Raw genomic sequence first — 72089 nt, 5'->3', positions numbered from 1 at the left:
AAATAGTTAAGGCCGGTCATTTATTGTTCATTGAAAAGAAAAAGACATGTGATAATAATACTGTGTGTGCATGTGTGTGTGAGTGTGTGCATGCAATGTGTAAGACAAGGGAAGGGGATAGGTGGGGGGAGGGGGATGATGAAAAATACATATATATATATACAGAGAGAGAGAGAGAGAGAGAGAAATGGATAAAATAGTTGGAATGTGGTAGTCATCTTTTTTTTAACTTCCCAAAACCATTTCACTATATTTTTTTTGGTAATAATTCCCCCAATTTTGAGGAATTATTCTTTTCCACTCTAGCCATGAGGGTCTCCCATCTTCTATGCACAGGCCTGAATACTTGGCCCACAGTAAGCCAATAAGAACACTTATTCCTTCCAGTCATGGTTGGTGCCTGGCTGAGAGTTGGGGGAATTGATATGGCCCCTCCAAAATTTCCCATGGAATTTTGTGGGGGATAAGCTCAGGAATCCCCCAGGCTTACATCAATGGGTTAACAAGGCATAAAGAAATACAAAGTCATAAAATGCTCACACCCAAATTTGGGTAAACCAGATTGGCACGCCAAGAATAAAAGGTGCAAAGGCACCCTGAGACTAAGGAAGCGCAAAGGTGCCAGGAACAGCGAGGTGCAAAGGCACCCTGAAGTAGAGAGGGGGTGCAGAGCCTCCAGAATAGAGAGGGAGAGGCAAAGGCCTAAAATAGGAACGACACTAAGGTGCCCAATACGTGGGTATATGAAATAAACAAGATTAGATATTCAGGGTGGAAGCACCCCCAATTTAGTACTATAGCAGAAAAGCTGCTTTCACAGGAGAATAGGACCAGGTTAGGTAAGTTGGTGAGTTGGACTATGGACCGCTGTGCTGCAGGCAGAGCAGCCCAGAGCAGAGCTGGCTAACAAAAGAAAAGGTGCCTTGTCAACCCTGAGGTTATTTCTGCTATCTATCTCATCCTCTAGGCTAGCTAAGATAAACAGAGATGCTGCCTCATGTCCGCTGTAAACAACCCTCCTCCTGACTGCCCGGTGCCCGGATTTTGTTTTGTATTAACCCAAACCCCTAACCACAAATATCCTTGAGACCCCTTTTCCTTCATGTCCACAAGTTAGTGTTCACAGAATCATTGTCCCTTTGTGCATGTCCATCGCCATGTTTAGAAGCCTTCTAATGTTAATAAATACGGGGCAAGGACCCTTATTCGGGGCTCTTGTCTTTTCCTGGAAATTAGCTATCTCTCGCTTTTAATCCTGCGTCCCACTCTTTTGCTAGACAAGAGAAAGCTTTAGATCTAGAGTCTACGACATAATTTTATGATTGGAGCCCTGAGAGAGTCACTATGTATCCTGCCAGCATTATGCCAGGTTCCTATGGAAATACACTCTGAATGTGCACATCTCTATATGCATCTAATAGCTTTTTTCCTTTTTTTTACTAAAATGAGATCATGATATACTTGCATTTATCCAATGTAATATACAAATGTATATTTTATTTATAATTACATTGTGAGCTACTCATACTAGTACATAAGGAGTTATCTAATTTATTTTCATGAGTATTGTACTTTTCACACACAGTCACACACACACATATACAAAGACACACACACACACATAAACACACACCCACACACAAACTTCCCCTACAATAGTATAGCACGTATCCTCTCAAATGTGGAATGACATTTACAATTAACATCCATTCAATATTTGTTGTGTACCAGGCAAATTTGCATATTTTAACCTCTTTACCATCCCCCTCCCCTATCAGCTAGTTATTTATTTATTTATTTATTTATCTTATTTTTCTATTAGGCTATATATCTTTTACTTATTGATTTAAAGAAGGTCAGTCTGTTTTATGTTTTGCTAAGATTTTCCTTTATACTATCATATTTGTCTCTTATATTTATTTATGATGTTTTTCTCTGTAAAGACCTTTCAAATGTTTTATGTGGTCAAATCTGACAATCATTTATGATTTTTAGATTTTGAGACTGGCTGAAGATAACCTACATCAAGAGAATACAAACAGCTTTTATCTTAGTGTTTTTGTTACCACAACATTAAAATCTTTACCATCATGATCAAAAGGGCTTAATTTGTGTTCACCAAAATTAATAACCAATTATCCCATCTATTGAAAAGTAAATATTTTCCATTAATGTGAAATGCCACCTATTTCATTCCAAAGTTTCCAAAAGTCCTTCTTCCTCTTTCTGAACTTGTTATTTTGTTCCATTGATCTATATGCCTTTTCTTGAATCAGCACTCTGTTTATTTCCATCTCTACAAATTTACAATAATATTGGACACCAGTTAAAACAGGTCTCACTTAATTATCCCTTGTTCTATTGGGGGGGGCTATATTTATAATTATTCTATATGGGATTATAGTTAGAATTATATATTAACATGAATACAGTTAACATCCTTATAATATTAAAGCTCTCCACCTAGAAAATGTTCTTTCACAATATTTATAAAAGGCTTCTATCTTTGTGAGATATTTTAGATGTTTCTTCATATATGACCTGTGCATTTACTTTCTTTATGTTTTGATGTCTTTATATGAGTGGTGTCTTTCCCCCCACTATATTTTCTTACTAGTTTTGTATTACAATTTTGCTTAGAATTCAGCCATTCTACTAAACTATCATCTTAATTATAATGACTTATAACGAAATCTATCGAATTTTCCTGATAGAAAACCCTATCAGCTATTAGTAAAGATAAATGACTTCTTATCCAACCTTTGTTTCTTTATCTTATGTCTGTATCTCATCTAAAATTATTGACATAAATATTCATAAAAGTAGTTGAATGATATGTATCTATATCCCACCACAGTAATATTGCATTGGGTTGGATGGTGTCCACATAGACTCATGTTCTTCTTAGAACCTCAGGATGTGGAAATAGGATGGCTGCAAATGGCTGCAGATGTAATTAGTTAGGATGAAGTCATACAGGAAAAGAGTGGGCCCTTCATCCACTATGAATCCACTATTATCAGAGGAGAATACACAGTGATAAAGACTTGAAGGAAAACACCATGTTAAGATGGAGATAAGATTGGTGTGAAATAGCCAAGGGATGGCAAAGACAGTGGGCAACCACCAAAAGCTAGAAGAAAATCATGGAACCATTCTCTCTCAGAGCCTCCAGTAGAATCCAATCCTGCTGTCAGCTTGAATTCAGACTAACCTCCAGAGGTGTGACAATAAATTTCTGCTATTTTAAGCCACCTAATTGTGTTATTTTCTTGGGGTTAGCCCTAGGAAACTAATAAGAGTATTGACTAGAGCTTTTACTAACAGAAATTACATTGTTAGGTTGCTAAAGATATTTTTTTATCAAGTTAAGGAAATGTTCTTGTATTTCTCTTTTACATAAGGTTTATATCATATTTGTTGAATATAATGACCTCTCAGCAGGTATAAATGACATGATTCTATTGTTATTTTCTCCTTTATTGTACTAACATTGTGGCAGATTACAAAAACTTCCAATTCTCCACCTCTCCATGTATGTACTCCTCTTTAAAGCATGCTTTTGTAGTTTCTGCCAGTAAAAGAAGTCAGGTTCTTTATCCTTTGAATTACTAATGTCCATATGCCTTATTGCATCCAATAGACTGTGGCAAAAGCACTAGTTTTCAATTCTGAGCCTAGGTTCAAAAAGAACTTGCATATTTCCATGCTTCCTCTTATAACCTAACCACTATGATATGAACAAGTCTGGGCTGGGTTGATGAATGATGGATTTTGCCTGAACCCCAAGCTAGCCAACTACTTAGTGAGAAAATAAGGTTATCAACTGCTAGCTTACCAAAAAAGCATGAATGAGTTCAGTAAAAATCAGCCAAACCCGGCGTAGAATAGGAGCACTGTCCAGCTGACTCAGACTCAGGAGAAAAAATTAATGGTTGTTGTTTTACCACTAGGATTTGTTATGATTGGTTATGCAGCAGTAATATAAATATAAATACATCTAATAAATTTAAATGACTCCAAAAATGTGTGTGTATATAGATAGATAGATAGATAGATAACATAAAAATAAACTGATATAAATATTTTATCAATAGACTATAAAATTAAAGCATCTTTGTTATCTTACTAAAGAAATGGTCATACTGGGGCACATGGGTGGCTCAGTTGGTTAAGTGTCCCACTTCAGCTCAGGTCATGATCTCATGGTTTGTGAGTTAGGGCCCCATGTCAGGCTCCATGCTGACAACTCAGAGCCTGAGCCTGCTTTGGAAGATTCTGTATGTCCCTCTCTCTCTGCCCCTCCCTGCCTCTGCTCTCTCTCTCTCTCTCTCTCTCTCTCTCTCTCTCTCTCAAAAATAGATAAACATTAAAAAAAGTAAAAAGGAAGAAATGGTCATACTATAGAATTATTATAAAACACTTCTGGATTCTATTACTAATGTTTTATTTAGAATTTTGATCTATTTTCCAAGATAAAAGAACTTGTATTTCCAGTCATTGAAATATGTTAGTATGATATTAACATTTAAATAACAATGAAAATGATAAATGCATCCTTTATAAGTCAATAAAAGATATTGGTACAACTGCCAAGCCAGCACATTCTTAACCATTTGCTAAATCCTTACTATAGGCAAGGGACTTTATCTCATTTCTCCACTCAATAATCTATAAGATTATTAATTTTAAATTCCTGCAAAGAAACTGAAGTTCAAATAAATTAAGGAGCTTGTCCAAGATAAAGCTATTAGTAAGTATTGCAATTAGGTTTAAACTCTTGTCTGACTAATAATGCCAGAACTTAATCTCTAGACCACTGAGAAAGTGAAGTGTGATGGCTGTAAGTTAATGTCATAATTTATCCTGAAAATCAAAACCTTCCCCTATATTTACAATACCCAAAGGGTAATACTATATTCCCTTTTCTCTAATTTGAGATTTGTAGCTACTTTGTATAAACATGCTTAATATTCATTCTAATACTTAATTTAACTGAATTGTCACTGTCAGTGTGGACTCATAAAAATGTGCTGAGTTTGTAAGAAACACCACCTAGATTTTTCCAAGTCTATAATCTATGAATTGAATAGCAGACATGAAAATAAAGTATAAACTTTCTACTAAAGCCAATAAATATTCAATATATTAATACATTATCTAAAAGGGCATGAAGAATTAAATCTTAATAGTTTCATATGTAAAAAGATAAGATAATAAAAAATGTAAGGTATTGCTATTATTGATTATTGAAAACCTTGGATAATCAATGCATACACAATTCTCTGCTCTTAAAAGAAGCACAATGTAGTTGCCACCACAGGATGTATAGGTTGTAAACATAAAAGTAGGATATGTTAGTGCCAAAGAAGAGATTCGGGTTGTAAGTCCTATGTGAGAAGGTAGTGATTATTGTGGGGTAGGATAGATGAGACAATTATAGAAAAGGTGGGATTTGAACAGAATCTCTGAAAAAGTTACAACTTAGAAAAGCAGAGAAAAGGCATGTAAGGATGTCTTGTCAGGGGAATGACATAAGTCAGAAATGACAAATATCTCTGATGCTTATCCTGTCTCCCGTCTTGAGCTCATGACACACATCACTAATGAACTCTGGCTTTCTCCTCTTTCTGAGTAGGGGCAGCCTCGGAATGCCCATCAAGAGGTAGCTGCCAGTCAGTTAGAGAAGGCACACAGAGAACTCTTGCATCCGTCCATGATAGCCAAATTATTGTGGAGTACAACAGAGAAATAATAAGTAGCCTTATCTGACTGAAACAGGAAGAATATAGGGAAAATTAATTGGAATGTTTGTAAGAGCCATAATTGGTGGCCAGAAGTTTGGATTTTTCTTTTGTACAGTGGAGAATGATTAAAAAATTCAGGAAAGGGGTAAATGAAGGAGCAATTGAGGACAAGGAAACCAGGGGGAAAATGTTATGTTAATCTTTTAATGACCACGTGACTAGAAGGGACATAGCATTAAGGAGAAAGAAAATGCAGAAGTAAAATGCATAATAAAGAAAGAATTGTCAGAGATTAACATTAACTTAATATATACAAAGGAATAGAAAGATCATTAAATTTCTTGCTATGCCCAGAATTGAAGATAAATGATTTAAAGGCATTTTCTCATCTGACTCTCATACCACTCAAAGAGATAAGAATTTTTTCTTCTCCACTTTATAAATGAAGAAACTGAGGCACATAGACACTATGAAACTTGCCATATTTTGAACACTAAATAAAACACTGAATCATTTTAACTGGTTTTGATTTTAGAGTAATCTTGAATTTGCCTTTAATTCTCAACATAACTCTGATCTCTCCATAGACATTTATAGACTCCTGCTTTGTGAATGTCTACAGTGGTTCCTCTAAGAAAATGGCATGGAATTTGCTCAATTTCAGATTCTACTTTCAAAAAAAAGTCAATTACACTTGGGGGAAATCACATTTGAATTTAAAAATACAGCATGTGGTCACAGTTGGATATATTTGTAATATATTCTTGTCATCTACATTTTTAAGTGGATTTTTAAATCCACTGTATCTTTTTTTAAATGTTCTTCCTTATTAGGCCAGAAACTCATAAACTAAAGCTAAAATGTTTTGTGTGCTTACTAAGTGCCAGGCACTGGGCTAAACACTTTGCATTTATAATTTCTCTTAAGCTTCACATACTTTACTTAGGTGAGTAGACATAGTAGCTGTCCCTATATAAAGATAGATATAGATAAAGAAATGACACCTAGAGTGTTTAAATAACTTACTTAGGGTGAAGTAGCAAAGCCAAGAGCGAAATTTAGATCTCTATGACTATAAAGCACAAAGCCTTAAGCTGTACCATCAGACTGCTTCAGGGAAATAAATTCTATCTTCCTTCACAAAATTATACTGTGCCAAATATACGCTTAATTCATTTTGATAAATCTACCTCTTGTTAAAACTTGAGGCATTAAGTAAACACTAAGAAACCCAGCATTTAGTGAGTCATTGTTATCTGTTCCCGGCTCTCTGATAAGACTCTAGACATGTGATAACATTCATTCATTATCATTTTCAGATATCACTTGGTATTCAGCATTGTTCTGAGTGCCAGGGAGGCAGCAGAAAATAAAGTACACAAAGTCCATGCTCTCTCATGACTCAGGGAGTTAGAGACACACACATACACAAGCAGCCCTTGCTTCCCACTGCTGTAATACACATAACTTCCAGATACCAGTCTCATAGCAAAATGGTTCAAATTTCAGTTACAGTTAGAGTTAGGGTTAGAGTTACAGTGAATAAACTCATAAAATACAAACTTCACTGCTGCATCTTTTTTTTTTAATGTTCATTTATTTTTGAGAAAGAGTTAGTGGGGGGGGAGGGGCAGAGAGACAGGGAGACAGAAGATCGGAAGCAGCTCCTCGCTGAGAGTGAAGAGTCCTATGCAGGGCTCAAACTCATGAACCCTGAGATCATGATCTGAGCCAAAGTCTGAGGCTTAACCAACTGAGCCACCCAGGCACCCCCACTGCTGCTTCTTCAGTCCACAGATGACTATAGTAATAATAGATGCACAAACGTGGGGCCAACCACATTACTTCTTTCAGTGTTTGTCAGTGACTCATCACTGCACAGTATATATTAAGTTCATACACTAAGAGCAAACTGTTGTTATCTGATAGTATCTGATAGGAAAGGTGTTGCCTCCTGTATACCTATGATAAATCCTCGTGACAGTGTACAATGTGGAAAATAACAAGAACGCATTGACCAATAAAGATGAAAGTGTAGCAAAGAATGAAAGTGGATGTGGCTGACAGGAAGAGTAGTCCCTACCGAAGTCCTACAATTATCCCCTGAGTTAGGTTAACATCCCCCTTCCCCACTTCATCTCTGAGTACACTGAGACTAAGAAACAGTAAAGTACTGAGCCACGGTCATGCAGATATCGAGCGCCTGAGCTTGAAATCAGGCTCATATTTATCTGGATTTCATTTTTCGCTATAGTGTGCACTTTTCTCAGAGAACTTTTATAGATGTGAAGGTTGAATACATTTTTAATATGGCAGTTCTCTTAAATGGCTTTAGTCGATAGACTGTAGTGCAGCCAAAATCATTCATATCCAAGTTTTGCTGATTGAGAGACAACCAAAATGGCCTTTCTAGTCTGAATAAATAAGTCTACTGGCAGCTCGCTGCTGACACGATTTCAGGTTTCCAGCCTTTTTGTTTTTTTGCATTCTTTTTTTAAAGTTTATTTTGAGAGAGAGGGAGAGAACACAAGCAGGGGTGGGGGGCAGAGAGAAAGGGTGAGAGAGAATCGCAAGCAGGCCCTGTGCTGTCAGCATGGAGCCTGAGGTGGGGTTCACACCCACGAACCGTGAGATCACCACCGGACCCAAAATCAAGAGTTGGATGCTTAACCGACTGAGCCACCTAGGCGCCCCCATAGTCTATTTTAATGGCCAAATATTGATACACTACCATAGGACAAAAAGGGTATTTGCCTAAACTAACACATGTCCCATAGTTTATCATTTAGAAAGAAAGGAAAATCATATAAAAATACAATTTCGCAAGAGTGACTGTAAATAGCAGTGCAAGTACTTTGAGAAATGTGGATGGAGATACACTATGATTTTAGAATATCGCTTTTTCCTGGTGGGAAGATTAAATTCTGATCAAGATCTCTAAATGTAGGGAGCAAAAATTGGTCTTAATTTTTCTGCATTTAATGCTCTTTAATTCTCTTGCATTTAAAAGTCTTTGGCAATGATGCAATCATCAAAACACTTGAGCAACTTCTTAACTAGGAAACTTAACACCTACTTATGCTATTGTTAGCTTCAGTAGTTCAAAGAATGCAAAGTCAATAGCAATTAGGAAAGAAAACCTTTGAGAAAGGAAAAGATAGCTATAAAACACCTAATTGTTTCTTTTAAAACCTACTCCCTTGGTACCTCCAAATGCTAATGAAATGTCATTTCACCATGACAAGTAGCACACAGGTCTTTCTCTTCTTGGGTAGGAAAAAAAAGGCATAGTGTGACAACGTATGTAATACCCTTCATTATTAAAACTTGCATTATTCCAATGTTACTTACTTATAATTAATGTGTAAGCGATTCTAGAAGCTTAACCCCTATCCCTTATTTGTTGCTTAGCAACAATCAAGCTGAATGAAACACTCCTAAGAGATAGCCTATGAATCACCACAGGAAAAGCTGCTTGGGAATTACTGAGTTGGGATTGCTCTCTCTAGAGTCTCTTAAGCATTGTCTCCGTGTAATTTAGTTGAAGCAAACTTGCTTTGCTAATGGGAAACCCTGTATAAATAAATCTGTGCCCGTGTGGAAACAGCCTTATTGTAGATTTTTTACTACAATAAACATGACAATTATTTTTCAAGAACACACTGAATTCCACTGTTCCTAAGGGTTACTTGCTTAAAAATAAAAACTAGTGTTAATTGTCCTTTCCAGTGCAAATGTAATTGTTTTGTTCTTTCCTTGAGTCTTGGCAGAATCAGCAGGTGTATATATATATATATATATGGGTCACAAGAACATTACTGTATCTACATATGCAAAGTGAAGTCAGAGATTGATATAAACTAAATGTTTATGTCCTCTAACTTTCATGTGTTGAAATCTAATCTCCAGTTTGATGATATTTGGAGATGAGACCTTTGGGAGGTGGTTAGTCACTAGGGTATAGACCTCATGAATAGGATTAGTGTTTTTATAAAACAGAACCCAGAGTGTTCCCTTACTTGCCCCTTCTGCCATGTGAGGACACAATGAAAAGATAACTATCTATGAACCAGAAACTGGGTTTCCACTAGACATTAAATGTGACAGCACCTTCCAGCTTTCAGAATTATGAGAAATAAATTTCTGTTGTTTATAAGCCACTCAGTCTATGGTACTTTGTTACAGCAGCCTAAATGGACTAAGACAGGGATGGAGACAGTTATCCAAGAAGTTCATGTTCAAATCTCTTGCAATAAAACACAAAACGACAAAGGTAGGGGCTCCTGGGTGGCTCAGTCAGTTAAGCGTCCAACTTTGGATCAGGTCATGATCTCATGGTTCATGAGTTCGAGCCCTGCATCAGACTCTGTGCTGATAGCTCACCTCAGAGCCTGGAGCCTGCTTCAGATTTCTGTATCTCCCTCTCTCTCTGCCCCTCATCTGCTCATGCTCTGTGTCTCTCTCAGAAAAATAAATAAACATTTAAAGAAAATTTTAATTACAAAAATAAAGAAAACAAAAGCAAAGGTATAGAGGTCTACTGAGCTCAAATTGTCCAAATAATCATGTGGAATGTGTACACCACTTTCATGACTATTTGAAACCTTATCAACTCCATTATCAACTCCAATGCTACCTTTCACAATCTAAAGGCCAGGTACAAAACTTGGATCTTAGTGGAGACTAAAGTCAAATACCAATAAGGTTACACAAGTTTCATACTCTTTTATAGTAACTTAGTAGAATTTATAAATTTATACCAGTGTTCTGTCAGATGTAAAACTGTAACATCAAGATGATTTTGGTCCTTATCCAATGTTGAAAAATTAATGTCATATCCATCTCTCAACATTTATCTACAGTACTACTGAAACATCAGTAATGAAGATATTCTTTATTCTAGTCTATTTGATAGTATGTCACCCTCTTAAAAATGAGGCTCTGTACAGACATAACCTATAATGGAGATTTTAAATATGTGGCTGTGAAGACTTTGTGTATGTGCAAATTCAGTCATGTAACTAAAACTAATCCTGCATTTAAATCAACCTTGTTGATTAAAGATCTGAAGGAAATCTAGAATAGGTGCAACCAAAAAGAAAGAACTGTCAATATGTTTCTAATACTGTCCATTCAAGAGCACCTGATTGCTTTGGATATTTGAATTTACTATGTCAGGTGTAATCATCAAGGGGAAAAGGAGATATCAAGCTCTCATAACCTAATCAAATTAACCATCAATCAATTACTTAGCTTTCTCTGTCCTAATTACCTACTCATGTCAAACAAGCTTTTTAATACAATTTAACTTCACATGTGAATTGGTTTTCAGAAGAAAAGAGTGTTCTAAACTACTGATATGATAATAACATTATTTGTCATTTTGAACATTTCACGTATATATGAAATATATACAACTTTTATTGATTTTATACCTAGGTTATCATTTAAGCTTGATTATCTTATGTCAAGAATATGAGCATAATTGCTTCTGAATACTGACTTAACCAAATTCATAAACCTGCCAAATATAATTGTATCTCAATCTTGGTGAGGATAAGATTCAGCATGGGAATTTTATGAAGTAAACAGTTGAAGCACCTTCAGAGATTCTGATTAATGAGATCTGAAATCATGCATCTCTACTTTAACTAGAGATTCATTTCTGGCATTTTGAAGTGAGTAAATCAACTCTCTCTCCAAAAATCCAACTAAACCTAAAGCATAAAAAAATAAGGAAATAATAAAGTCTACAGGGTAGTTAAATGAACTAGAAAACAGAAAACAAAAGAAAAAGATCTACACAATAAAAAATTGTTTTTTTGAAAAAAAACAACAAAATTGACAAATCTTGGTTAGACTGTCCAAGAAAAGAAATAAGAGAAAAGATACAAATTACCAAAATCAGTAATAAAAGATGAAACATTACTATGGAACTGTATATATTAAAAGGAATATATATGTATATATATGTTTTCTTTTTTCTTTCGTTCTTTCTTTCTTTCTTTCTTTCTTCTTTCTTTCCTTCTTTCCATCTCAATTTAAACTGCTGAGACACAAACTTATGTTCCAGAGTTCTCAGTGGGATCAGGCTGAAGCTCTCCTCTGTGGGACTTTTGCTTGAAATCACAGTTTTGCTTGGCTTCCTCCTCCTCCTAAGCCTTCTTTTCCCTTACATGTTTCTTCTGGGACCAGTTCCATAATAAATCACTTACAATCAAGTCCCTATCTCAGGGTCTGATTCTGGGGAACACAAGCCACATCCAACACCTACAATGGGCCAGGCCCTTTGAAGGATACTGGCAATTCAACAAATGATTAAGACACAGCCCGGGCTTTCAAGGAACACACTCTCTGATGGAGAGATGCATACATTGATGATTACAGTACAGTGTGTGAGGTGCTGTAAGAGAGACATTCTGGCCAGGGTGGGGGCAGGGAGAGGGGGGAGGAGCGCAGCTGTTAAAGGAGGCATGAAAATAATGTCAAGAGCTCTTTCTCCATTTGAGGGAGACAAGGACATCTTCGAAGAGGTAATCCTAGAGGAGGATTTTTTTGAACAAACATGCTAGCAAATACAGAAAATTTAGATGACATGAACATTTTTCTAAAATGACAAAATTATCAGGACTAACTCAAGAATAAATAGAAAATATAAATAGTAAATATATTCACTTCTAATTGAAAATTTTTCCACAAAAGAAAAAAAAAACCCTGAGCCCAGATGGCCTTATTGGTAGATTTATCAAATATTTCAATAAAAAGTAATACCAACTACAAAAATGCTTTCAGAAAAATGGAGGAAGAAAGAATCCTTCCCACCTTATTCTCTGACACATTATATTGGTGCCAAAGTCTTTAACAAAATATTAGCTATAAAAGATTATATATCGTGACCTAATGGTATTTATCTCAGGAATACAGGTTTGATTTGCCATCTGAAACTCAATGTAATATTCCATATTAATATAATAAAGGGTTAAAAAACACATTATCACCTCAATAAACACAGAAAAAGCAGCTGAAAAAATCCAGCATTTGTTCATTCTTAACAAACTAGTAATAGAATAAAATTTCTTAATTTGTTAAAGGGCATCCACGTAAAATATACACCTAACATCACACCTAATGGAGAAAGACTGAATGATTTCCTCCTAAGGTCAGAAACTAGTCAAGGATGTTTGCTATCACCACTTTTATTCAAGATTTTAATAAAATTGGGCCTGTGAAATAAGACAAGAAAGAGAAACTGAAGACATACAGATTGAAGAGAGAGAAGTAAAATTATGCATTTGAAGATTAAATGATCTCATACATAAATATTCTAAATATTTCACAGCAAAAACACTAGGACTAATAAAAAAATTTATGGAGGTTTCAGGAAACAGGGTCAATACAAGAAAATCAGTTGTATTTTTATGTACCAGAAAGAAACATTCAAAACATGAAATTAAGAAAGTAACTTTGTTTGGAATAACATTTAAAAGAATAAAATCATGAATAAATGTAACAAAAGAAGTACAAGACTTATACACTAAAAACTACACATTGTTGACATAAATAAAAGAATATCTAATTAAATGGAGAGACTTTCCATGTCAGCGGATTTGGAAACAATATTATTAAATTGGAAATTCTCCCAAAATGATCTGTAGGCTCAATTCAATCACTATCAAAATCTCAGCAGACTTCTGTTAGAATTTGTTTTAGAAATAATTTTTGTAGAAATTAAAAATTGCTTCTGAAGTATATATGGAAATATATAGTACCTACAGTAAGCAAATCAATTTGGAAACTGAGACTTATTATTTTAACATGAATGTTACTGTCTCCCATACTATCCTTTTTCTTCACATCTCAATAAATTGCATTACAAGTCAGAAGCACATTCCACCTCCCCACATGTACACTTACATAAACAACAACAAATACATGTACATATACATATGTATATACATACTCAGCAACAAATCATCCTTGATTCTTTTTTTTTCCTATCATCCCCCAAATCAATCTACTATTCACACTTTGCTGCAATTTCTTCAAAACATATGTCAAATTCGGCTACTTCCACTACCTATACCTCTTGTTAGTCCCAGTCATCTTCATTTTTTACTCACTACTAAAAAGAGCCTCTTAATTGTGTCACTATGTCATCCTTCATTCATTTCTGTTTTAAACACCTGGAATAATATTTTTTTAATAGACAGAGAGAGAGAGCGCGCACATGAGTAGGGGAGGGGCAGAGAAAGAGAGGAACAGAGGATCTCAAGCAGGCTCTACCTGAGAGTGGGGCACCTGATGCAGGGCATAGGGTTCAAACTCACAAACAGTGAGATCATGACCTGAGCTGAAGTCAGTTGCTTAACTGAACCACCCAAATGCTCCCATATTTTTTTAAATGTAAATGAGATTACATCACCATTGTTCTTAAAACATGAAAATGGCTTTCCATAACACTTACAATAAAATCCACTGTGACTTAAAAGGCCTGGCTTTGGCATGGCTGGCAATGCCACTTCTGTCTCATTGCCTGACACTCTTCTCCTTATTGTGTTTCATCTACATGTAAGTTCTTGATATTCTACCTCAGAAAGCACTTTCTCCAGATCTTTGCACAGGATGCATCTCACATCATTCAGATCTTTGCCTGAATATCATTTTTTTCTTTTTTTGGAGGAGGAGGAGTTCAAACAACACTGCCTCTACACGAGCCTCAGTATATGTCCACTTCAGTTTCTTACTTTGCTTTTGTTTTCTCCATAGCCTTATTTGCTACCTGAAATTACATTATTTTCTTTTAGCATTTAACATTTATTAAATAAGGCGTAATTTAATGAATAAATAATGTACAATTCTGACTTTGCTCAGGTTGTATATTCTAAATATCTCCCCAAATTTCAATATATTTCTTTTTTTATGTTATTTTTTATTTTTTAAAATTTACATCCAGATTAGTTAGCATATAGTATAACTGATTTCAGGAGTACATTCCTTAGTGTCCCTTACCCATTTAGCCCATCCCCCCTCCCACAAGCCCTCCAGTAACCCTCAGTTTGTTCTCCATATTTATGAGTCTTTTCTGTTTTGTCCCCCTCCTTGTTTTCATATTATTTTTGCTTCCCTTCCCTTATGTTCATCTGTTTTGTCTCTTAAAGTCCTCATACGAGTGAAATCATATTATTTTTGTCTTTCTCTGACTAATTTCAATTAGTATAATACCCTCCAGTTCCATCCACATAGTTGCAAATGGCAAGATTTCATTCTTTTTGATTGCCAAGTAATACTCCATTGCATATATACACCACATCTTCTTTATCCATTCATCCATCGATGGACATTTGGGCTCTTTCCATACTTTGGATATTGTTGATAGTGCTGCTATAAACATGGGGTGCATGTGTCCCTTCAAAACAGCACACCTGTATCCCATGGATAAATGCCTAGTAGTGCAACTGCTGGGTCGTTAGGTAGTTCTATTTTTAGTTTTTTGAGGAACCTCCATGCTGTTTTCCAGAGTGAGTGGCTGCACCAGCCTGCATTCCCATAAAATTATATTATTTAGTTAGTTGTTTCCTTTATATGGTCTGGTATCATTCATTAGAAAGGAAGCAACAAGGATAGGAATGTGTCAACCTGCAGTAAAATTCACAACAAAATCATGAAGCTCCTGGTGTAGAAAAAACACTCAATAAATCGGCATGAATGGATGAATTTCCTGATAGTGAATTGCTCTTGCTTTCCTGCAATAAACACTATTTGTCATGATATAATCAAACTTCATTACATCACTAGTTATATTGGTTAACATATTAGAATATTTGCATCTATATTCATATGAAAAATTGGTCTATTTTCATTATCTTAAGAAAATCTATATTAAACTTACCCTAGTTTCATAAATAGAAACTGTGAAAATTTTCATCTTTTTATACTTATGGAACATTTTCAAGAGCACTGACACTTCCTGTTCTTTAAAAGTTATTTAATATTCAGGTATAAAACATTAACTTTTTAACCCTCATTTTTACCTCTTCATTGATAAGAAATGTATTCAAATCTTAACTTCTTCTTGGGCCAAATTTGACAAATTTACATTTTACCTTAAAATAATTTCTTTTCAGGGCATCAGGGTGGCTCAGTCGATTAAGTGTCTGACTTGGGCTCAGGTCATGATCTCGTGGTTTGTGGGTTTGAGCCGCGCGACGGGCTCTGGGCTGACAGCTCGGAGCCTGAAGCTTGCTTCGGATTCTGTGTCTCCTTCTCTCTCTGCCCCTCCCCCACTTGTGCTCTGTTTCTCTCTATCAGAAATGAATAAATGTAAAATAAGAAAAAAATTTTTAATAATTTCTTTTCTCTAGAAGTTTAAATTCTTCATTGTTTCATAGATTCTACAATTTATTTTAATTTCTTTTACACAGTTATATTTCCAAACTCATACCTAAACCTTTACAGGTTTCTTATTTTTTAATTAGTCATTATGTAAGTTTTGTTGGTTTTTTTTGTTTGTTTTGTTTTGTTTTCTAAGAACCAGCTTCAGAATTTATCTATTCTTTGATTTTCTTCAGTTAAACCCATTTCCAAGTGTGTTTTCTAATTCTATAAATTTGTTTCACTTTATTGTTGTTTCCCTAAATCTTTAAAATGAGTGACTCTAGTTTTTAAATTGTGGTGTGTTTCTTTAGCTTTGGGGGTATTTAAATTATATATTTCTTCAGAATAATGTTGTAGCTTTGTCTTACATGTTTTAATATAAAGTGCTACACTTTTATTGTTCTTTAGATAGTTAAAAATTTTTATTTTGCTTTCATTTTTGCTCCAGAGAATATTTACAAGAATATTTATCAGTTTGCAATCAGCTAAGACTTTTATATTTCATTTAATATCTGTATGAAATTTTTCTCTCTTGTTAGAATGGTATTGGGAATTTTGGAGCACTTGACTAGGAGGCCAAAGATTTAATATCTAATTGCAAATTCTGACTTGTGCAAAGTACTTAATTTATCTAAGAGTGCTTTCCCCATATTTATATGAAGTGGTTAAAGTAGATGACATTGAAGTTTCTAATTATAAATTTTATTGATTTTAGTATATACTGTATATATTCTTTACCTTATGTCACTGTATATATTCTTTTACCTTATGTCACCACATACACAAAGCCTGTATATTTTATTTTATTTATTTTATTTTATTTTATTTTATTTTATTAAACATTTTGATGTTTGAAATAATAGGAAATAACTTTTTGCCTCTTAGAATTTATTTTTATAGATTAAAAATGTTAGCTTACAATCACTTGTTTCTTTTATTTTTTAAGATAAGAGTCAAAAGAATTTAAGGTATCTTCAAGACAAAATAAAAAATACTCTGCAATAAATATACCTAATATTTCACTAATAATTTGTAGAGCTTTTGGAAAAAGCCCATGAACTTCAGGGACTTCTCACACATTCTGTTAAAAAACTTTAGCATACTTTTTCTTTAGAGATACATTGTAATGACTTCCCTACTGTTCAGAAACACTACACATAGTTTTATGTTCCTTAATCGATCAAATAATAATTGCCACACCCCTCTCTTCAAAGAAATTCTGATGTTTTATGATTCATACCTTCATTCCACGGATTCTAATAGATGCTTTGCTTCTCATCTTTATTACTCAAATTAACAGTAGCCTCATTTTGTCCATTAAAAGATGTAATAGTATACAAATAGTGTTATATAATTTAAGGGCATAGTTTTCTTATATTTAGAAACATTCCAAGTGGTCTGTTATCATTTTAGTAGCATTTTACAGGCTTTCTTTCCCTGTGTTTGACTTTATTATCATTCACTAATTTCCTTTCTGAAAACTTATATTTGGATTCCAATCCAATGATTTCCCTCTGGCTTATTCTTCTGCTGCAAGCCTCATAGGCAATTAGCTTTCCTTGCATGATTGCCTGCTTGGCCTCCCCTACCAGAATTGGGAAGCATCAGGAGAGCAATTTTCATGTGAATATTTTTTCAACTTACTCAAATTTCTCCTTTCCGATGATTGCAGTCAAGAATTGCCACTCATTTCTAAGAGATTGATCTCCTCACCTTTTCAATTTCTAGCTAACTAGCTGGGATAGAATTTCTGTTTCCCTCCAGGGTAAATTTTTTATTAGAATAAATTTTATGTAGTTCTGACTTTACCAATGGTTTTTAAAACTTTGCGGTTGTTTCTGGGCTAGTTGTTAACCAATTGATAATGTCAAGTGGTCACACTTCAAGAATGGCTAACACCAGGTATTTAAGGCCAAGTGAGGGGGGAAAAAAAAGCAAAAAACTATGGAGAGGAATTTCAGGAAATAGTGTACTGGGAAATATAATTCTACTCAGTACAAGTTATTAAAAAGCCTGAAATTCTCTTCAACCAAGCATCTACAATTTAAAATTGAGGACCAGTTTCCTAGAACTTAGGTGGGACTGCCCTACAAGACCCAGGAGGTATTACTTCATTGTAAAGTCTTGTGGCTCTTGTATTGTCTGTGTGTCAGCTTATATTGAACATATTGCAGCATAAAGGATGTGACATATGTGTGTCAGCATCACTAAGATTATTTCGACAGTTCACAAAGGACCTTAAGCAGGTATCATTACTCTGAATAGTATTATTCAATATTTCTGACATCATTGTGGAAACCTACAACCAGAATGTTTGTTCATTAGCAAGAGGATGTTAGAAGCAATAACATCAAAAGATGGTCAAAAAAAGTGTTTGATTAGGAAGACAGTAAAGCTCTCATTTTCTTTCTTTTTTATTTTTTCTTAATATTTATTTATTTCTGAGAGAAAGAGACAGAGGGAGGGGCAGAGAGAGACAGAGACACAGAATCCAAAACAGCCTCCAGGCTCTGAGCTGTCAGCAAAGAGGCCGATGTGGAGGTTGAACTCACAAGCCATGAGATCATGTCCTGAGCCACAGTTGGATGCTTAACCAGCTGAGCCACCCAGGTGCCCCAAGGTCTCACTTTCTAATATTAGGTATAAAAATTTGCAAGTAGGGCATGCAGTTCTTGAGTTCTATAACCTTATTGGTCCTTGGGCTAGATCGCTTTAATGGCTCCAAGTTTTCACCTTTCCCTATGCCCACCACCTCTTTTACCATTTGACTTTGCTGTTTCTCTAACTAAAGAGGAATATGTTTCTCCACCCCTTTGATTTGGCCATGTCTTGCTTTAGCCAGTAGAATATTAGTGTGAGTTACATAACCAAAGGCTTAAAAAACACTAGTGCAGTTGGGCTTGCCAGCTTCTGCCTCTATCATTTCCATATGATGAGCTTTCCCCAGGTAGCTGCTTCTCTAATTTCCTGGTCCCTGGACCAAATTATATCTTTGCAAAGAGCTAGGCCCAGCCATAGCTTAAAGAAGAGCCAGCCAGCCAATCCCCCCACCTCCGCATGCCAATATGAAAAAAACTTGAGCTAAATATTTATGTTTTAGTTTTTTTTATGCCACTCAAATGTTGTGTCTATTATGTAGTGTTATTATAGTAATTGCAAACTGATAAATTCCTGCATCTAAACTCACAGGGAACGTATACTTGACTCACTATAAGGTTGGCCAGTTTTATCCTGAAGATTCTATGAATCTTTACACAAACTTCCAGTGAAAATATGAAAGGGAGAGAAATACTGAATAGGTCATAAGACTGTTTTGTGCAATCTTGCTATTAAATCTCTGTACATTAGGCAGTATTTGCCTTTTTTGATACTACCATATGATGCATAAGAAATGCAGTCCCACTTCCTTTATTTATTTGTTTATTTTTAAGGTTCATTTATTTATTTTTGAGAGATAGAAAGAGAGAGAGGAGAGAGAACAGGGAGGGGCAGAGAGAGAGAGGGAGACAGGGAATCCTAATCAGGCTCTGCACTGTCAGGACAGAGCCTGACAAGGGACTCCATCTCACAAACCATGAGATCATGAAGTGAGCCAAAATCAAGAATTGGAAGCTTAACAGGCTGAACCACCCAGATGCCCCAATTCCCACCTCCTTTTAAACTCCAGAAACTGAATATTTATCAAGAGATCATTGACATTTGCTGAATGTGCAAAACAGCCCATTTGCAACAGTAATGTTCACTTTTAAAAATCATAGACCTTTTATCAGGGCAAATTTCATGTCTGCTTCATGGGAAGATGTCCCATCTTTACACAGCTATAGTCTTCCAGCCCCCATACACGCAAACATCCTCCTGAAGGGAGGAGATGCCTTTAAAAATTTTTTTGTTTATCCCTGTCCTCAAGTGAAAGAATATTTTCTGAATTGGCAGCTAACTGTCCTAAGGTTGGATTGTATTTTCAATGTAAGCTACAGCCAGAGATGTTTGAACATTTTACACTGTCTTAATTTATGATTCGTGGATTTCTACAACTTATAATAAGTTTTGTCAACCTCTTCCATGAATATGTTTTTCTCACTTCTGGAATTGATTTTACATTTGTTTATGCTCTTTCTTTCTCCTTTACTCACATGTTGAATTTACATCACCTGCCAGTTTTCAATCCTCAGAACCATAATTCAAGTCAGAAATTACTACCTAGAGATGTCTTCAGTCATTCAATCTATGCTTTAAATCCTATAATTCTCAAACCTCAATTAATTTTAATTCATCTGGCTTCTAAGATAAATGTCATACAGCTATTTCAAAAAAGAAAAAGGAAAGTTCTTTAAAGATAATTGCACATCTAAAAGAAACTTGTAAGTACAAATCTACCCTAAAAGCCCAAGATCAATGTACTGGGAGGAAAAATAGGGATCTTTCAATTATATTCACATTATTTGGAATATGCTGAATCTATTAGAATCCAAATATTTGAACACTAATCTGAAGGCTGACATCATGAAATTATCAGAATAATTAATAAACTTCTATTTCACTTTTGAACTGCAGAAAATAAAAACTAGTAAAACTACTATCTCAAAAATCACAATAACTTTCTAACTAGCTTATCACTCACTTATCCAAGTTACTTCTCCTTTCAGAATTAGATATTTTGTCCTATATACAATCAATTTATCTATAAATGCCATATATATATTTGTTTTGTTCCTTTGGAAATAACTATCTTGGTCATCTCAAATGTGTGTTGTAAATTTAGATAAACTGATTACAAAGTTGGCATATGCAACCCTGAAGATTATGAAATATTGAAATTTTAAGAGTGTTATTTAGAAGTGGAGATGTCAACAGAAAAAAATCCTATTGGCTGGATTTAGGAAGCATCCTTGCACAACATTTCCTAGGTAAATTCACCATGGTCTGGGGACTAACCTTAGTTGTGAGCATCAAGACGCATCAATTTTTTCAGTCAGGGACCGACTGGACTACAGTGAATTGACTTTGACAATTATGTAAGTTATAATTTATTGTCAATATTTTAGGTCTTGCATAGGGTGTAAAATGTTTATGTGGCCAGTAAATAAATAATGAAGGGGGTCAATGATGAGAATATGGGAGTAAGTTCTGAGCAGAGTCACTAAAGTAGAATTGTTGGATAACAGTTCTTGAGAACCGCTTTAATTTTTTTTTTATTATTTGTTTTTTGAGAGACAGAGTATGAGCAGGGGAGGAGTAGAGAGAGAGGGAGACACAGGATCTGAATGAAGCAGGCTTCAGGCTCTGAACTGTCAGCACAGAGCCCGCTGTGGGGCTCAAACTATGAGATCATGACCTGAGACAAAGTCAGATGCTTAACCAACTGAGCTACTTAGGCACGCCATTGAGAACCCTCTTTAAAGATAGAAGGTCTTTTTTTTACTGTCTGAAATTAAATTTGTACCATGAAAATAGAACTCCTGCAAGTAATAATGGATAGAAGGAGAAAAGGACCTTTCCTGAGTATGAAACATTCACATCTGACCAGGACTGTCTGTGGATTTAATTCAAATAGCAGAGAATCAAGCTCTATTTTATTTAAGTCACTAATATTTTGGATTTGCTTTTTCATTCAGCCCATTCTTAATCCCAAAGGATAAACTCTTTAATTATCAAATGTGTATACATTTGCATAACTGTGGTTTGATTCTTATTTTGGAATAACCAGTGGAAAACAGTGTTGACAATTCAGGCACCACAATTTGGGAATCGATATACAAATTCCCTGAAAAGTAAGGCAGAAATAACTAATGGAGAAAAATGATTTTTTTTTCACCATGACAGATCATCTACTACAGAACATAGTTATGGTCACCAAAACAATACACTCTTATCAGTAACAATAGGATTCACACAGATAGGATAATCTGTAGGTTGTTCCTAATTCCCAAGCCCTATTTTGTGACTCCGTCTTTCTCTGTGCTCTATGACAGAATTTGTTGATTGAGTTATATGACCTCAGTTTCTGTACACAGCATAGCCCCAACACACACATGCACATCTATGCACACATACAGACACACACTTCATGTGCACACACATACCAAAATGACAATTTGCAGGACTTGCAGTTTTCCCAGATTTGTAAAATAACTTTGTATAAAAGCTTAAAGACATTTAAGTGTTCACTAGGCAGTGAGTTTCCCACAATCTAAGCAATTTCAACATTGCCAAAAGTTTTGGTGAAATATGTGTAAGTAGAAATGAATTGATAATCAATAAAAATATTACAAAGTAACAAAATGACAAAAGAGCATGAAAATTTTGCTTAAGGAACTATGAAAATGCACTGCTGTGCTTGGCTGAGAACAGCTGTATTGAATATAGCCAGAATTCAGAATGCATGCTTTCTCCAGAAGCCATGTGCTACCATTTCAATATGTTGGAAGCTATCTTTTTTTTTTAATTTTTTTTATATATATGAAATTTATTGTCAAATTGGTTTCCATACAACACCCAGTGCTCATCCCAAAAGGTGCCCTCCTCAATACCCATCACCCACCCTCTCCTCCCTCCCACCCCCCATCAACCCTCAGTTTGTTCTCAGTTTTTAACAGTCTCTTATGCTTTGGCTGTCTCCCACTCTAACCTCTTTTTTTTTTTTCCTTCCCCTCCCCCATGGGTTCCTGTTAAGTTTCTCAGGATCCACATAAGAGTGAAACCATATGGTATCTGTCTTTCTCTGTATGGCTTATTTCACTTAGCATCACACTCTCCAGTTCCATCCACGTTGCTACAAAAGGCCGTATTTCATTTTTTCTCATTGCCACATAATATTCCATTGTGTATATAAACCACAATTTCTTTATCCATTCATCAGTTGATGGACATTTAGGCTCTTTCCATAATTTGGCTATTGTTGAGAGTGCTGCTATGAACATTGGGGTACAAGTGCCCCTATGCATCAGTACTCCTGTATCCCTTGGATAAATTCCTAGCAGTGCTATTGCTGGGTCATAGGGTAGGTCTATTTTTAATTTTCTGAGGAACCTCCACACTGCTTTCCAGAGTGGCTGCACCAATTTGCATTCCCACCAACAGTGCAAGAGGGTTCCCGTTTCTCCACATCCTCTCCAGCATCTATAGTCTCCTGATTTGTTCATTTTGGCCACTCTGACTGGCGTGAGGTGATACCTGAGTGTGGTTTTGATTTGTATTTCCCTGATAAGGAGCGACGTTGAGCATCTTTTCATGTGCCTGTTGGCCATCCGATGTCTTCTTTAGAGAAGTGTCTATTCATGTTTTCTGCCCATTTCTTCACTGGGTTATTTGTTTTTCGGGTGTGGAGTTTGGTGAGCTCTTTATAGATTTTGGATACTAGCCCTTTGTCTGATATGTCATTTGCAAATATCTTTTCCCATTCCGTTGGTTGCCTTTTAGTTTTGTTGGTTGTTTCCTTTGCTGTGCAGAAGCTTTTTATCTTCATAAGGTCCCAGTAATTCACTTTTGCTTTTAATTCCCTTGCCTTTGGGGATGTGTCGAGTAAGAGATTGCTACGGCTGAGGTCAGAGAGGTCTTTTCCTGCTTTCTCCTCTAAGGTTTTGATGGTTTCCTGTCTCACATTCAGGTCCTTTATCCATTTTGAGTTTATTTTTGTGAATGGTGTGAGAAAGTGGTCTAGTTTCAACCGTCTGCATGTTGCTGTCCAGTTCTCCCAGCACCATTTGTTAAAGAGGCTGTCTTTTTTCCATTGGATGTTCTTTCCTGCTTTGTCAAAGATGAGTTGGCCATACGTTTGTGGGTCTAGTTCTGGGGTTTCTATTCTATTCCATTGGTCTATGTGTCTGTTTTGGTGCCAATACCATGCTGTCTTGATGATGACAGCTTTGTAGTAGAGGCTAAAGTCTGGGATTGTGATGCCTCCTGCTTTGGTCTTCTTCAAAATTCCTTTGGCTATTCGGGGCCTTTTGTGGTTCCATATGAATTTTAGGATTGCTTGTTCTAGTTTTGAGAAGAATGCTGGTGCAATTTTGATTGGGATGGCATTGAATGTGTAGATAGCTTTGGGTAGTATTGGCATTTTGACAATATTTATTTTTCCAATCCATGAGCAGGGAAATGTCTTTCCATTTCTTTAAATCTTCAATTACCTTCATAAGCTTTCTATAGTTTTCAGCATACAGATCCTTTACATCTTTGGTTAGATTTATTCCTGGAAGCTATCTTTAATATTAACCAATATTTTTGGGGTATCTGGGTGGCTCAGTCAGTTAAGCATCCGAGGCTGGGTTTCAACTCTGGTCATGATCTCACAGTCCGTGAGTTCAAGTCTTGCATCAGGGTCCACACTAGCAGTGTAGAGCCTGCTTGGGATTCTCTTTCTCCCTCTCTGTCTGTCCCTCCCCCACTCATGCTGTCTCTCTCAATATATATAAATAAATTTTTTAAAAAGCTAACTAATGTTTTCTAGAGGATATTTAGCAGACTAGAGATCCTTGCAAGATACTCTGCACAATAAAAGGATTCAATCATCAAACAAATATTGTCCTATAATATTTGCTCTTTCCAAAAGCACTTTGTTTTTCGATTTTGAACTCTTCATTTCTAAGCTTTGACCACTATGGATCTAGGGGCTGACCATTATAACATTCCACTTCCAGGGCATATCCCAAACTAAGCCCATTGTGGGCTTCCTTCTTTTCTTCTTTTAACTGGAAAAAAACAAAAACAAAAACAAACTAAAATGGAGCAATCTCTGTCTCTCATGCTCGCTCTCTCTCTCTCCCTCTTTTTTTTTTTTTTTTTTGCGAAGTCTTGAGTTATTAGTTTGGATATGTTAGTGGAATGTTCCCTGACACAGAGAAAAAGCCAGTCTAAAAAGAGTAAAGAATAAAACTGATAGAAGCAGAAATAAGATGTGGAAAAAAACCCTTACAGTATCCCTCTCCTTGGTTCCACATCTGCTTTGAACCTCTGCTCACTTCTGTTATGTATTTCTATAGTTTGATATCCATAAACCGTCTTTCCCCTACTGAACTCATTCCACCTGGAGTTCCCTCACTCACAACCAAAATAATCTGATTAATTCAAGCTACAGACTGCTCTCATCTGTTGAAGATGAGTAATGCATATTTGCATATACAAGATTCTAAATTGACTGCTTAAGCTTTTTAACTTAACCCAACATTTCTCCAAAATTGTAAAAAAGGAAAACTTTGTTATTGGTTAGGATGGTGGCTCCAAATTCATATATACTCTTCCTACTGTGGTGAGCGAAACTACACCATGGATGAATTTGGGAGCTCTTTTGGTCCCTCTATTCTTAGAAGGGATGAAAAATACACTTTATCTTGAATACCAACTCTGACAGATTGGGAGTGGCTGTTCGGAAAGTTTTATTGGGAAAGATGCTGATGAAGAACGTGGTTTAGAAAAAACCTTGCCATTTGATTAGCATGGGGATTATCATGTAGAGTAATGGTGCAGGTAACAAATTTGCCCTTTCTGAAAAGTAAGCTAGCTCCATATGCTGACTTTTCCCCATCGGGCGTGAAAAGATGGATATAAGAAAAAGAAAGTGGAGTTGGCTCAAGATGCTTCTGCAAAGTTATTTTTTTCCTCAGGAACATCCTTAGGTTCTTCTGCTGCCCCTTCTAAAGTTAGGGAGCTCTTTTGTGTAGGGACAGGCTCAAGTTCCGTGGATTATACCAACAGAGCAGATCCATGAGAGATGGAGGGAAGGCTGAGGAAAAGAACTCCCAAACTGCACTGAATAAAACGCAACATTTAACAATCTTTTTTTTTCTTCTAGAAATGTGTACAGTACTGTCTCTTTGACTCATATAAGCTCTCCTTTGTTGAGGCCATTCAGTGAGGTACACTCTGGTCCCTTGCAAGGACTTTCTATTCCCCAAACCAGAGGACAGAAAAGGCTGGTGCTGCAGTCTATAAAGGTAGGAGACTAGGACACAGACATGGGGTTAGGAGTGTGCATCTGGAGGAGGAAACGGAAAATATCCAGCATAGATGCTAAGGGCCATTAGTGGAGCCAGAAATGTGAAACAATAGAAAACAGTTAATAACTAACCTCTCTCTCTGAGCCAACAAAGTGGAACCAAGGAAGGCTGTAGGTATAAAATTAGAACTCCTTTCTTTATATATTTAAAGAGTTAATGTGAGCAGGTTTCAGGAATACTGAAGTAGGCGAAGTTTCACTGCCAGAAGCTAGGGTTGAACCAAAAGCAGGAACTTGAAAATGGATTAAGAATTGAAGGAAAATGCATGGTAGCAAGAATTGAATTTAGTTCAGGCAGCAGTTTACATAATTCTAAAGAGAAATAGACAGAAACCAAGAAATTTCTTTTTGCTTTGTTTTGTCCCATTGTTTATTTTACATTAACGACCACTGTCAGAGTAATTTGCAAATGTTCACTTATTTAATCCATTTAACCTATTACTTGATGCTATGCTTCCTTTTAGGACAGAAGCAAATCCACAGCAAGAGCAGTTCCTGAGCTTAAAAGAAGACAAGCAAATGAGCACTCTTCACTGATAGGCTGCCTGACCAATAAAATCTTATTCTCCCTAATGAAGGAGACAGAGCACCACAGGTAGAAAGACATCATCTCCATCTTACAAACATACCTGCAAAGACAGCGAGATGTTAAATATTTTCTTAACAATATTCACTTGGATAACGCAGCTCAGACAAGCTATATTTTCATCAGTGATTGGTATCCACTCCTCCCGTGACCTCTCCCATCCCATCTCTTTTTCCAAAACAAAAGAAGTTAACAAAAAAAGTCATTGTAGTCATGTTCCATTGGGCACTTTAGAATACTAATTATTGGATGACCCCGAAGTCCATACATCTCTGCTTTTCTACTATCTGTTGCAGGGGCAGTCTCTGAGAATAAGTCCCTCATGCCTTTCTTGATACTATTTCTATCACCTGGATTGTCCTTTCTATCTCCATTCTGTCAAAATTCTAGTTTTGAGAGCCAACAGAAGTCATAAATTCTCCATGAAGACTGTTTTTCTTCATCATCCTTAGCCATAAATAATATTTATACTTATTGCAGATGTTTCTGCAATTGTGTTCTGCAGACAAATCATTATAATCACATGGAGACAGAATTAACATGGCAAATTCTAGGTCCATCCTAGAAGAGGGGAGATATGAATTTGCATAATTTCCAAGGTCCCAGAGATTCTGATACTCAAAATTTAAGAAACACCATTCATTCTAAATTAATACAGAATTTTCCTTATTTCTTTCTTGTGGCACTCATCAACTTCTGTCATTTGTTAAAGTTATTTTGTGTCCATTATCATATCGTAAGTACTTCATAGCCATGGAGCATGCCTTCATGTTTGTATCCTTAATAATATCTGGCATATTTCTCTTTATTAGATAGGTATTTAATGAATCTTTATTTTACTTTCATGATTTTCTGGAAGGAAAGAAATCATTTAATTTCAGAAATAATTGCATTGTTCTAAGCAACAATTGATAATAACTCACTTATATTTAATAGACAGATGTGTAGACATGCATAGAGAGATACAGATATACTATGTTCTGTGTGTATTTGGAATTGTCCTTCCTTATCATCATTAACAAGCATAAGGTTTAAAAGTCACTGTTCAGATATTTATACAACTGGACTCAGCAAACTCAGGAAAGTGATAAAATGTGAAAATAAAAGATTCAAGAAAAGTCCAAGATATCCCATGAGCTAAACAGAGATCCTACCTCAATGACAGGAAAAAGCTCCAAGGAATATGTCCCCAATCTTTAATCCCATGTTTCCCCTCAGATCTTTAAAGAAGGACCCAAGGGGGTTATCCACTTCCTTTTGAAATTATATCTGCTTCAGGCAAAGCTAGCCTCAAAGGGACCAATTACAGCAAAAACAGGGTGGTTATTTCCTTTTAAATTCCCTTGGCTCAGTAAAGTTAGCTCCCCTTTCTCAGGCTTTCCAGAGGTCTTTCTTAGGACTAAAAACCTAGTTGGGCAGAACGACTTTCTCTCTTGTAATTCCCTGTAGTACCTCACTCAGCACTCCTTGTACCAGAGCCAGGACCTCTAATAAACTGTGTTAATAAAGTTGAAGATAAAAATAATCATCTCCTTGTTTGTACTCCATAATATTCAAGTTCATTTCGTGGACGGTTAGCTTTATAAAAACAGCATATTTCAAGCAGAGAGGATTTAACTCTGAATTTTCAGAAAGGTTAATATCTGCCTAGTTATCTAGAAAGTTTCACATGAAGATCAATTAATCTATTTTTTTTTTTGCTTTCAAACTAGGCTTTCCTGTCTTTGGGGAGGCTGAGTATCTTGAAAGTCAGTCAGAAAGGTTTTTATTAAATAGCTCTACAGTCTAGCAACTTTCACTCTGCAAACCTTAGCCAGACATATTACTACAGAGAAGACCTCAGGCAATTAAATCAAAGAAACCCAGGGCACACGCCCATTATCCATGTTTCAACAGCTCTCTTTATGACGGGTACAACTCAGGTGAAACTCTCTTTTGTAACTCTTCTCAAATTTGACATGGTTCTGTGAAGTCTGTCACAGAGCAATTAAAAAGAGAATCCAATCATACAATTCAACTCTATCTTTAAGTTGCAGCTTGTTCAGCTAAGACAGGGTAGACTTTTAAATAAGGAAAGGAAAACAGCTTATACAATGCCTTTGCTATACCATTTTTCATTAACTATGAATTTGTGTACAATTTAGAATAACAATCAGGTACCTATAATACCATATTACATTTTTTGCTGTACAGTCTTATTGCTACAAGTTCAGTGTGTCAAGTATTTAAGTGTAAGATTAAAAAATTTTAAATTACATTTAGATACATATATTTTTAAATTATAGCTATTCTCAGGTAATGCAAAATGTGATTGGTTCTCATTCCAATTAGTCTAACAGCCTAACAGGAGCTAGGGCAAGTTCTATGTTAATGAATTATAACACTAGACTTGTGATTTCTCTGGGGGCTTAGAAATATACTATGAAAAAAGAAGAAAACCTATTATTTGTTATCAGTCTTACAAAGAAAATTGGACAAGGGTGGTGCTCTTGAATTCTAGTCTTTGCTTTACTGTTGCTGCTCACAAACAGAAAACATTGGGCGATGGAGAGATGACAACAGATGGGGGAGGGGACTCTTTTGAGTGTGCATTATGTGCCAGAAATGTTATAAATGTTGCCCATTAACATTACCAACAGTGTCCCAATTACTTCCCCATCATACAAACATCTGTACGTGGGTTGAGTCAGCAAAACTCAACAGTTCTGCTCTTCATTGTGATTGGCTAAAAAATGAAGTGTTTAGGGGTGCCTGAGTGGCTCAGTTGGTTAAGCATCCAACTCTTGGTTTTGGGCTCAGGTCAAAATGTCACAGTTCCTGAGATCCAGATCTGCATCCCCTGCTTGGGATTCTCTGTCTCCCTCTCTCTCTGCCCCTCCCTTGCTCGTGTTCACTCTTTCTCTCTCTCTCAAAATAAATAAATACACTTTAAAATGAAGTGTTTGGACAGCTGGTCATTAATGCATTTAAACATTTCTTATTTAATTCTTACCTATATCTATGGACCCCAAAACAAGAGAGGAAAGTGAAACACTGAGAGACAAGTGGTCCAAAAGTTTGGGTTATTCAGGGAGCATCTGCTAGTCTTAAAAACAAGGAGAGTCTGATGGAGAAAGGGGAGCAGGGCTGTATGTGGAACTAGAACCATAACTCACTTCTACATAAGGATGGAGCTGTTGAAAGGCATTCTTAGCAAAAAGGAGAGACTAGGAAGAAGGAGAAGAAACATTTATCTGATTGATTTAAACTCCAAGTAGAAAAAAGAGTCCCCCCATAGGAATTCATAACACAAGTCTATCCTGATGTATGTTGGTATCAAATTGTCACAATCTGTGTTGTCCAGAAACTCAATGCTGAGAAGTTACCGTTAAAGCCATTCCAGGCTGGTAAGAGCCTTGCCAAGACACCAACTAAAATACCCTTTAGAAGAACACATCCTCGTCTTAACCTCGCAGAATTCTCTCAGATAATGCCCTGGTGAACGTAAGCTTACAAACCCCATTTTAACAATGTGTACAAGGAAGTGAATCAATATTAGGCAGAGTTTTCAGGAAAAACAAACTGTAGAACTCAACCTACAACTTCAGATGTAGGACAAGAAGGCAGTGACAGGTTTGCACTGTTACACAGAACTTGATATTGGGTGGGGGAGGGAAGAGAAAAGTAAAATGACTAATTATGATTAATCATTGTTAAATAAGGTATAGATAAATTACAGTTCATATTTTAACATTAACTTCAAAACTAATAAAAAATAAAATGCATAAACTTCAAGTCAGTGGCAGGGTGTTGGGGAATAAGAATTAAAATAAAGCAATCAATTTTTGACCACATTTTAAAAACAAAGGAAATATATTATCTAGAAATGTCACATCATATATTGAAGAAGTCATACATCCAGAAGGCACAAGATAGGATGACATTACCATAAATCTACGAGTAATAATAAAAAATATGTTTTTATTTATTTAATTTTAATAGTGTTACTAGAAGATTTATTTCCAAATTGTGGCCTTTGTACTGCACGGCTTTAAGTACTGCTTTTAGTATTTGCAACATTCTGCAGATATCATATCAAGACCCAGTCTTAACGTGTTATGTATTTAACGCAGAACAATGTAGTCATTTTTTCTTTTCTGATTAAACTCTCAAGGAACAGAAAAGTGTTTTGGTAACAAGAAAGTATTTATTAGTACTTATTTACTTTCGTTCATATGCTTCCCCAGAGTGTAATCTTCAAAGTAACAAGAGTGTTCCTGGTTAAGAGTAACGGCAGCCTGTGTGATACGGACCCAGCATCCACCATCATACTTTTAAACAGAAGCCTAGGAAATGCTTATTGTGAGAACAGACTGGTGTTGCACTGTTTCTAAATGTAAGCTCTCCCTGGTTTATTTTGGCACTAAGTGACTTGCTTTTGTTATTCCTTCCATTCTGACTGTGTCCCTAAGAAAGGGAACCACTTCAACTGTTGAATTTTTAAGAGTCTAACTGTTCTTTCATCTTTTATGCCTAGAAACCTGTTTTCTTCAGATATAACTTCTTGGGAAAGGATGAGCTGAGGCATATGGGAGGAAAATAAAAATATAAGATTATTAACAGACATTCCCCCACAGGACGTATGCAGTAGCTTCTGGTACTCCATCAGCTTAAATTTTTTATCAAAGCTCTGACTTCCTGGAAAGAGAAAAGGTGCATTTAGTTACCTGATTTGGGAAACTATAGTTGACATGGGACCTTAAATCACCTTCACACCTTTAACTGCCTCTGGTCCTTCTTGACTCAAATAAAAGGAAATCAAGTTGAAAAAAAATCGAACACATATTTTGAGGCCTGATTTTCCCATAGTTTGAATATAGAACTTTAGGCCAAAACCTCTCATACTATTTGGATTTTAAATGGGAAGATTGTTACTTCCTTAGAATTAAGACATTCCCTATTTTGAGAGAAAGTTTTCATTTGTGAGGGGTATGTGCATCTGTCTCCAGTCCTTGCTCTCCTCAAACACGATATTGCCTGCTATAAGATCATGCCCCAAGATTGCACTTTAATAAACAGTAAAGTTGTGTTTTTTACTTCTGCCTTACTTACAACCTGTTCTTAAATTTAATTTTCAAGTGAAGCCCTGTATAACTGAATAAGATAAAGGCATAATGTGTAGTGGATTTAGAAGATGGTATGAAACTCATTCAAATATGTGCAAGTGGACATTTTTATTCAAGCATGTTAATGCAGAGATTTCTATATGGACCAGCTGCTTAAAACACCATCTTTAAAACAGTAAGAAATAAGGATGCCTGGGTGGCTCAGTCCATTCAGCATCTGACTTCTGCTCAGGTCCTAATCTTGCTGCTTGTGAGTTCAAGCCCCACATCAGGCTCTGCACTGACAGTGTGGGGCCCATTTGGGACTCTCTCCCTTTCTCTGCTCCTCCCCTACTCTCTCTCTCTCTCTCTCTCAGAATAAGTAAACACTAAAAGAAATTTAAATAGTAAGAAACAAATAGTTATTATCTCATGCCTATCTTCTTTAAGAACTTTGTTTAAATGGCCATGGCTCCATCCCCACTGGAAGAAGATATACTGTTGTCACCATATCAAGTTTGAACCAGTCATGCTTCTGAAGAGTTGTCCACTCAGTCCATTCCATTTCTGACTCAGTTCCTCATATAGGTGAGTAGGCTCTCGTTAATAAAATTCACTGTTGTGCACGAGACATCACGGAGTAAGGATGGTATGTAATCGGCCACCTTTTTTGGCCAACAGCATGGGTCAAAATCAGCTTGCTCGTCTCTTTCTCCATGTCTTTAGGATAAGTCTGTGTGACCTGCTCCAGTGCACCAGTGAGGCACTTCCTTCTCTCTTCCTCCCACAGGTTCATATTCTTAAATTGTATTACCAGGTTATTCACTAGTCTTGGGTGAATGCTGAGATCCATTCTGTCCCCTATTTGTATGAGTTGCCTGGCAATATCCCAGATGATTTATTCTTGACTCTCAGAATATGCCTCCTCACTATTGACGAAGTGGCTGCACCAGTTGCCATTTGTCTATAGCTCATCATCATGGTCCTCCTGTAGGTAAGCTGGCACGGGCAGTTCACAGCCCAATGCCTCCAACTCTTTGTGGAAATTATAGTTGGAGCAGTTTTGAAGGAAGCCAAAGACCAGCAAATTTTTTGATGCACTCATCCTGGAGGCCTGACCCATTGCTTACCTTAGAATCTATGGCTCAGACAACCTTGCAGGGATTCGACTTGCTTCTGGTTTTGTGAGCATCCCAAGTCAGCAGCCTCCGATGGGGATAAAATTCTCAAAGTTTCCTATGCCCATAATTTGTTAGATGCCATACTTTTGCTGGTTGCTGCAGCTATTAAGTTTCTTGGACATTCCAACAATTCCTTATCCACCAGCTATAGCAGGCTCTGAGAGGCAGACAGGGGGTGAGGCGCTGGGTGCCAGGTAAGGCAAGCTGGAGGCAAAGGCCCCAAGACACCAAGGGTATAAATTTATTAAACTCAAAAGTTAAAGATAAAAAGGGGTTATTTGGATAAAATATAACCTATTTGCAACATAATAACAGCATATATAATACATAAGACCACAGAAAGTTTGAATGTGAACTAACAAAAAAAACGAAGCTAATATAACCCAAAAATGTATTAGGAAAAAATATATATAATTGTAAAAATAATGTGCAAATCCATAATTATAATAAAATACAGTTTAACACGACTCTCGTAGTGGGGAAATAGATCAATGGGGAAAGTTTTGAAGAATAAAGAAGATTTTAACAATCTGATCACAAATTAATACTGAGCACATTTAACCCTGCAGTCAGCAATTATAAAATACAGTTTTCAAGCATTTATAGAAAAGACAATGATACTATTTGTTTGGCTCAAAAGGAAAACAATCACATTACAAAGGAACAATTTACCATTAATTATAAATCAGTATCCAAAAGATAAACAAAGAAGAATAAAATAAATTAAAAATTTAAAAGCATATTCTGAATAAGTGTGATTATATAATAGAAATCAGAAAATACTTAACACTTAATACTTAATACTTAATACTTAATATTAATATTAATTAATTAATTAATCTTAATTAATTAATTAATACTTAATTAATACTTAATTAAGAAAATACTTAACACTTAATACTTAAAATGTAATGGAAAGTATTAATCTTAATTAATTAATTAATCTTAATTAATTAATACTTAATTAATACTTAATTAAGAAAATACTTAACACTTAATACTTAAAATGTAATGGAAAGTACTGTAATTATACCCTTAAAATGCTAATGGAAAATAAGCTATATAAATATAAAAACAAAAAGCTGTATAAATCTAAGCTTTATAAATATAAAATAAGAAATTAATAAAACAGAAAAAAATGCAATACAGAAGATCCTTAAATACAAATATTGGTCTTTTAAAAGCAAAAACTAATGAAACAGACAAACCACTCACAAGACTGATCAGGGAAAACAAAATAAGTTCCAAATACACAATATGAAGAATTAAAAAGGGGAAGGGGTGCCTGGCTGACTCAGTCATCAGAGCATGCAGCTCTTGATCTCAGGGTTGTGAGGTCAAACCCTACATTGGGCATAGAGCTTACTTAAAAAATAATATTTTTTAAAGTTTTAAGAATTAAAAAGGGGAATACAAAAGTGATTTTTAAAAAGATATATAAAAGAATATATTTTGAATACCTAAACTTGAAAATTTAGAGAAAATAATCACTAAACTAAAAAATATAGGTTAGCAAAATTAACTCAATAAGAAATTAAAAAAAACATTAATTAACTATAAAGTTAATTAACTATAAAGTTTAACAAGATTGAATCAATCCCTCAAGAGAGAGGGGAATAAAGGAAGAAGGAAGAAGAAAGAAATAAAGGAAGGAAGGAAGAAGGAAGAAATAAAGGAAGGAAGGAAGGAAAAGAAGAGGAAGAAACAGTCAATGAAAATAAAACACCAGGCATATGTGGGGAAAGAAATAATACCTCATACATAAATTGTTCAAGGATTTGAAATAGAGCAAATGCTTTCTCATCAATGTGTGAGGCAGTATAAAATTATGTGGTAAACACTGATAATTGTAGTAATATAATCCATAAAGTTTTAGCTGGGATCATGGCCAATCAGCTAGAGATTATACATCCTATCATTGCTTAAAGCTAGATATGGCCATGAAAAGAAAAGAAAAGTGTTATCTCACCAGATTCAGAGAAAAGTACTTGACTGAAGTTCTAAATTCAATATTAAAATTAAAAAATATATAAACAACTTTTCAGCTATCAAGGAACAAAGAAAATATTGGGCTAATAAAGTGTATTAATCAAAAAACCTATGGCAACAACATAATGGATATTAAAATGTTAGAAATATTAGCTTTAAGAGTTTGAATAAAGCAAGATCCAAATATCACCATGTGTATTAAATATCATACTAAGGATGTAGTTCGTGCAGCAAGACAAGAAAAACAAGTAGCAGTTTAAAATTTGGAATACCACATATTGTCATGTACTCACATATAATTATTTACTTAGAAATCAGGAGAAGCTACACATTTTAGAATTAATAAGGTTGGTAAGGATTTTAGATATATTAATAATAAAAATCAACATATATGTTAAAGATAAATCAATATATAAAAATCAGTAATAAAGTTAGAAAATGTGCCTTGAAAATAAACAAACCTTGATTTCACGTTTGTGTATATAAAAGAAAATAATTCCAATAACAATTCTTATGATTTTGTGTGTGGGGAGGCAACATATTCTAAAATTTACATAAAATAGTAAAAGACCAAGAATGATCAAAATGTTCCTTAAGAAAAAGAACTGGTTTGTGTGTGGGTGGATAAAGTTGCCTTAGAAGAGACGAAGTGTTATGAAGAAATAATAATAGTAAAGACAGTATAGCATTGATTGATAAGTCACCACACAAATGGAAAAGAATAGGAGCCATAATAAAAGATATCTGTGTGTTGGGAAGTGTCATTTGTGATAAGAGATATAATCAAACGTCGATGGGAAAAGTTGGACTTATTTTTCAAAACAATGCCTGAATGATATACTAAAAAGTATAAGTGGATTTGTATTTCACATCATATACAAAAGTATATTACCAGAAGAAATAAGCACTTTGAACATTTAGAAAAAAATATACAATACCTTTTTAATTTCAAAACTGGATGATTTCTGAAAGAATACAAACAAAAAGTATAAACTATAAATGAAACTATCAACAGTTTTAGCTGTATTTAAATAAAAATGTATGTGCTCCAAAAGACAACAAAAACAGTAAGGAAAAAAAAATCACAGATGTGGGCAGCTAATTGCAAAATATGTTACTAAGACAATTAAATATCAATAGGCTGTGACATATGTATATATACAATTCAAAAGAAAAAATGGGATTGTCAATACAAGTGAGAAATGCTCAATCTCGGGAGGGAGCCAAAACATAAGAGACTCTTAAATGAGAACAAGCTGAGGGTTGATGGGGAGTGGGAGGGAGGGGAGGGTGGGTGATGGGTATTCAGGAGGGCACCTGTTGGGATGAGCACTGGCTATTGTATGGAAACCAATTTGACAATAAATTTCATATTTAAAAAAATAATAAAAGAAATGCTTAATCTCACAAGTACCATGGAAATGTAAAGGAAAACCACAATGAAAATCAATATCGCATATGACAAATGAACAAAAAAAAATTTAGTTAGAATGTGAATCAGCTGAAAACTTTAGCCACCCATGGTGAGAGTGCAAATGAGCACAATCCCATTTGAAAATCAGGTTGCTGAGAACCTGTGAAAGCCGAAGAGTTTCATATGCTTCAAACAAGCCGTTCCACTCCGGGTTTATGCCCTGGAGAAACACTTGAATATTTTCTCCTACAGACATGTACAGCAATGCTCATAGCAGCAGTATTTGAAATCTCAAGAACTTAGATATAACTTAAATGTCTCCTGGCAAGAGAAAAGATGATAAATTCCAGTGTATGTATACACTGGGCATTCTATGGCTCTGGAAATGAATTATACAGAGTTATATGAGCCATAATGATACAATTTCTATTAAAATTAAAACAGAAAACAACACCGTATATTGCTTTAATCTAATTTGTAAACATATATAGTAAAGTATAAAGAAGCAAATGAAACTTGTAAAAACTTATTCACATTCAAAATGATGATTAATTCTAGTTGGGGAGATGGAGAATATGATCCAAGAGGACTAGGGAAAGGTGCTCTGATAGATATATTTTATCTTTGGGGCTCCTGGGTGGCTCAGTCGGTTAAGCGTCCAACTTCAGCTCAGGTCATGATCTCACGGTTCGTGAGTTAGAGCTCAGCGGCAGGCTCAGTGCAGAACCTGGATCCTCCCCTACTTGTGCTCTCTCTCTCTCTCATTCTCAAAAATAAATAATTAAACATATTAAAAAATAAAAAAAATACTTTAAAAAAGAAATATTTTATCTTTTAAGCTGCTTTATGGGCATTATGGGTATATTGCCATTCAGCATATAATTCTCTTTCTCAGGAATTTACCCAAGGGATACAGGAGTGCTGATGCATAGGGGCACTTGTACCCCAATGTTTATAGCAGCACCTTTAACAATAGCCAAACTATGGAAAGAGCCTAAATGTCCATCAACTGATGAATGGATAAAGAAATTGTGCTTTACATAGACAATGGAGTACTAGGTGGCAATGAGAAAGAATGAAATATGGCCTTTTGTAGCAACGTGAATGGAACTGGAGAGTGTTATGCTAAGTGAAATAAGTCATACAGAGAAAGTTTTCACTCTTATGTGGATTCTGAGAAACTTAACAGAAGACCATGGGGGAGGAGAAGGAAAAAAAAAGAGAGGGAAAGAGCCAAAGCATAAGAGACTCTCAAAAACTGAGAATAAACTGAGGGTTGATGGAGGGTGGGAGGGAGGAGAGGGTGGGTGATGGGCATTGAGGAGGACACTTGTTGGGATGAGCACTGGGTGTTGTATGGAAACCAATTTGACAATAAATGTCATATTAAAAAAAAAATCTCTCTTTCTCTCTCCCTTCTTCACTCCATTGGCTTTTTGAAAGCATGAAAAAATAAATATATTAAGATAAGTTGATTTTATAAGAGAATCAGTTGAAAACAAAAAACACTGAAGTCACAACATTTTCCACGAATTGATAATACTGGATACACCAATTTTGTGAGTAGAATCCAACCACAGTGAGGTCATGTCTTTGAAGGATCTAATCTTTCTAATTCTCACTTAGATAAATTTTCTCTAACTCAGGAACATGTAAATAATAACACTATAAAGGTACCTGAAGGCACCAAGAGCAGATCATCATGCTGAGAATTCATCTGCTTTTCCGATTAATATTAGATGTGAGCAATTTCAGACTACTGATTAGATGTATCAATAATTAATGCAATGTTATTGTGGATGATTAAGGTTATTTCTTTTAATGGGATTCTCAAATCACTTTTAACACCCTGATATAAATTCTTCATGACATATAGCCCTGCATACACTTTAGCAAACCTACCAGACAAGTTTTATAATAGTGATTGAACCAATCTCTGGGCACCTATGGGGAAGAATTTTTTTCAGGCTTGTCTAATAAATGCTTACATAAATGCTGAAAACCTTTAGGGGTAGCAAGATTACTCTCTGTATCTAGTCTTAGCAACTTTCTTTTACCATGCTGTGATTTTAATTTATTTCATATTCACTTAATTTTACTCACATATGAGAAAATAAAATAGAAACAACAACTTCAAAGTCTATTTGGTATTTCAATATTGTAATATGACAACTGGTAGTGAGGTTCTGTTTGTATTTGGAGATCTTAAACACAAATTTCTATAACAATAAAATGTTTGTCTTCTGAAGAAAAATAGACTATGCCATTACATCACGATGTCATTTTTTTTCTCTCTCTAATGTTCCTTAGTGTCCCAGAATAGTTATTTTAACTTAGGAAAACTAATATGTATTTATACTCAAAGTTTCTCCTAGAAATATGAAAGTTAAGGAGATAGTAAGACAATTTATTGACAGTTCTTTAGCCAAATAATACAGCTATTGAGGAAAAAGGGTGATATCATAATTTTAGAAGACCTAAGAAATATTTGCTCAGGAATCAAAGTAGGCAATCCACCAAAGAGAAAAAAAAACTGACTCATAAAAATAAATGCAAACGTAAAACCTCCCTTATAATCAAATAAGTGCAAAAAATAAATCACTGATAACATTTTCCTTTGTAAAATTATCAAAGATTTGTTAAAAATTAGTAACACTCAGATTTGGCACAGAATTATTAAAATTTCAAATATTTGATAAAATGAACATTCACATGCCCTCCTAAAAATAATGTAAATCGATACCTTTCTAAAGACAAAACTTTACAGAATCATTTTGACCCAGCAACAGAATTTCCAAAATTATTAGATTTAGCAAATAGTCTTAGAAATAAAAGAGTAAATTAAAAAAATTTAGCTATTAAAATTGTTCATTGCCACATTTCTAGTAACAAAGTTAGAACATATTTAACATCTAACAAGAGTTTTTGAATGAGCAATGATATATAAAACTAATAACAGAAGAGATGATAAATTAAATGTCAGGTTATAAAATAGTATGCATACTGTGGCCACATTTTTATGTTTTAAAATTCTCACACATACACATACACACATACAATTTAAGGAAAATATATTATTTTATCAAATCAAATTAAAGCTAGTTCTAAATCCCAAGTCTCCAGTGGCCTAGGTTTGGAAAGTATCCAAATATCAGTCCTTAAAAACAACTCCTCTTTGGTCTTAAGTAATGAAAGTATACTAAGGCTTACACAGTCCAGAGAGTTTAGAACAGAAGCTGGAGCGACATCAATAAGATGGCCAAAGAAGACATTCCTTGCACACACTTCCCTCAACAATAACAATTTGGCATCTATCTGCAGACGAAAGTGCCTTTGTGAGAGCAGTGGGATCTATCTAAGAGACTGTGAAATCCTGGTGCAGTCCAAAACCCAGGAGAGCCATTTTGAAAAGACAAGCCCACAGCCAAGCAGCTGACATACTGACCTGTGATCCTGTCTATAGGTCCGGAAATAGCTCCATATCCCTGAATACTTGGCTACAGCCATTTTGCCTTTGGTTCTGTCACCAGCCTCATACACCAAGAGACCAAGGAGAAACCTAGCCCACCTGTGCACCAGGCAAGAGGCATATATACCTCGGTCCTGGCTGTGGACCCTCATATGGCCTGTGAACAGATCAAGCATCTCTTGGCCATGGTCTGGGACAGTCCCTGGACATCACTGATTTAGACAATCACCCAGAGACCACAGAGCCTTTGTGAAAGTCCAGGAACCCAGCAGAAAAGCTCCAGCACACTGTTGGAGAAAAAAAAATTGAGATTGGACACATTGGATAGGAAAAGAATTTGACTTTACTAATGTCAGCTCTCCCACAGGGTAGGGCAAGCCAGTGGGGGAGATCTCTTCTTGGCCCCTGATTTTTCCCACAGGGGAGAATGAGAGCATGTGAGTGAGTGCCCAGCTTCTCAGCTGCATAGGATGCTGCCAAACAGGCTCACTTCTCCCTCACTGCACCCAGATTACAGAGTAGTGCAAAAGCAACCATCAGCTAAATGAAATGACAACTTACATAATGAAAAAAAATATTTTCAAATCATGTATCTGATAAGGGCTTAATATCCAAGATATGTAACAAGCTCATAGTAACTAATAAGCTCATACAATTCAATAGCAGAAAAGCAAACAATCTAGTTAAGAAATGGATAGATCACCTAAATAGACATTTTTCCAAAGAAAACATACAAATGACCAACATATGTATGGTAGCATGTTCAATGTCACTAATTATCTGGGAAATGCAAATCAAACTACAATAAGATATCACCTCACATCTGTTAGGGTAGCTATAATCAAAAAAGACAGGAAATAACAAGTGCTGGCAAAGATATGGAGAAAGGGGAACCCTCGTGCACCGTTGGTGGGCATGGAAATTGGGACAGGCACTATGGAAAACAGTACAGAGGTTCCTCAAAAAATGAAAAAATGGAAGTACCGTACGATTCATCAATTCCACTTTTGGGTACCTATCTGAAGAAAACAAAAACACTAATTTGAAAATATATATGCAGCCCTATGTTCATTGAAGTATTATTTAGAACAGCCAGATATGGAAACAACCGAAGTGTCCATCAACAGATAAATGGATAAAGAAAATGTGTTGTATATACATACACAATGGAATATTATTTAGCTACAAAAAGAATGAAATCTTGCCATTTGCAACAACATGATGAACCTCAAAGGCATTATGCCAAGTGAAATAAGTCCGGCAGGAAAAAGACATATTATGTGATACCATTTATATGTGGAATCTAAAAAAGCCAGACTCATTGGAAACTCAGAGGGAAAGTATGATTGCCAGGGGTTGGGGGCAGGGAAAATGGGAAGATATATGTCAAAGGGTACAGCATAGCAACTGTAGTTAATAATATTGTATTACAAAATTGAAAATTGTTAATAGGTTAGATCCTAAATGTTTACACCACCAAAATATTGTAATTATGTGAAGTGATAAAAGTGTTAACTAACCATTTTGTGGTAATCGTTTCACAATCTGTACATGTATCAAATCACCTTGTTGTATACCTTAACCTTACACAGTGTCATGTGTCAATTATATCTCAATAAGTCTGGGAACAACAACAAAAAAAGAAATAAAACCTATTTCTAATGAAAAACAAATACCTTTGTTTAAGTACATTTAAATACTGCCTCCTCAAGGGGCTCCACTATCCCAATGCCCCCAAACTCCAGGAATTCTCTATTCTTTTTTTGGCATTACTTGAAAGTCACTCCTCCCTCCACCTTCTAAATATCCTTCCCTCCTAGGAAAGGCAATTTGATTGCCTTAGAAGCCCTTACCTTAGGATAACAGTAAAGTCTCCTTAGTAATCACCCATGGAAAGGGAATTCAAGCCTGCGGGACAGGAAGTCTTGGTAATTGTTTAGATGTTGGGTGACTGAAGACAAAAATTACCCCTGATTTTTTGGTGATCATTTGGAGAAGAAAATAAGACAAATGAGTAAGAAATTATTGACTTATTGATTGATATATGCTATACGTAGTTAACAGCATATTCTCTGGAATTAGATTATTTTGTTTTGAACTTCAGCTATGCCACTTACTAGCTGGGTGACCTTGAACAAGATGCTTAATTTATCTGTGCCTCAGTTTACTCATATTTCAAATCAAGATAATACATATATCTCTATTATAGGATAGTTATGAGGATTATAGCAGTTAATTCTTTTAAAGAACTTAGAATAGTGCATGTGGTTAAGTACCATATAAATCTTTATTAAATATAAATAGTATAAAGAATTCAAAAACAGCACATCCTTTTCTTTTAGCAGCTGTACTGAATACAGGGCAACTTGTCCAGAAGCCTCCAAGTTTAGAAAATGTTCACCAAGAACTGAGGCAAGATGGCGGCTTAGGAGGACGCTGGGCTCACCGCACGTCCTGCTGATCACTTAGATTCCATCTACATCTGACTAAATAACCCAGAAAACCACCAGAAGACTAGCAGAACGGAGTCGCCGGAGCGAAACGCAGACGAGAGGCCCACGGAAGAGAGTAGGAAGGGCGGCGAGGCGGTGCGCGCTCCACGGACTGGTGGGAGGGAGCCGGGGCAGAGGGGCGGCTCGCCGGCCAAGCAGAGCCCCAGAGTCTGTCTTGGAAAAGCGGAGGGGCCTGACGATCTGTGTTCTGACAGCAAGCGCAACTTAGCGTCTGGGAGGTCATAAATTAACAGCTCTGCTCGGAAAGCGGGAAGGCTGGAGGACAAAGGGAGGGAGAGCTGCTGAGCCCCCAGACGACAGAGCTCAGTTTGGTGGGGAACAAAGGCGCTCTACAGCGCCATCTCCCCCGCCCATCCCCCAGCCAAAATCCCAAAGGGAACTGGTTCCTGCCAGGGAACTTGCTCGCTCCACGCAAACACCCAACTCTGCGCTTCTGCGGAGCCAAACCTCCGGCAGCGGATCTGACTCCCTCCCGCTGCCACAGGGCCCCTCCTGAAGTGGATCACCTAAGGAGAAGCGATCTAAGCCTGCCCCTCCTGCCCCCGTGCACCTTGCCTACCCACCCCAGCTAATACGCCAGATCCCCAGCATCACAAGCCTGGCAGGGTGCAAGTAGCCCAGACGAGCCACACCACCCCACAGTGAATCCCGCCCCTAGGAGAGGGGAAGAGAAGGCACACACCAGTCTGACTGTGGCCCCAGCGGTGGGCTGGGGGCAGACATCAGGTCTGACTGCGGCCCCGCCCACCAACTCCAGTTATACACCACAGCACAGGGGAAGTGCCCTGCAGGTCCTCACCACGCCAGGGACTATCCAAAATGACCAAGCGGAAGAATTCCCCTCAGAAGAATCTCCAGGAAATAACAACAGCTAATGAGCTGATCAAAAAGGATTTAAATAATATAACAGAAAGTGAATTTAGAATAATAGTCATAAAATTAATCGCTGGGCTTGAAAACAGTATACAGGACAGCAGAGAATCTCTTGCTACAGAGATCAAGGGACTAAGGAACAGTCACGAGGAGCTGAAAAACGCTTTAAACGAAATGCATAACAAAATGGAAACCACCACGGCTCGGCTTGAAGAGGCAGAGGAGAGAATAGGTGAACTAGAAGATAAAGTTATGGAAAAAGAGGAAGCTGAGAAAAAGAGAGATAAAAAAATCCAGGAGTATGAGGGGAAAATTAGAGAACTAAGTGATACACTAAAAAGAAATAATATACGCATAATTGGTATCCCAGAGGAGGAAGAGAGAGGGAAAGGTGCTGAAGGGGTACTTGAAGAAATCATAGCTGAGAACTTCCCTGAACTGGGGAAGGAAAAAGGCATTGAAATCCAAGAGGCACAGAGAACTCCCTTCAGACGTAACTTGAATCGATCTTCTGCACGACATATCATAGTGAAACTGGCAAAATACAAGGATAAAGAGAAAATTCTGAAAGCAGCAAGGGGTAAACGTGCCCTCACATATAAAGGGAGACCTATAAGACTCGTGACTGATCTCTCTTTTGAAACTTGGCAGGCCAGAAAGAATTGGCATGAGATTTTCAGGGTGCTAGACAGAAAAAATATGCAGCCGAGAATCCTTTATCCAGCAAGTCTGTCATTTAGAATAGAAGGAGAGATAAAGGTCTTCCCAAACAAACAAAAACTGAAGGAATTTGTCACCACTAAACCAGCCCTACAAGAGATCCTAAGGGGGACCCTGTGAGACAAAGTCCCAGAGACATCACTATAAGCATAAAACATACAGACATCACAATGACTCTAAACCCGTATCTTTCTATAATAACACTGAATGTAAATGGATTAAATGCGCCAACCAAAAGACATAGGGTATCAGAATGGATAAAAAAACAAGACCCATCTATTTGCTGTCTACAAGAGACTCATTTTAGACCTGAGGACACCTTTAGATTGAGAGTGAGGGGATGGAGAACTATTTATCATGCGACTGGAAGCCAAAAGAAAGCTGGAGTAGCCATACTTATATCAGACAAACTAGACTTTAAATTAAAGGCTGTAACAAGAGATGAAGAAGGGCATTATATAATAGTTACAGGGTCTATCCATCAGGAAGAGCTAACAATTATAAATGTCTATGCGCCGAATACCGGAGCCCCCAAATATATAAAACAATTACTCATAAACATAAGCAACCTTATTGATAAGAATGTGGTAATTGCAGGGGACTTTAACACCCCACTTACAGAAATGGATAGATCATCTAGACACACGGTCAATAAAGAAACAAGGGCCCTGAATGAGACATTGGATGAGATGGACTTGACAGATATATTTAGAACTCTGCATCCCAAAGCAACAGAATATACTTTCTTCTCGAGTGCACATGGAACATTCTCCAAGATAGATCATATACTGGGTCACAAAACAGCCCTTCATAAGTTTACAAGAATTGAAATTATACCATGCTTACTTTCAGACCACAATGCTATGAAGCTTGAAATCAACCACAGAAAAAAGTCTGGAAAACCTCCAAAAGCATGGAGGTTAAAGAACACCCTACTAACGAATGAGTGGGTCAACCAGGCAATTAGAGAAGAAATTAAAAAATATATGGAAATAAACGAAAATGAAAATACAACAATCCAAACGCTTTGGGATGCAGCGAAGGCAGTCCTGAGAGGAAAATACATTGCAATCCAGGCCTATCTCAAGAAACAAGAAAAATCCCAAATACAAAATCTAACAGCACACCTAAAGGAACTAGAAGCAGAACAGCAAAGGCAGCCTAAACCCAGCAGAAGAAGAGAAATAATAAAGATCAGAGCAGAAATAAACAATATAGAATCTAAAAAAACTGTAGAGCAGATCAACGAAACCAAGAGTTGGTTTTTTGAAAAAATAAACAAAATTGACAAACCTCTAGCCAGGCTTCTCAAAAAGAAAAGGGAGATGACCCAAATAGATAAAATCATGAATGAAAATGGAATTATTACAACCAATCCCTCAGAGATACAAACAATTATCAGGGAATACTATGAAAAATTATATGCCAACAAATTGGACAACCTGGAAGAAATGGACAAATTCCTGAACACCCACACTCTTCCAAAACTCAATCAGGAGGAAATAGAAAGCTTGAACAGACCCATAACCAGCGAAGAAATTGAATCGGTTATCAAAAATCTCCCAACAAATAAGAGTCCAGGACCAGATGGCTTCCCAGGGGAGTTCTACCAGACGTTTAAAGCAGAGATAATACCTATCCTTCTCAAGCTATTCCAAGAAATAGAAAGGGAAGGAAAACTTCCAGACTCATTCTATGAAGCCAGTATTACTTTGATTCCTAAACCAGACAGAGACCCAGTAAAAAAAGAGAACTACAGGCCAATATCCCTGATGAATATGGATGCAAAAATTCTCAATAAGATACTAGCAAATCGAATTCAACAGCATATAAAAAGAATTATTCACCATGATCAAGTGGGATTCATTCCTGGGATGCAGGGCTGGTTCAACATTCGCAAATCAATCAACGTGATACATCACATTAACAAAAAAAAAGAGAAGAACCATATGATCCTGTCAATCGATGCAGAAAAGGCCTTTGACAAAATCCAGCACCCTTTCTTAATAAAAACCCTTGAGAAAGTCGGGATAGAAGGAACATACTTAAAGATCATAAAAGCCATTTATGAAAAGCCCACAGCTAACATCATCCTCAACGGGGAAAAACTGAGAGCTTTTTCCCTGAGATCAGGAACACGACAAGGATGCCCACTCTCACCGCTGCTGTTTAACATAGTGCTGGAAGTTCTAGCATCAGCAATCAGACAACAAAAGGAAATCAAAGGCATCAAAATTGGCAAAGATGAAGTCAAGCTTTCGCTTTTTGCAGATGACATGATATTATACATGGAAAATCCGATAGACTCCACCAAAAGTCTGCTAGAACTGATACAGGAATTCAGCAAAGTTGCAGGATACAAAATCAATGTACAGAAATCAGTTGCATTCTTATACACTATTAATGAAGCAACAGAAAGACAAATAAAGAAACTGATCCCATTCACAATTGCACCAAGAAGCATAAAATACCTAGGAATAAATCTAACCAAAGATGTAAAGGATCTGTATGCTGAAAACTATAGAAAGCTTATGAAGGAAATTGAAGAAGATTTAAAGAAATGGAAAGACATTCCCTGCTCATGGATTGGAAAAATAAATATTGTCAAAATGTCAATACTACCCAAAGCTATCTACACATTCAATGCAATCCCAATCAAAATTGCACCAGCATTCTTCTCGAAACTAGAACAAGCAATCCTAAAATTCATATGGAACCACAAAAGGCCCCGAATAGCCAAAGGAATTTTGAAGAAGAAGACCAAAGCAGGAGGCATCACAATCCCAGACTTTAGCCTCTACTACAAAGCTGTCATCCTCAAGACAGCATGGTATTGGCACAAAAACAGACACATAGACCAATGGAATAGAATAGAAACCCCAGAACTAGACCCACAAACGTATGGCCAACTCATCTTTGACAAAGCAGGAAAGAACATCCAATGGAAAAAAGACAGCCTCTTTAACAAATGGTGCTGGGAGAACTGGACAGCAACATGCAGAAGGTTGAAACTAGACCACTTTCTCACACCATTCACAAAAATAAACTCAAAATGGATAAAGGACCTAAATGTGAGACAGGAAACCATCAAAACCTTAGAGGAGAAAGCAGGAAAAGACCTCTCTGACCTCAGCCGTAGCAATTTCTTACTTGACACATCCCCAAAGGAAAGGGAATTAAAAGCAAAAGTGAATTACTGGGACCTTATGAAGATAAAAAGCTTCTGCACAGCAAAGGAAACAACCAACAAAACTAAAAGGCAACCAACGGAATGGGAAAAGATATTCGCAAATGACATATCAGACAAAGGGCTAGTATCCAAAATCTATAAAGAGCTCACCAAACTCCACACCCGAAAAACAAATAACCCAGTGAAGAAATGGGCAGAAAACATGAATAGACACTTCTCTAAAGAAGACATCCGGATGGCCAACAGGCACATGAAAAGATGTTCAGCGTCGCTCCTTATCAGGGAAATACAAATCAAAACCACACTCAGGTATCACCTCACGCCAGTCAGAGTGGCCAAAATGAACAAATCAGGAGACTATAGATGCTGGAGAGGATGTGGAGAAACGGGAACCCTCTTGCACTGTTGGTGGGAATGCAAATTGGTGCAGCCGCTATGGAAAGCAGTGTGGAGGTTCCTCAGAAAATTAAAAATAGACCTACCCTATGACCCAGCAATAGCACTGCTAGGAATTTACCCAAGGGATACAGGAGCACTGATGCATAGGGCCACTTGTACCCCAATGTTCATAGCAGCACTCTCAACAATAGCCAAATTATGGAAAGAGCCTAAATGTCCATCCACTGATGAATGGATAAAGAAATTGTGGTTTATATACACAATGGAATATTACGTGGCAATGAGAAAAAATGAAATATGGCCTTTTGTAGCAACGTGGATGGAACTGGAGAGTATGATGCTAAGTGAAATAAGGCATACAGAGAAAGACAGATACCATATGGTTTCACTCTTATGTGGATCCTGAGAAACTTAACAGGAACCCATTGGGGAGGGGAAGGAAAAAAAAAAAAAGAGGTTAGAATGGGAGACAGCCAAAGCATAAGAGACTCAAAAACTGAGAACAAACTGAGGGTTGATGGGGGGTGGGAGGGAGGAGAGGGTGGGTGATGGGTATTGAGGAGGGCACCTTTTGGGATGAGCACTGGGTGTTGTATGGAAACCAATTTGTCAATAAATTTCATAAAAAAAATAAATAAAAATAAAATAAAAAAAGAAAAAAGAAAATGTTCACCAATAGGGAAGGAGGAAATCGACCAAAACCATTAGTCAATAACTTATTAATAATATCATAAGGTGAAAATAGTTCAAGATGACTATTCTGGAGAGGAGTAGATGATTAAAGATTTCATGGAACAAACTGAGGAAGATCAATCAAAGTCCAGTTTTGTTTCAAGAATTGTTCACTGTTAAAATTCTCAGAAGGCATGGGGGACCAGAGGATGTGCTAATGATGAGACAGGTTGCAAGACCTCAAGACTAAGACTGCAGTTAGCCATTAATTGGTTTAGCCATTAACTGGATGATTTTTGATTAGGAAGAGGGGAGGATGAGTCTGGAGGCTAAGATCTTACTAGCGTCAGCTGAAAATTTTCAGTTCTTCAGCATCTTTTGTCCAGGACAAAAGAAAGAAGAGAGAATTCCAAGAAAATTAAGATGCTAATAAGGAGTTACTTGAGGCTAACTCAAATTCAAAACCTTGCCAAAAACAAACTAGTCTAGCTATGCATGGAGGTCACCAGAAACAGAGTATACAAATGTATAGAGTGTTTACATCACATCCTTGGTGCAGTAAGTTGCTGTAATAAGAAATCTACATACCAGGGATTGTGAAATAGCACTAGGAAGAAAGGCAACTTACGAACCAAACATTATTGCCAGATTCTTCTATCAATACAATGAATGTTAGAAATGGGTTTTGTGGATGAAATTAAGGGACACTTGGGTAATACATATTTAAAATACGTTATCATTGGTAAATAAACAGTAAAAGGTATTCAAGAAATGTGAATTGAATAAAATATCAGACACTCCTATCACATAAATAAAATACAAGGATCTACAAAGCCCAATAGCTTCTATATTTAGAAAAATCTATCAAAGCTTAAACCACAAGTGATTTGATGTCCTTGGCCTACTTTGGAGGATTTGTGGTCTCCTGACTCAAGTTGCTGTTCAGCTGAATCCTCAAGCTGGAATACTGGTAAACTTTCTTCAGGTGAAAATTATAGACATTGTTTGCCAAGGTTGCCAAGAACCAGGAAAAAGTAGAAAGGGAGAAAGAGCCAAGGCCACATCAAGTTTAGAGAACAAGTTGTATGACAGATTTTTTTTCTACTTTACAGTATATATGTGCCATGTATTTATATGTGGCAGAATTTTGTCCCTACCCCTTTATTTTATTTTTTTTATTTTTTTAACATTTATTTATTTATTTTTGAGACAGAGAGAGACAGAGCATGAACGGGGGAGGGTCAGAGAGAGGGAGACACAGAATCTGAAACAGGCTCCAGGCTCTGAGCTGTCAGCACAGAGCCCGATGCGGGGCTCAAACCCACGGACCGTGAGATCATGACCTGAGCCGAAGTCGGCCGCTTAACCAACTGAGCCACACAGGCGCCCCCCTGCCCCTTTTTTTAAAAAAAAATTTAATGTTTATTTTTGAGAGAGAGAGAGAGAGAGAGAGAGAGCGCAAGTGGGGGAGGGAGACACAGAATTCAAACCTGGCTCCAGGCTCTGAGCTGTTAGCACAGAGCCTGACTCAGGACCCAAACCCATGAACTACGAGATCATGATCTAAGCTGAAGTCAGACACTTAACCGACTAAGCCACCCAGGTACCCTGTGTCCCTGACTCTTAACCACAACATAGTTGTAGGGTAGCTAATTTTTTTTTTCCAACTACCACTACTGAATAAAGCAAATCCAATATCAGCTAACAAAAAATAGCTGACAGCTAACAAAAAACTCAGCTAACAAAAAATAGCTGAGTATGACCAAATTGGCATAGATTAATTCACTGTTTTCAATTTTATATCAGTGATAATAAAGCATTGCTTCTCACAGTGAACAATGGTAGGTATTTGTATGTATTTAAGTTTCATGTCATGCCATTCAATCATGTTGCTGTCACCGTTTTAAGATTACATATTTAATTTGGGTAATAAAAGACACATGGAGGGGCGCCTGGGTGGCGCAGTCGGTTAAGCGTCCGACTTCAGCCAGGTCATGATCTCGCGGTCCGTGAGTTCGAGCCCCGCGTCGGGCTCTGGGCTGATGGCTCAGAGCCTGGAGCCTGTTTCCGATTCTGTGTCTCCCTCTCTCTGCCCCTCCCCCGTTCATGCTCTGTCTTTCTCTGTCCCAAAAATAAATAAACGTTGAAAAAAAAATTTTGGAAAAAAAAAAAAGACACATGGAAATTTGGCAGGATTTTTTTAACCTAGGGAGAAAAAACCAGGTGAGAAGGAAGGATCGGGGAGTTAGCTAGGAAAAGACTGAGATTCTGCATGGGTTAGTGAGGTTCTAATACCACTGTTAGGCAGATGAAAAGTTACTGCTACTATTAACTGTCGATTGATTTATTTGACACTTATCAGAGAACACTGTGGACAGCGCGCTAAGCAATACGCTTTTACAACAGACTTAAATTTGCAACCATGTGTGCAGTTTTGAAACAGATGGTGAAAATTCTGGCCTGTTTTTTTTTGTAAACCTGGAATTAAGGAAGGCGAAAAATACTCATTTCACAAATTGGTGCATGCAGTTACATGTAACCTCTTTCAGTTTCTATAGGTTCCCAAACAACTGCTTTTACAAATCATTATAGTATCTGTAAATACAATCACTTGATTTAATCTGCATTTGCAATATTTCTTAAATTAGATTTATGTAATAAAGATGAGCAGTATATATCTGCAAGTATACAAATAGACTAAAACTACAACTGTATTAGCATGGTCATTACATTCTGTTAAAATACTGCTCCACTTATCTCTGAATTTGATTTATTTTTATCAAATAGTTTTAACACTGGCAGGATAAAAAGAGGGGCATTTGATAAAAAGAGGGAGTTTTTGCAGTTACAACTTTGCTTTTTTATTTCAAACAAGTTGCCTAATTATCTTCTGGATGTTTGAGACTAAAACTCCCCAAGTACAGATGGTAAAGAAATTCCTTCTGTACTGCTTATCGACATAGTGCTTGGCGTGAGAGTGCCTTAGGATTCAGAGAAACCAAAGTGTACTGTAGCAACTTTCTAGAAATGGCTAGTGTCTGACACTCTGTGATAATTTAAATTTCAACAAAATATGTTAGAGTGGTAGGGATGTTATATGGTACCAGTGTAACTCAAAAGAGTGTCCAGGGGCATACCCCTCTAGATTTTCAGCCAGTGGGAGATGGAAGCATTGGCAAAGGGGGAAGAATGACAGGAGAAAGTTTCCCTTCAAAGATAGCATATTACCCATCTTATGATGAATACATTGCAAAATTTAATGGGTTATAAGGCAATCCCAAATATCCACCCCAACTCTGTTTATCCACACCCAAATTTCCAGTTTATCTGCATAAATTTGAGTCTGGCTTGAGACCAGAAATAAAGATGGGGCCAGCCATGTTGGAAATAGAAGACTTAGTCTGTCATGGAAACATGGAACAGCCAGAGCCAGCAGTAGAGTTAGGACCAGCTGGATCCACAGAAAAAACTGGCATGAAGCAGTGGTGGGACGAGTTCCCAAAGCAGAAATGGGGCTAGCCAGAGGGAGGAGAACAAGTGGCCACATGGCTGAAAGAGAGCCAGGCTTTCAGGATTCCCATATATCCAAATCAGCCCCATTCCCCAGTGATCTAGATATAAGAAGTCTTGTTTTATTTCTATGTAAAGACACACTATTTGGTATGAAGCCCAGAGCCAATATAAGGCTTTTGCCAACAACCATGGCCTAATTCAGTCAAAATTCATAGGAAAAATTGTTAAAATAAAAAGATAAGCATAGTTAAAATATTGTATTATATTGCAGAAACCTGAATTTGGGGGTAACGCTATCGTACGGATAATTTGATGACAATGCCAAATTGCTATAATGTGTAGAAAAATCAAATAAAGACAATATTACATGAATCCAATGTAATCGTTACAATATATTATAAGTGTGATTTTTAAAATTCAGTGAAGGTAATGGTGATGCTTTTTAAGAAAATATCATTATTCTCAATGCTGCCTCTTAACTAATACTAATAAGTCGTGACCCCTTGTTATAGTATCCCCTGTGATTTGAATCTCATAGCCCTCCTACCTTCCCTGACTTTTTCAAGAAATTTCTCCTGCCTATTGGCTTCTCTTCAAAAGCATTTAAAAATGTTCAAGTCTCTCTTATATGAAAGCAAAATATCTTTCCCTGGGCCAGGATAAGTAGGATTTTATACTTCTACATTTATAGTTTGATGAACGCAGGCCATCCCAGGAAGGGGTGTAACCTTGCACCATCCCTGAGCTGACAGCAGAAGGCTTTCTGCAGTGAAAACTCCCAGCATCGCTATCATTGTGTCCTTCCTTTAGAGAGACAGAGTGGCACAGGACATATCCACCACAGTTCACTCCTTTAGTTGTTGGGATCCACTTCCTCAAACACAGTTCTGGAAGCAGTTCCACTAGGATTCTGATGAGTTTTTCTTCTTCAGGGGAAATCATACAAAAAGAAAACCAGTGCCCACAGGTGCTGCTGGTCTCATCATCACCTTCATCTACTATCCATCCCACATCTGTAGCAACACCTCTGCCATCCTTGTGGCTTAGGTATAAGTGGCATGCCTCAGACTCTCATCTCTGAGGGTTCTGAGCCCATGATCACTACATCACCATACTTTTTTTCAAGCCAGGTTTAATGAACTTGTCCACTTACCATCAAAAGAGACACTTAATTGGATGATCTGGCTGACAAACACACTTTCCTTATTGTGTAACAGGAGCCCCATCACTTCCTAATCAAGATCTAGCCTGGATAGTGACTCCTTTTCTTGCCTTCTGATCCCTTGGAACAAGGAGCCTGAAGTCCTGAGGTAACATTACCAGTTAAAATTCAATGTCTGTTTCCTTGACAGAGGATATCTAAAGTCTTTAAACTACCAGAGCCCACAGTTGCAAGAACTAGAAGTAAAAATTCTACAAACAGGTAAATTTTTTGCTTTTGTTTTTTAAAACATTGATAGAGCTTTAACAATGGCTATTTAATTTTGTCTTCCTTAGAGCTGTCAGTTTCTCATGTTTTCTCAAATACCTAATGTACCATACCAGCTCATACACCCCCTTCCTTCAGTATATAATCCTGGAGCACCACCATAAATGGGCCTGGGCTATAAAGGTTTTTTTTGCAGCTGAGACCTTGGTATGCCCTGAAGGAGCTGAGACTGAAGGTTCTTTACAGACAACAATCTGAGCACATGGTGCAACTAGTCCTTCAATGAGGAGAATCTAGAAGGTGCATAACTATGTTCAACATTCGTGTAATTGTGGAAGATGCCTGCAACTCTGCGCTACTCAGAAGTAGGATTGTTAGACATATGACTTAATTTTGGTAAATATCGTCAGATTATATTCAGATGTTCTTAAACATTTATATTCCCAGTTGCCTTAATATGAGTTCTAACTCCTCACAGTGTTATCAACACCTGACTGATGTTAGGTAATAGTATACCTTTCTGATTATAGCCCTTCTATTTGGTAGAAGGCAATTTTACTATTTTTATTACTAGTCAATTGAATATCTCTTCATGTACTTATTAGCCTTTGGGTGTTCCCTCTAGACATTGCCTGTTTACCTCCTTAGCCAATTTTCTACCAGGTGTTATTATTTCCTTATGTTTTTAAGGAACTATAATCTCTTGTCAATTTTGGATGTTGCAAATATCTTCTTTCAACTTGATCACCTGTGAAATAATAAGAAATATATGTATTGGTCTCTGCTTCTGGTTTCTGACACTAAGATCCTGAATCCCTTAGAATTTTCTGATAGGAACAGCTTTTGTTCTATTGTGGAGATCCTCAGCGGGCTCCTGGATGGGGGCTGATCACTAAAAATATCAAGCCATTATTTGAAGCTTGGCAACTTTGGACCAACTTTCCAATCTCCAGACAAGTGAGAGGGGCTGGAAATTAAGTAAATAATTTATCTTACCTACATGATGAACCCTCCCAAAATAAAAATACCAAAAGTATGGGGCTCAGACAGTTTCCAGACTGGTGAACATAAGTGGTGTACCCCAACTACATGGGAACGAAAATTCCCATGCTTGGGTCCTTTCCTTATGTATCTCTTCATCTAACTGTTCATCTGCACCCTTTCTTATATCCTTTATAATAAACTAGCAAATATAAGTAAGTGTTTCCTGGAGATCTGCAAGCCATTCTAACAAGTTATTGAACCCAAAGAGGGAGTCATAGGATTCATAGCCAGTAGGTCAAAAATACATCTGACAATCTTGGACTTGCAATTGGTGTTTGAAGTGGGGCGGGGAGGGGTGTCTTATGGGACTGAACACTTAACTTGTGGGCTATGGCATTACAGATACCTTGGTAGTTGAGCCCAATATCTTTTCCCTACTGAGAAACCCTACTGTATTAGTCCCTATGGATATTATAATAGTCCTGAATAAAGACTGCCTATTTTAACAAGTGTCAGAATAATTTTTTTGACATAATGCATATGAAGAACAGGACCCAACACAAATAATTCCATAAATATTTGTTATTTAACCATTATTGAGAGTGCCACATCATTAAGATTATTTCTAGTAGCTAAGATTATTCCTAAGAGCTCCTTCACCCATTTTGGAGGTGCCATGTAAGACTTCCAGATTATTGTACCACCCTGGAAAAGGAATGGCCCCAGTAATGATTGGAATTTACCATTATCCAATGGGAGAATGAGTTCAGAGTAAAAATAATTTGTTTTAAGAAGAATACAATGATTTTGTATGGCATATCTGAGAATGTAGTCTCAGGTTCAGATAATACAAGTAACTAATGAGTACCTAACTATGCAGATACTAAGGATATTCAGATATCTTGAGAGTATCCACATAGAGAAGACATCATCTAACATAAGAACAAAGTTCTTAAAACATGTTATTCCTTTTACCATTCTCCTTCACGAAGGTTTCATCATCATATCAACTTACAATCAGTAAAAGCAATTTTGTAGGCGTTTTAATAATATAAAGTTTGACTACAGTAATGGTTCCCAAACATGGGAGACATTTTTAAAATAAAACTTCCTTGGTTCAACCTCAGAATTATTGAAACAATATTCCTAATGCTGGGGTTCAGAACACTTTTCATTGGATGACTGCTCTGAATCATATTTTATAATAACTAAGAAATGATGGGGAAATTATTAATGCAATGGCTCTTGTTCAACTATTTCATCCAGTCATGCTTGCATTAATCCACTTCTTTGCTGACAAAATATTTACCAACTCTTTTCTCTAGCTAGCATTATGCTAAACATTGGGAATGCAACAGATATAATTCGTGCCTTACCATATTGTCTGATAAGTGATACAGAGATATAAAAATTTACAAAATAGTGTGAGAATCAAGATGACGGTGCCACAACAAGGATTTAGAATGGGCTATTTTGAATGTTGAAAAACTCTGATAGATAATTAGACTTTCAGCAGTAAGTTCCACATTGACATAACTGGAAAATATGTTCCCAGGTAATACAGTATCCCCAGCCTAACACTGCCTGTTTCTAGGAGTGATTGGATCCCACTGATTATTTCCAGTACATGTTCCCATCATCATTCTTCATTCATTAATGTTATGCAATCAGGCATGCATCCTCCCAACTATCTTTAAGTCTTATAAATCACTGCCAAAGTGGTGTGCTTTTGTTATTTATTCAGCACCACTTCTAGACAGTTAAGCTCACATTTAAGGTCACATATGAGAAAACTTTGTTGCCTAGCTCTTTCAAAATACATGTTGAAAATCCTCTCAAAGAAAGGATTTACGTTAGGAAAGTAAGTGTATGTGGCATTCAATAATGTAGCAGTCTTGGGGTGCCTGGGCAGCTCAGTTGATTGGGTGTCCAACCCTTGGTCTCAGCTCAGGTCTTGGTCTCAGGGTCATGAGTTCAAGCTCTGCATTGGGCTCTGTGCTAGGAGTGAAGCTTACTTAAAAAAAATGTAGCAATCTTAGTATCCCGCTCTATTCCTTTACTTATTGCCCAGACTAAGTAGAATACAGATCCACCAACTCTGCTCTGGGTACCCTTTAAGGTTGTTATAGCCTGGAGTCTATTATCCCTTATGAAATGTCTAAATGAAGGCTTCTGAAGGATTTCAGTACCACACATCTATCCCTCTTTTATTTATCAGTGGCATATATATCCAAATCAAGACAAGGAACATATACATTAGTTCACGTGTATAGTTAATAAGGTAAACTTTATAAAGATCTGGGTTATTTGTGTGAGCCATAAAGTATAAACCCTAAATCAGATTGACATTTCTGGAATATGGCTTATTTCAAAACCAAACTTAAAATGGAGAAAAAGGTATAAACCACTGAAGAATTTAATAGTTATAATAGCATATACTAATAGTTATACAAATTTAATAGTTAAAATTTTACTAGTTTTAAAGCCTTAAAACTAGTTTCAGAATGGAAAATAGAAAAGGGTGAGAAAAGAATGTTGCCATAGAACTTTCTTGAAAAGGGGCAAGTAGAAAGATCCTTCAATTATGAGAGTATGAAGGACAGAAAATAGTATAGAATCAAATCAATTTAAAGAAATTGGTCAGATTTAAAAATTTTTTTAAACAGACCTCCAAAAACTTAATCTCATTTTATTCCCTTGTGATAAATTGAAACATATCTCATTTCTGATAATACAGTAGAAAAAGAAATAGGAATTGGATGTATAACTGATATAATTAATTAGGTAGTTTACATTCCTTGGATTTTATTATAAATGCAAAGTACGTATTTACTAAAATACCATGAAATTTCATTTGGTATTCTTACCTAACTTTCATGAAATACAATATGAAAAATAATAAAAAAATACATTTTCAACAACTTCTTTAAACTGAGTGAATGTTAAAGCTGAGCAGCTGACCAATAATGGTCCTAACTGCATGCAATATTCAGTGGCAGTCATTGGGTTGAGATGAAACATGACTATAGTTGCATAGAATTTTAGGAATAGCTCTGTATTTGAAAAATGAAAATAATAGTACCCAGTTTGGAAAATGAGTACAAAATCAATAAAAGAAATTAAATAAAGGGATCAACTACAAAACACAAAATACTCTGACAAAAATGAATTGGTTTTCATTTTTGCACCCCATGCCAATAGTTTAGAAGAAATGAGAGCATGCATTTCACCTCTCCTTCTTTTTAACTAAGTTGTGATTTCTAGTTTAAAAATAGATTTCTCTAATTGGCTTACAAAATAATTAAGAACTCTGTCTTAAAAATTTGCTGATCTTATTATAGAATGTTACAGAGCAGATGAAATTAGCAATGAGCATGGAATGCAAGGGAGAGGTGATGTTACCACCCAGCTAGAAAACCAATACTCTCACAACACTCTGAAAATGCAGCTGTATGTGTCTAACAGATTTTGTGATCTCAATAGCTTTTTGCTGACTGTATACTCAAAAGCAAAATGAAATGCTTCATGTGTCAACGAATTTCTCACTTACATCAAGTTACTCTGTTCCCAGTGGTCCTCTGTCCCTCATCTCTACCAAGAGAAATGGCTATGAAATTTATATTGCAATGTCTTGTAATACCGCCAAAATTTTGGTTCATTTTATCCAACCAAACAACTTCTAAAAATACAAAAGAATCCATAAAATGGAGGGGAAATGTGTAAGGATAATGGATGCAATACCGACTAATCAATAGATATCTAAAAGCTAACTTACTGGATATAAACCAAAATCAGTCTAATGGATTTGGTTTTCACTGGAGACTATTTAATGTAATTGAAATTTTGATTTGTTTTTCAAATATCTTTTGTTTAATTTTATCAGAAAATGTGGTATGAAAATATAGAGATGAAAAAATTTTTTCCTTTTTGATATTTAAACCAGATTGACACTCAGGCCTGATTCTATAGATAAACTCTTGGCTCATGACTTTTCAACTTGAGATGACGTAGGAATGGGATCATAAAGTGACAGTAAACCAGCCAGATCAAAATGGAGATCTCAGATCTTATACAGCAGAATACAGGAAGGTAGAGCAGTTCTTTATTCTTTGCTTAAACAGAAGTCTTAGGTATTTATGTAATAGGTTGCTGGGGCAACTGAAGCTTGCAAAAATATAGGGCAAAGTCAAGTGTACAAAATATTTGTGTAACTACAAAATATAGTGGACATCATTATCTGTTTTCCTCATAATTAACATGAGATATGAATATGTTTTATAGGAAAAAAATCCATATATAAATAAGTTTGACACAGTTTTGCCATAATTGATTTGCAGTAAAACAAGTAAAAAATCTCTCAAGGCTTTTCTTTTGTGGTTTCTAAGTGAATTTCCAGGAAGCCAATATAGAAAATAATCAGCATTTCCAAATTTATTGAAATAAGGAATTATTTATCACAGAGAACATCATTGGTCTAAATTTATATAGAATATATTTTAAGAAATGCTGAATGTTTTTAAACAAGGGTATGAAATAGAGCCATCAAAGATAGAAGGCATATGGGTATAATCAACTTCTGATTTGCTTAAGCCTAATCTAGTTTTTGATACTCTCTACCAGAAAAGGTAGTAGTAAGAATTTAAAGAAAAACCATGAGTTACTGCAGACAAAATGCCTGCCACTGGTAACAAGAGATAACCATTGAAAGGATAAATTTGTTTGCATTTATTTCCTACATGTTCAGACACCATATGAGATATTGGGGTTCCAAAGATAAATAAAATTAATATACCATATAATCCATGCCCCAGAGAGCTCACAATCTAGTTGGGTGAGCAGGTGGAAGGAGAAGAGATATTTAAAGAGACAATTACAATCTACATTGTAGATTTCACAAAATAAATACATAGCTTAAATCCATGAACTGTTCATAAAAAAGATGTTTTACATACCAAAATCATTTTCAAAAATATACACTTTTAAGTTGTTTTAAAAGAACTGCAGAAAGAGTAACAATCCTGAGTGACATGCATTCTCCTGAATAAAATGGTTACTGTATGAAAACTAGACTTCCTTTGTGCATGCTGCCAGTAATCTGTTTTACTTTCCATAAAATCCTGTAAATCAAAATCAAACCTCCTAACGTACCTTGGAAGAGACAGAATTACAAATAATGTACAAAGGCTAACAGCTGTTGCACCAGATTACCCTTCCTGAAAAATGTGATAATGCAGATCCTTTTCTTTCCTGACAGTCATTTAATAAAATAAAGTTCCCCCAAGTGAGAAGTGCCTGCCAACTAAGCAGGGAAAAAAAAGGTGTTATGTACTCCAACACCTTTTTTTTTTCTTTCTGCTGTGTCAGGATCCATAAGGGAACATTCTAAAAATGACTTCCATAAATTCCTTTCTTTTGTTCACGTTTTTCCAAGCATTCTCGTTCTGTGTGATCTTTTTTTGGCTTGGTTCAATAAAGTTATTTGATAGGTCTACCATTTGTTCTTTCAGGATTATCTAACGATGTCATCTATGTACTCTTGTCATAATGTCCCAGAATCTGTCACCTAAAATAGATTAACAGCAGTTGGTTTCAATGGTTACGGAGCTCACTTTGCATTTTGTCTCCAGAGAAGATGAAGTAGAAAGCAGGAAATTTTGTAATTCTTGGGAAATTAACATAAACTAGTTATTGTGTTGAGGAGAGATTGTAGCAACTGGTGTGCTCTATAAATACAAATAACTGAGTTCAGAAAAAGGCATAAAATTAAATAATAATATTGCTGTTAAGGAATGCAAGAAAGAGGACATTTTGTTTATTATTTTTGAATATATAATTCAAATGTATAGTTCTCAATATATTTTGAGGTCAAACCCATGAAATGAAAATCCAGTCTTTGGATTTCTAAATATTTTTAGAGATTTTAAATCATTAGCTGATTTTTTTCAGCTATTACTCAAAATTTTATCTTATTAAAAAAATAGAAATCCATTGATTCAAGTAAGGGTAAAATCCAGAGTTAGTGAATACGGGAGTGCAGATATCTCTTAAAGACCCTGATTTTAGTTCCTTTGGATATATATTTCCAGAGATGGGATTGCTGGATGATATGATGGTTTTATTTTTTAATTTTTTGAGGAAACTCCATACTGTTTTCCGTAGTAGCTGCACCATTTTATTTTATTTTTTTTAAACATTTATTTATTTTTGAGACAGAGAGAGACAGAGCATGAACGGGGCAGGGTCAGAGAGAGAGCGAGACACAGAATCTGAAACAGGCTCCAGGCTCTGAGCTGTCAGCACATAGCCTCATGCGGGGCTCGAACTCACGGACTGCGAGATCATGACCTGAGCTGAAGTTGGAAGCTTAACCGACTGAGCCACCCAGGTGCTCCTGCTGCACCATTTTATATTCTCACCAACAGTGCACAAGGGTTACAATTTTTCCACATTCACACCAACACTTGTTACCTTTAGTTTTTTTTTAAATAACCAACTTAACAAATGTGAGTTTTTGATTTGTATTTCCCTGATGATTAGTGAAGTTGAGCATATTTTCATATACCTGTTGACAATTTGTATGTCTTCTTTGGAAAATATCTATTAAAGAGCAGGAGACATCAATATCTGGCTTATAATAATGAATGAAACATCCAGACAGAAAAAACAATAAGGAAATAGTGGCCTTGAACAACACTGTAGACCAAATGGACCTAACAGATACATACAGATCTTCCCACCCAAGATCTGTTTATATCTGTAGCAGAAAGTACATAGTCTTCTCAAGCTTACATGGAACATTCTCCAGGATAGAATACCGTTAGATCATAAAATATGTCTTTTCCCCACATGTTAGTCTTCAGAATTACCTAAATTTTCCTCTTCTGATGGATTTTCAAATAGTTTTACATTTTTACTAATTAACACTGAACATCACTATACATATACTTTTCTTCCCCTTTTAAAATTACTTGCTTAGAATCAATTCTTTAAGGTAGATTCAGTAGCCGAAAGCTTAGGAAAATTTTACACTGATAGGTGATTAACAAAATTTTGTACAAAACTTTGTGACCATCCACTCTGTAGTAGAACTTCTTAAATTCTGATATTTGTTCTGCACACTATGTAACATATTTATTACTGGCCATTTTCTCACAATATTGTTTTGAAAATAGGGCTTATATATTAATTAAAGTGTAATTAATTAATTAAAATATTAATGATTATCATAAATTGAATACTCACTGTATGCCAGGAGACCTAAATAGTTTTATAAGCTAGATTTCATTATTTCTATTTTACAGATGAGAAAACTAATTTTCAGAGAAGTAATGGGAATTTTCAAGTTCTCAGAACTGGAATGACCTTAGCTTGAGGTATATAGGTACTTAATTACCAGGAGATAATCCTATGTTCAAGCCAGAATTAAACTCAATATTCCCTGAAGCAGCCATAAGCATTGCTACCTCACTAGAATGCCAGCTTCACCTTCAGCCTCTCCAAATTCAAGACCTAATTTGATCATTTTTAATTTTTCCTGAGTCACATGGGCAATCTTGAGTACCTGAAGAATGCTATGGTCTCTGTCATTAGCAAAAACACACACAAAGCACACACACCATACCCACAACATTTTGCTTGTGATATCTAGGGTCTGTGTTCCTTTACATTAGGAACATCTAGCCTACCTGATATCCCACTTCTTCATGAAATCTTTATTTTTTGGCAATGTCATTCATCAGAAGTATATTAGGCAGTGATCCAACATCTCAGGACTTCCAGCTCTGCAAGTCATTTGACAAGTCATTGGACAAGTCATTGGACAATTTAAAAATATTTTGAAATTCATCTTGCCTCAGTTGTGAGTATGAAATAAGAATCAAATATATTATCCGCGAATTGCTACCCAACTTGCAACACCTCAATTTGAGATCCACAGAAAAATATACTCATGAGATGCTATGTTTCTGGTTGCCTCTGTATTTTCATTCACTAATTAATTTAATTCATATTTATTGAGAGTTAACTTGGCATCAGACATTATACTAAGACATTTTGATATTAGTTGAATGAGCTACAGAAAACTCTAGAACTTAGAAGATTTTAGTAACCTAGAGATATACTCTAATCCATTTGCACCTAAGAGCAGATTTCATTCTTTTGGCTGAATACCAGAATCTAATTTCTCTCAGTTCCTGCTCTCATGCATGGCCAATTAGTCTTCAACAGCCATCAACCTCTCTGTCACTGTTATATGTTAAGCAACTGGACTTCCTCATAATGAAAAATAAAACATCAAGGAAAAGCTCTAATGGTTTATGTTATTATTATTTGATCATATGTTTTCAAACCTTATTATATTTAAAATTATATGTTTGTTTATTATAAACTGAACACAATTTATTCATCTTTGTGTTCTATATACTTTGTATGTAACTAGTAATCAATGTGCATTTTCTAATTTGAATTGTATTATTTATACCAAACACATTCCTGTCAATTGTAGTGCCTAATATTTCACAGAGAAAGAATTAATACTGTGAATTTGGGCCATCCAATTCAATTCAAACAGCCCGAAAGAAGAAAGGTAAGTTACTTCTTATTTAAGCTACTCGCAACTATCCCCAGCGTGATGTTTCTTGGTACTTAGTAACAGCTGTTATGTCTTGAATAAGTACTTTACATATATTTATTAAGTTAATCATTAGTTCAACAAATATTTATTGCCTCTCTGTGAAAAAGATAGCTTTAGACTTTGAGAATATGAGATAAGGCAGCTCTGATTCCCAAGGAATTTCATTCCAGTGAGAGAGACAAACAATTAACATGTACATAAATGAGCAAGATAATTTCAAAAAAATAGTATATATGGTGAGAAAAACAAAGTTATGTCCATACTATAGACTGACTGGATAAGGGAGGACTCTCTGAGAAGAGACAGTAAACTTAGAATTGATTGACAAGGGGCACCTGGGTGGCTCGGTTGAGTGTCCGACTTCGGCTCAGGTCATGATCTCACAGTTAACAAGTTTGAGCTCCACATTGGGCTCACTGCTGTCAATGCAGAACTTGCTTTGGATCCTCTGTCCCTCTCTTTCTGCCCCTGCTCCACTTGCTCTCTCTCTCTCTCTCTCTCTCTCTCAAAAATAAACATTAAAAAATTGTTTTTAAAAAAGAATTGATTGACAGAGTTGACCATGCGGGAATCTAAGCATTCTAGGTAAGTGCAATGTCTTCAAGATTCAGAACATGGTTCACTATGGCTGAAGTTTGATTCTCTAAGAGCAGTTGCAGTAGATCACATTCAAAGATGTATCTAGGAGCCAGAAAAATGTAACCCTCTAAGAGAAATATGAAGTATATATTGATGAACCAGGAATTCCACACTATCTATCTAAATTAACCTTCAATGGTAGGTACACTTCTCATTTCATAGGAAAATATTTTGAAATTCAGAGACTTTGTATCACTTGGCCAAAAAGTAAAATGATGGAGTTCATGTTTGAGAAGAAGGAATTCTGTTTCCAGATCCCATATCCATCTCACTATAGTACCTGTTTTGGTCATGTTTTCCAATTCATGATCATGGCCCTTTTGAAGGACTACAATATTCGCCTTCTCCTGTGCAATCCATCCCCAAAGCTTCTCCCCTCCATACAGATGTTCCAGTTAAATTTTTGAAATCTCCCTTGACTAAATTTTTTGGTACCATTGTTCACAATCCTTCCATCTTTCTGTGTCTTGGATTATTAACCTACCGACTGACTCCTGATGTTGTGTGCTCTTTAGGTTTCATTTTAACCCAGCCCTGTGCACTACCACGTGGGGCAGCCTACCTGGAATTCTTGACTTATAGCTAGAAAGTGATTAAACTTCTCTAGAGAGAAAAAAAAACATTTTTTTTTTCAAAACAGAAAGAAAAAAAAACATGTTGGAGATATTGTTTGGGGATTACAAAATTCAAATAGTAAGTCAAAAAGAAAACAGAATACAAGAAAGGAATTTTGTTACAAACAGAAAAGAAGTTTTAAACAGATGGAATCTTTAATGAGTAGGATGATAGAATCTAATCAAGTTTTGCTAAACAAGATTGAGCGGCTAAAAAACCAAACTCGATTGTGTGTTGCTAGACTCCAGGGTCGGTGAATTCTGAAGGAGGAGATGATTTGATTGCATTTATGAAAACATGGATCCCTAAGTTACTGAAGACTGATACAGAGAATGATCAAATTAGAGTAAAAGGGCACTTTTGATGTCATGGAGAACGTTGATAATGTAAGAAAACAAGTGGCTCCAGCATTTAAAATCTCTGATAACAAAAAGAGTGCATAGACATTTCCAAAAAGACAGATAAAACCACTTTTTAAAATGGTCATTCATTCTGCCAGTCTTATAAGAGCAGGAAAATGAAAGATAAATCTTCCACTTACTTATTTGTGCTTTAAAGAAAATAGCTACGATAAACAAAGCCCCCAGAGAAATACCTAACTAAGAGGTTTTGCGTTTTTTTCTGTTGCCCCTTATCAAGAACTACAGTAATAAGATTCAACAGCAATGGAAAATACAAAAAGTCACACTAGTCCAATTGGTTATCTATTCAGAATATTAACTATCTCATATATATCTCTCATTATGTGCCAAGACTTTTATTTTTTTATCAGTTTTTTCATTTGTTTTTACATATGTTAAGTCATTTTAATACACACAAAAACTTTCAGAGGTGTTATTATTAATTTTTCATTTTACAAATGAGAAAACCATGTCACAGACATGTTAAATATCTTGCCCAAAGTTAGATGGTAGTAAATTATGGATCATAGATTCAAACCCAGGAGGTCCAACTAGATATTCTGTGCTCTTAACCAGTGTATTTTGCCATGGATAAAGCAAGGCATATGACTGATAGCATAATATGCAAACTTCCATTACTCAATTAGTTTGATCTTAAAGCACAACTTTGCCCTCTCATAAGATAGCCTCAACCTATCTTCTCAAGTTAACTCTATCTGTTATTCAAGCTTTGTGGAATCACATTGCTTTCCTAAGTTCATCTTTACTTCTGCCCAAATTAAAACCTAACATTATTTCTATTCATCCCTTCTGGTCATTCTAAGAAGCTAAGGTCTTTTCATCACCCAAATAATTATTTTCTCAAATTAATGTTGGCATAATCAGCAGAATTTCAGGAACTATGCTCCTATAATTGCAAAAATAAGCCTGCTCAGAAATTTTCACATCAAGCTGTCAGAGATACTTCCCTGACAAGTCCTCCTAGCCTTTCTACCAGATCACTGCTTCCATCATCCTATTATCCCTAATTATTATCCTGGCCGCAAATTTCCCTATCTAGTAATTTCTATAACTCAGTGACCACATAGTTTAGGACAATAGTCCAGAGGTTCTTTCTACCCTTATTTAATCTGGTCATTTTGATATTTCTAAGTATTTCAATAGTCATCTTAATACCTTCATCTTCTTCCCAAGAGCTCCTCCCATGTTAGTTTTGAGAAAACCCTATTCATGCTAATATCATCTCTTTCTTTAAATCATCTCCAGTTCCAACTGCACTGTTTCCCACTCTCCAAAGAAAGAAGTGTGATTATAAAACCAATTGGGAAATCCTGCTATGACCTTGGGCTTTTTAAAATTTCCATATCCGTCATGCAAACAACTTTTACCCACTCTCATTTCAGGCAAAGCTCAATCGTCTCAGGGACCAACTCACAATCTTCCTCTCTATTCCATCCTCACTCTTTTTCTACAGCCCAGTCTCATATTTTTTTTACTGTCTTCAATATCAGCACCCCGCTTCACCTCTCCTGGCTTTATAAAACAACAAGCACAGTCTTACGAAGGGCCTTGTAAATCACTCAGAATGTTTACAATCCCAAGACCACAGACTCTAAAATTTCTCCTTCTAAACACATTCTGACAGCCACCCACTTACCACAATTCTCTTGTTCTTTTGGAATCTTTTCCAAAAACTGTAATTCATTTTCACAAAAATTCAAAATTGGAAATGCCCTCATCCAGCTTTTAATAAATAATGTTTAAACTTCTCTTAACAATGGCCATTGAGACTCTGCTAAACATTCAGGGATGGAAAGATCAATGCTTTGTAGGGAATAATGTTAAGAGCCAGTTAATTTGGACGTACAGACTTAAATCCTATTTCACACTTAAATTCATCTGTTGGTCTTAGTTCTCAATTTCAAAGCAAGGTGGAATTCATTTGTTCCCTCTCTCAAAAAAACATATCTTCAAACACATAAAGAAAACTTCATTCTTTACATCTTTGTCATATTTACTCTGGCTAAATGCATGTGAATTTGTTGATGCGTCCATTAAAACAAGTTACAGAGAAGTCAGTAGCTTTCCAGGGCTAGAAATGCATACCATCACAAAGAGAAATCAGATGCGGAGAGTATTTACTGTTGTACCTTAAGTGTAGAATAGTCCCTAAGACTATAGCGGATACTCAGTAAAAAGTTACTAAGCAAACGAATGAATGAGCTAAAGAGTATGTTCCAGGGACACTTGGGTGGCTCAGTTGGTTAAGTGGCCAACTTCAGCTCAGGTCATGATCTCATGGTCTGTGAGTTCGAGCCCTGCATCCAGCTCTGGCTCCGTGCTGACAGCTCAGAACTTGGAGCCTACTTCAGATTCTGTGTCTTCCTCTCTCTCTGCCCCTCCCCGTACTGCGCCCCCTCTGCTCTCTCTCTCTCTCAAAAATGAATACACATTAAAAAAATAGTATATTCCAGATGTGCTTAAATCAGAGTAACATGAAGTAATTATCACTGTACCTGCACACCATATTTTCGTTTGTAAAGCCAAATACTGAATTAAATTTTATAACAGCCTAATACAATTTGTTGTTTACTAAAGTCTCTAGGTTTTGGCTAGGCTAGATTTGTTTTATTATGAATTACTTTTAATTCATAATAACTTCACCTATTATATACTCATACAATGCTTTAAAAACCCAAGTGTAGATTTTACAGTTTTCCTGTTACATTTCATTTTCCTAGATGTAGCACATCTTGTTTTCAAAATCTTTCTGGATCATAATGCTGTAGTGCATCACATTAGAGATTCCAAGCTTTGTGCCTTCCACCTGTTTGATTCAAATGACTTCATGGACATACGGTAAAGAGAAATCCTGTTTATTGTATGTATATTACAAGCATTGTGTTAAAAATTTGCATAGAGCTTTTCCTAACACATCTACTCCCTCTGCCATCATCCCAGAAGTTCCTCCCTTGCTGTTGATAAGCTGCCATGTGTGTCCTTATATAATTACTGATTAAAATAGGACAATTTTGCACAATTCAAGAAAACCCATTCCAATCATTGATTCAGACATTCATTGATCCAATAAATATTTAATGAGTACTCACTGTGTGCCTTGTGGTGCCAAGGTTATTACATTAAAAAGAATCCTCACCCTGTGGGGGAGACAAATAAATATACAATATGGTGGAAAATTCTGTTCTACATAGAAGAATAAACTATGATAATATGAATTGAGTGTGAAGGTATCTATTTGACATAATTGGTGAGGGAAAACCTTCCTAAGAAAGCAGAAACCTAAATGAAAGGAAAGAAAGCCATGTAAATATCTAGGTGAGGAGGAACAGAAAGACTTTGGGGTGAAATTATGCTTGGTCTATTCATGTTTATTTTTGAGAGAAAGAGACAGAGTGTGAATGGGAGAGAGGTAGAGAGAGGGAGACACTGAATCTGAAGCAGGCTCCAGGCTCTGAGCTGTCAACACAGAGCCCGACGCGGGGCTCAAACTCACAAACTGTGAGATCATGACCTGGGCCTAAGTTGGACCCGTAACTGACTGAGCCACCCAGGTGCCTCTGTTTGGTCTATTCAAAAAAATAACAAGAAAGCCAGTGTAGCTGAAACAGAGTGGTAGGCAGAATCAATCAATCTATTATTCAAAACATCTTGGCTATAACCAGCCAAGTAGTCACTTATGCTTATAATCTTACTATCACCTAGCTCATATTTCTTCATTTTATGGGCAGAGAAACTAGGAGAAATAATGTTAAGTGTCTTTCTTGATTCCAGGTGCATGATATTACTAATGCTGCTGGGTATGGTAACTCAAGGACTTCCTAAGTCTACTTGCCTTCTAAACCATCCTGAACATGGGATTTATCCATTCAATTATTATTTCTATGTCATTCTACAAATACTTCTTTTTGCTGCTAAAAAAATATATGCTACTTAACTTTCTACTAATCCTCAATGTTATGTGAATATTTCTCAATGTTTACTATAATGTTATCAATAATACCATTCTAAAATCTTCTCTACTGCTTAAGCTTCCATGACAACATCCCAGTTGAGGTCATCCAAAAAGTACTGTTTTCTCAATGTGACCTTTCTCACCAATAAGCTTTTTGACTACTTGCTCATTATCACTTCTTCCCTAGCTTTCTCAGTTTGCCCTCCACAGCCCTCACATCCTGATGAGCTTGATTTTCCACAACTGACTATGACTTTAGAGTAGTATAAGGGTACCAGATTTAGATTTAGAAGAAAATTTTATTGTTGGCTTCATTAGCTTCAAGAAATTGAATGTTAATGTCTCCATATGTCGATTTCTTCTGTAAACTGGAGATGACGATACAGTTTCTTGTATGGACACTTAGAATAACCTTAGAACACCTCTTTCTCTTGCTCAATATTCTTGTTTTTAAAAAAACACTAAGAGATTCTTATATCCCAAAAAACATTGTCTCTATAACACTGGAATTACAAAGTCTGTGCCTTTCCATATATTGCAATGTGTCTGAAATACTTTCCTCTCAACTTATCTCTTTCCTTTCGGGTAAATGCTTTTGTCTTTTTCCATACACAGCTCAAATGTTGTAGGACTTTGTACATGTATCTAATATTATATCTTATTTGTCTCTCCCATGGGGCTGGAAGATACTTAAATACGGGAACTATTTGTATTTGTATAACCTTGAAACAACCCTAGAATAAAGTAAAAGTGTAAGAGACTACACATATACAATTTATAACCATACCTCCATAATATCTATTTGGAGGGAGACAGTTTGGCAATACATTTAAGATCCCAAGTTTTAGAGCAAACTTTCCTGGGTTCATATTCCACCTCCACCACCTTAGTGCTGTTACCTAGGAAAATTCACTTAACATCTCTGAGCCTCAGTTCTCCCGTCTTTAACATTGCTCTACATCACAGCATTGTGGAGTGAATATGACTACCTGTAGAACACTTGGTTACTTAAAGTCTTAGATATTATTCTATTTCCTCTTCATATATATTTTCTTTTTGTGTCTATAAATGTGTCTTTTACATATTAAGAGATCACAGGCATCCACTGCATATAGCAGTGTCTGCAACATGGTAGACAATCAATAGGTGTTAATGAATGGTAAGTGAACAGGTGAAATACTACCTTTCTGAACTGAATTTCACAGAAGTTTTGCTATAGGAAAAACTAAAAAGCCTAGGTATAAGGTAACCTGTCTGAGAATACAATGACAACATGTAAAAATTACAACTTAACTGTATAAAAATTCTAATTTTACAAAGTAGTTATTAATACATTTCATTTTCATAATTGATCTGTGTGTACTGTAAGTAAATAAAAGTAAAGAGAAGAAAGGAAAAAGAAAGATTAAGAGAAAGAAAAAGTGTATTCAGTTTAATTACAGCTTATTAACCAGTTGGAGGAACATTACAAATTTTGCCGAGTCATAACCAAATTCACATTTGTGATTTAAAATTTATTATGCTTCCCTTGACTCCTTCCACAGTGCCCTCATTTTTACTGTATCCAAGCACATACTTGACATTCTTTCCAAAGCAAACCTACCCACCATTGTTTCTAAAGATTTGTTCTATGTGTATGCAGAGTGTGTAATTCAAAGAAAATCAACTACATGAAATATAGTCTAATTAATATTTATTGAGAGTCCCTAAGGTGCATCATTTACTAAATGAAGAATGATTTGTTTTTATTTAACAGCAACATGACATAATTTAATTTGGAAGTGTAGTTGGAAGCTCCTACAAGTAGTAATTAGAGAAGAATGAATGTATTAATGACCAGCCAGGCTTTTGCCTTTGGGAGGGAGAGATCTGGATGGCACACAATATCAAAAATGAAGCAAAGTTTTGGTTTATTTTCTCTTTATATTCTAAATCCAAACTTAATGGCTTGAACACTAATATAAGTTAATGAGAACATCACAGGAGAAATTCTATATACCATATGCTGACATCTGTAAGCACCATGAACCGACCAAGAAAGCAAAAATATAATGACAAATTTTAGCAACTTGGAAAAAGAAACCTTTACACAAAGATGTTCATCATAAGTAATGAAATAAAACTTACACTGACTTTTACTCCCTGAGCAGATCACTGACAAAAGACAGATCACTGGCAAAAGACATTCAAGGAGACCAGAATGTCTATCAGGAGAGTTACAAAGGATAATTCTACCAACCAAGTTAAAGTTTCCTTGGCAGTTATGTTGTCCCACCTTGTTTATAGCTGTGGTCTGTGAATTACTGCAGATGACACCTTCAGTGTAACAAGTTACCAACAAAAAAAATTGGGAGAACAAAGCCAACAGACCAGATATGTCAGTTATTGCAGGATAAAGGACTGTATGATACCACAACATCTGCTGGAGTATGCATTGTACGAAGGCTCCCAAAAGCATGTTGGACACTGCCGTATTTGGCACTGCTGAGACAATCATCTCTGAGCAAATAATGACACACCTGAGGTGAGTTTTCAGTAGTTTTTAAATTCGTTCTTTTTATTGTTCGTGTCTCTCTCCATCTGGACACTCTGCTCAGGTGATAAAATCCAGGCTTTTCATGTTCCTTAACTGGAGTGTTCCTGCCAGTCGCGCTCCTTCCATGGTGGAGAGCCATGGTGGAGTGCCATTTTCTTGTTTTCTCCTTACATTATCAAAATTCTTCTCCCCTGTCTCTACCTACCACCCCAGATCTTCCTCACTCTGTTCTCTCTAAGGGACATGTTGCAAACAGTAAGTCTCAAACTGTAGCAACATCAGAATAACCTAGAGGTCTTGTTGAACACACATTTCTGGGAGTCACCCCCAAAGTTTCTGATTCAGTGGGCATTCTCAACAAGTTCCCAGGTGATGCTGATGCTTCTGATCTGGGGAGCATCTATTTTGGAGAACCACTGATGTCAAGTATTTACACAATCTTTATTACTTAGCCATTAAAAGATAATGTTAGGGCACCTGGGTGGTTCAGTCGGTTAAGCATCCGACTTTGGGTTTTGGCTCAGGTCATGATCTCACGGTTTTGTGAGTTTGAGCCCCACATCAGGCTCTGGTCTGACAGTATGCAGCCTGCTTGGGATTCTCTGTCTCCCTCTCTCTGCCCTTTCCCCACTTGCACTATCTCTGTCTCCCTCAAAATAAATAAATAAACTTAAAAAAAATTTTTTTTAAAGATAATTTTAACAGCTCGAAGTCCCTCCAAAGGTATTATTTTTTGTAACATTAGATAATATAATTAATATAAATGACTATATCTCTCAGCACATGGAAGAGTGCTTAGCACTTAGCACATTTCCATAATGATAAGTTTAAAGATTATAAAACATTTTCATAACCTGCACATACTGGGCTCAAAATAGTTAAACAATAAATCTCAGACCATAGCATACTAGAGAAACCTTCGAGTATGTGCAGCCCAGTAAGTGTCCTAAAGTCATGACTTCTACACAGCAGGGAAAGCTTTCTCAGGTGGTGACCAATCTAAAAGCTATTCACTTACAGGCAACATCCAAAACAATCCAGATGACCTTTCCCCTGCTAGAGAAGGATGTAACCCCTGGCTTACAGGTAGGCATTTTGTACAATACCCATTAAAAGATAACAAACAATCCTAAATCTGTACCTCCCAAAAATCTATTCAGGA

General features: G+C 36.1%; 1 pseudogene; it reads right to left on the bottom strand.

The window, feature by feature from the left end:
- Positions 1-32169: 32169 nt before the first annotated feature.
- LOC122495994 lies at positions 32170-66157 on the bottom strand (annotated as a pseudogene).
- Positions 66158-72089: the final 5932 nt, after the last annotated feature.

The sequence above is a fragment of the Prionailurus bengalensis genome, chromosome F2 (assembly GCF_016509475.1).
Source record: "Prionailurus bengalensis isolate Pbe53 chromosome F2, Fcat_Pben_1.1_paternal_pri, whole genome shotgun sequence".
NCBI lineage: Eukaryota > Metazoa > Chordata > Mammalia > Carnivora > Felidae > Prionailurus > Prionailurus bengalensis.
Note: the sequence above shows the minus strand (reverse complement) of the source record. Positions and strands in the feature narration are given on the sequence as shown.